Raw genomic sequence first — 72,089 nt, 5'->3', positions numbered from 1 at the left:
TGGATCATAAGAGTTTTGGTACAATCGAAGAATATGCAACTAAAGCAAATGAGCTAGGATAGAAACTTAAGGATTGTGGCATTGATAAAAAGGATGCACAGTTGGTCTACAATTTGTTGGACAAGCTTCCATTAGAGTATGCGACCTTTATTTCTAGTTTCCAAACCCATTAATAGACTGTGGGTAGTTCATTCATTACACCATCATTTGATGCATTAATAGAAATGTTGATGCTTGAGCAATCAAAGTTGATCAACATGGGGATTCTCAAGACTTCCAAGTCAAAATATTTGGTGGCTAATCATGAGAATCAAAGAAATCAAAGAAAAGGCAAGAACCAAAAGCAATCTAACCCAAAACCACAACAAGATAGAGCACAATTATCCTCTCCACAAAAAAGAAATTCTTCATCTTCTTTCAAGAAGGAGAAGCCAACTTGTTCATATTGCAAGAAAATTGGTCATAATGAGTATCATTTCCACACTAAGCAAATTGATGAGTTGGCAAACATCATCAAGAAGAACAACATCAATTTTCCATCCACTTACAAGAAGGATTCATCTCCTCCCTCATAGTCAAAAGGAAAAGGACAAGCTCTTTGTGCTACAAGTCATATTTCAGGGAGATAGCTTCTAGATTTAGGAGCTTTTCATCATATGACATCTTCATAGTCTATGTTATCTTCATTTGAGCCTTGGACCCTGCCACCAATTTTGATGAGAAATCAAACATACATGAATGTAATTAGGAAGGGATATATTGATATTGGGGATGACACCTTCAATGATGTGTGGTGAGTACCTAACCTGACAAACAATCTTCTTTCCATCTATCAAGTCACTCATGGTGCAACAAGGAAGACTATGGAGTTCACTCCTGATTTAGTTATCATTAGAGACTTGAAGACTACAACTATCATTGCTACTAGGGTGGTGAATCACACATCTTGGTTGCACTTCTTTTTAGACTTTGTTCCTATTGATGACTTTGATTCTTTTGATGATGATCACACTTCTAATGTGGATTTTGATATTGAGGAGAACTTTGGTTACTTGAACTTGGGTGTTGTCACATATGATCAAGTTCTTGAGCCTTGCATTTCATCTCCTCCTATTGAAATCATATCTACTATTGCTCCTAATGATGCTTGTGTTGCTACAGTTTTGGCTTCTTGTGATTTAGTGTGGTAGGATATACATTGTCTTCCAAATATAGTTCCTTGGTATGATTACTTGACAAAATTTGCTGCTTTGTTTATGGAGTCATATATTGCAAATTTGGGAGACATCATTGATGATATTCATCTTCTCTTTGATACAGATAATCCTTCTTCAATTGTTGCGAGGGAGCACTTTGACCTTCTTGTTCATTCTCTAACTGATCATTCTTTCAAGTTTGATGTGATTGTAGATACTTATGTACAACATTTCGAGGAGGTATCTTTATCTTTAAATGAGACACTTGAGTCTTTGGATCATGTTCTACTTTCATCTTAACTAGATCCTATATTGTCTTTTTTAGCAGTGTGATCTAGTATAGTTGATTTGGAAGGGGCAACTTTCAACATCGACATGGGGACACATGAGAAACTTTTAGAGACTATACGTTTTGAGATTTCTTCCTATATCTACCTTTCGGCATTGGGGAGACTTCATACATATGCCTTTGTTTTTGTTTCTTCCTAAGGGGAAGAACGTTATTCGATAATAATGGAGTTGATTCTACATTTAGCTTGGAGTATATACCATTGGTGCACATTCTACATTAGGGAGGGGCTACTTGGTCTCTCCTCTTCTCTGTTATGGGGGGAATTTCCTCATGGGGTTTTGTCCTTCTCATTTTTCTTTGAGAGTTATTTTGTGTCTTCATCTCTCTTTTGGGGGGTAGCTTTTTCTCATTGGGTTTTCTCCCTTTCTCCATTTGTGAGAGATTGCATTGCATTTGTACATGGGTACCTAACATGGCCCAGTAGCCGAGACCCATATTACATTGTTATCTTTTGTGTACATTCTCCCTAAGTTGCACTTAAGGAGGGGTGTTGGTGTAATTAAGGCATTTTACCTTGGTTAATTCTCTCCTAGGTCCTGACTACACTTTACTTAATCTTACTTAGGGAATTGCATAGGAGTAGTTGGAGCATCTCCACATTAGGTGGACATATCACTTTATCACTTTATCATATCCACCTTTCGTGGTTGCACTTTCCCACCCTTGGTGGGCTATCCATCTTTAGTGATGTTATCATGTGATCACTTTTCTAATTTAAGTGGGATGATAACTTTTCACTCTACTTATCATGTTATGAGACAAGGACACTTGTCATTATCTCATTCACTCACCTTGGCTATATAACCAAGGGGGTTTCCTATGTATTTTTGTCCATCTTGTTGCATCATTGATGAGAATATAGTTTGTTATGGTCTCTATTGTTCTCTCTTCTTAATGTGCTATTCAATATGCTTATAAATCTTGGGTGGCTGGTGTAGGAGCACCTAGGCCCTGAAAGGCCTCATGAAAGTTTTTATGTTGGTTTTTATTTTCAAGGTTGTGTTAATGATGTATAAGGTCCAAGAGACCATTTTCAGTCATTATAAATTGTATTGTAAGGCATTTAAGCCATTTTTGTTCAATGTAGGCCTATAAGGTCCTAAGAAGGTCAAATATGGTCAAAGAATAGGAAATGATCAAGGAAGGTTGAAAATGACGCAACAAGGATTATTTAGCCTATTATAGTGTGTCTAAGGTTATAATGTTCATTCAGACAAAGATGTAAGGTCATTGTGCCATTTTGTAACCTCTAGGCCAATTAGGTCCTGAGTTGGTCAACCATGGTCAAAAGGTTTGGAAAATGTCTAAAATATGGTAAAATGGTGTAGATGATGTTTTAAAGTCATTTTTGATATATTTTAAGGGTCCTTGAAAATTTTTGTGAAGGTTGGATCAAAAGTGCAGAAGTTGCACCAAAAGTTGTCAAGTTGCATTATTGCAAAATTGTAAAAAGTTGTCAAAAGTAGGTTTATGGTTTTGGGGGTAGTTTAGATCAGTTCTAACTGCTCCATAAAGTGTATGAGGGTATATAACCATGATTCCATCATTGAAATGGGGAGGATGTGATGTATTGAGAAGAATATCAATAAAAGTAGTAAGTTCCCCGCATTTTCTGAGTTTTTCCATACGTAGCAGTCCGATCTTCTTCATATTTCATTGTGAAAACTTAATCATCAACCTTGGAATCCCATTGGTTATCATTTGGGGATGAATATACTTAATCTCCATCTTTATTGCACTTGATTTCATTTTATTTTGAAGGAGATATAGTGATTTTTGTAAAAATAGTCCATACCCTAACCTAGAGTAACCAGTCACTGTGCAATAATGATTTTGTTTTGTTTTCATGTTAAATAAACCACTTCAAAGGGTGGAAAATATTTGTATATGTGTACTTTTATTTCCTTATTCTTTTCACGCTTCCATGACTTTCTTTTGCACGTGCAATATGATGTCAAAATGTTGATTTGACAGTGCCATGGTCTGGTAAAACTCTGATTCCCGTGTGTTGCAGAGATTTGTACTCTTTTGTATGGAAGCATTATGGTGAAAATGTCATATGGTTGGAAATAATATTTGGACTACTTTCATTTTCTTCAATTTTGATTGAATTTCATGGATAAATGAGTAAGTTATGACCATTTTTGTAAGGATAGCCTGTTGAGAAAATGGTTTTCCAAATCTGCAGTTAGAAAATGTGTTGGTACAGCTATGTATGGTGAATTAAGGACTTGAAACTTGGTGTGTAGATAGATTATGATGTTGCGAACAAACTTCCTTCTTATCATAAAAATTCATCTTATGATTTGAGGGGTCAAATGAGCCAATTTCTAAAAATTGTCATGTCATTCCCTATGTGAGTTCTTGTCACTGCTGCTACAAGAAGGTTGTAGAAAACTATTATATGATTTGTTTATGTTCTTGGTGACCATGTGTAGTCTTTTCATGTCACATTTATCATTCAAAAACTGTCTCAAAGTGTTGACTTGTAGAGTTTGGAGTTTGTGAAGGTATGGTGAGAGTTGTTCTTGAGCGCTGATCTTTGATGAGTCTTTATGCTTTAGAGAAGTTGGAATTTCAAGAGGTCTATGTTAGAAGCCTTGTGTTGAGTTTTGTGAAGGGAATTAAGCCCATTGTTGTGAAATTGCCTGATTGGAATTAAAATGTTTTCATGTTGTTGAGAGTTGAACCCGAGCCTCTGCATCAGTGGCTATCTCCATAGCCAATTCTTACAATTAGGTATCCTACAACTAATCTTATCTTAATGACTTATAAGGGGAAAATGAGAGAAATACATACACAAAATATAAGGGGTGGTGATACACCAAAGTCAAAAGTGTTTCTTCGTGCTTATTAAAATACGATAGGCTAACCAAACTACAAAAGGGCTTAGACAACTCTCTTTTATATCAATTTCTAAGGATCATGTATAGAAGTTAGATTCTGATGAGCATTAAGAGGCAAACAAAAATCAACAATTAACACTCGCAACAAGATTAATACAACATATAGTCTTAGAAAGCAATAAAAAATCATCCATTTTTTACAGAAAGAATATTTGCACAACATATAAGAAGTAAGAGAAGGTAAGAATAGCAAACAAATAAAATAAGAGAAAACCCTTACAAGGAGGATAAATAATGTTTTATTCATCTTTTAAGCATAGGAAAGAGAGAAGTGAGAAGGAAACCCTAGACATCAACCTTTGGCAAAATTTAACATGTCTATCCCATAAATTTAACTTGAAAGGTGTGGAAATCCCTTCAAAATACCCCTTCCATATCTATATTGATGAAAAGGAGGTGATTTACCAATAAAATCCCACCAAAATCATTGAAAATCATGACCACACATAGTTTTCTAATAGGAAAAGCAACTTGTGAAGCAATAAATGTGGCATGACATCGCTAAACTCCTTAGAAATTGTAGAGGGGGAAAAACGAACCACACCGATAGGCAAATAACAACCTTTCGAGGACTCAATAGTCTACCTCTTTACTCAAGATGAGTAGAAAGCCTAAGGTTGTCAAGTACCTCGTAGATGATATTGAACGTGTCATAGAGATATTCTAATGACTTCTGATAGCTCTTTGTCCAAAAACGCATGTTCGGGTCATAGACAACAACACAACGCATTGGTGTCCTATACGGATAAAGTGAGTTCGTACGAAAAATACATAGTGACGGATATGTGCCCCAAATAGGTTTTTAACTAAGCAAATGAATCAATAGAAAGTAAAAATGACTATAAAGATTGAATAAAAGAAGGAAAGGAAAGGAAAGAGAGATCTCGCAATCGGTCCATGATTGAAGCCTCTAGCAATAAGCTCTTCAATTGTGAAACTTGCACACAACCAAGAGAGGAAAAATGTTGGGGCTGCATTTAGAGGTCTGCCATAGTCAAACTCCTGTTTTGGTGTTTCCACCTCCATGGACAATCAACATAGATTGATTGATAAATTGATAATGGAATAGAAATTAAAATATGATATCAATGTGCTAATGGAGATAACAAAGAAGAAGAGAGAAGAATTCCCCTTCCACACCCAAAGCCAAGAGCTTGTCGAGTGAAGAAGATGAAGTACAAATCCTCCTCAAGACATGAAAATGGTGAGTCCCAAGCATTGACTTCACAATGTGTGAGAGAGAGAGCTAAGAATGTTGGAAATTGATAAGAGAAAGCTAGCCAAAGTCCATCCAAAGAGTCTAGAATGTCAAAATGAAGTAGGATAGGGAAGATATGCATGTTGGGGGTGAAATTAGCATTGGTGGTTGCTGAGAAGGGCATTACAAACTCTGCCAGTCACAGGTGTAACACTCAAATGACCACATGCGGACTACAAATATGCAGGATGCTAGTGTGATGTCCAATCGTTTCACTGGTATGTTGGTGTGCACGATTCATATAATCAATAAAGTTGGAGGAAAGGCCAAAATAGTGGGTGATGAAGCAAGCCATGTAGACAAAAGAATAAAGAAGTGAAGAAGGTCTCCATTCAACATAAAGAAAAGGCACTTATGTAGCGTGAAATCGCATGGGGTACAATTTACGACACTACATTTTGCCCCCACTTTAGCGAGCACATTATTGTCACAAGATGCAAGCTAAAGTAGAGAGATTTTATCAAGATACGAAGAGGAAGCATAATCATCTAGCCGTGTAGAGTTGCCCCTAGGGAAGAGACCTGAACCTTTGTGAGATGTTTATAAGTTGTTTCATCAAAAGCATGTTAGTTGCAAACAAACAATGTTAGATGAAAAAAGCAAAAAATTATGATAAAACGATATGATCAAATACTGAGATAACAAGATAGTGATTGCTGAAATAAAAAGATTTTGTTAGTATGGGTAGCAAATTGTGTTATGCTAGATAGCCATACGATAGGGCAACCATAGATAGATAGTGGTTTGGCCCCCACAAAAGGAAAAAGATCAAGGCGATTGGCCCTCACAAAGGTGATAGATAATAAGGATCATGTGGTTTGGCCCCCACAAAGGCAATAGATAAAAAAATCATTAGATATATAAAGTAAGCAATCATAATGCAAATGTAGAAATGAAATGCAAAGATATGAAAGCCCCCCTTTAAATGGTATGTGTGGAACACATATCATTCTTAGGAGAGGAGACGTGTCACATCAACACAACAAGATATTTTTGTGGAATGTCATCTTTGACGAATGACACATAAGATCCACAACATCAACAAAAACACAAAGGCACATGGAGATCTGTTAATTCAAGGTTAGAACCCATAGCAGTGAGATGAGACAATGTATATAGTTGCATATGATTATTTCACCACGTGTCAAACTTTATAGATCACATGAAGACAAAGATAAAAGAAAAATTAGGTCAACATGGAAGAGAACCTAAATGCCCCCCAACATTTTGCATCGTCCTCAATATCGAAAATCAAGATGCGACAAACAAAAGAAGGGAGATTGACAAATAGCAAAAAGGCACAACAGATAATCCCCTATTTTCAAGTATCAATAAAGCAACTTGGGTCCTCCAAGAGAGAACAAACACACAAAGACAATTAACCACCAATTTTTAAGCACCAATGAAGTAACTTGGGTCCTTTGAGAGGGAACAAACATATAAAGCAAGCACGAGGGAACATGGACATTCACACCCTAATCTAAACGATAAGGAGGGAACCGTCCTAGTAGTCACCCACAATTAGGTCATCATCCTCCCAATACTGATCATATGGGGAGGGAGGACAAACCCAAATATGGACAACTACGAGGGCAACACTAGCAGCAAGAGCCAAGGATGATGCAATTTCCACATTCTCGTTTAGACCTGCATCGATTCAAGGGTCAATGATCGTGTGGAGATCGTATAGATTGTTGGAATATCCTTTAAGGAGTCAAAACAAATTCCCTCGACATAAGAGGTAGGTGACTTGGCTCGAGGTGATGAAGCGAGAGTCGCACCACCAACCTTCAAAAGAGGGGCAAAGACAAACTCCAAAGGTGGAACCTCTTCAACAAAACAAACCGAAGCAAACAAAGAAACAAACACTAAAATAGGCAAGGAAATAGAAACTATAGATGTTGAAGTTGACCTCTGATGACGAAACTCGAGCATGGGGCCCTACTTAAAATTTCCCTTAGGTTTCCATGGAGGTGAAGGCCTCTGATCAATCGTAGCAAGCTCGAGTAACTTGAGAAAACTCTAATGCATAAGTGACTATGAAGTAGGCAAAAAAGTGAAAGTTGCATTGGACACAACTTGTATATGCAACATACCAATGGGCTAGGAAAATAAAGGAACATTAGGCAATGAAGTGATGAGGGGAGGCTCCAAGGAAGGAGCAATGAAAACCTGTACCCTTTTGGGGCAAGGCTCATTAGTGGTCCCTAGAGCAGGTGGCAACAACACAAAAGATGAAGCAAGTATAGGGGTATTAGGAGAAATGGGAATGTGAGCATGCATAGAAACAATAGAGTTGGGGAGTGGGGACCAACGATTCATTTGTAATCTTCAAAGAGGCCTCACGCTCTTGGGTCATTGCTTGTTGATGATGCTTACGCTCATGTGCACATTGGTTTTGGCATAGATGGAGACTAGGAACAAAAATTTGAGAAGGCCCAGTGGCATCGTGCTCCATGGGAGAGGCCTCCTAAGCCATAACCGACAAAGGACAAGGCCTAGATTGATGAAATAGGTGTAAGTGAAATGGGTCCCACAAACACAATCATGAGCGTCCTTCCTCATTTTTCTCTAGGAGTAGTTGAAGGAATAGGAGGTGCCCTTGAGGGTTGTGATGTAGAAGCCAAGGGCGATGAGCAAGCTCGACGTGACTGCCTACCTTTACCATATTGGGTATGACAAGGGATATCTGAAAGGATTGGAGGCTTGAAGGGTAGGTGGGTTGCACATTGTAGCGGCATGGGTGTCTTTCCCTTGTTTGTACTAGATGTAAATGCAAGAATAGAAGACACCGCTAGTGCCTACGTAGTCCTAGGCAGGCGAGGAGGTCTACCCTGAGGAATATGTCTATCCTTAGCCCTTGATGAAGAAGGAACAAAAGATACAACCTATTGGAGAATATGAGCAGATACAAAAGGAGTGAAAATCAATGTAGGAGGAGGTAAAGAAACATCAAGTTTAGTTGATATAAAGGCCAACTTCTCTATTTTGTACCTATAATAAGCTTTATGCAAGTCCCCATGGGGAAGCATAGGTCCAATCAAGGAAGACCAAAAGTGATCTAAGGAAAATCCCCCACAAAAAAATAGTGGTTGAAATCCAATATCCAAGATGGTGTGCATTATTCCCTTATGAGGAAATCATAAAGAAATTTATGAATAACCGAAGGGACTGCTTCCATGGAAATCAACCAGGGGATACCTAGCTTAACTTGGAACAAGTTCAATTTAGAGATAAGAACGAAAGTAGTTGACACCGCCTTGTGTCCCACAAGGACCATCAAAGTGGTGTTACCTAGAGGAGGAATATAAATCCTATTTGTGCATGTGAAAACAGACACGGCACTCGTAAACCTTGCCCTATGCAAACCATTGATAAAAAAAGCCTCCTTTGTAATGACATCAACTCGACATGCGGGATCAACCATCACACTTGTAATAGTATGATTATTTATCTTAGCCGAGATTTATAATGGGGCAAGCTCCCCACTATAAGGAACATCTAGAGGTGTGAAAGATATATCAACATTTTTCATCCTTTGGTTGGGGGCGAGATTAGAGTGATAGCAACCATGTTAACAAATGGGCTACCACTTAGCTTAGGGTCTTATGATGTAAGATAAATGTTGATGAGTGAAAATGAAATAAGTAGATAAAGAGGACTCAAGTGTTTCAAAGTTAATGTATGAGAGAAGGTTCACGTCGGGTTCACCAAAATGTAGAGGGGGAAAAGCAAGCCACATTAGTGGGTGGATAACAACCTTCCGAGGAGTACTTGTATACCTCTCCACTTAGGATGATTATAAAGCCTACGGTTGTCAAGTACCCCATAAATGACATTGAACACATCACAAAATATTTTGATGACTTTTGATAGCTCTCTATCCAAGTATGCAAGCACGGGTTGTAGACGACAATGTGACGCATTGGCATCTTGTATGGACAGAGTGCAGTGTTCATACAAAAATATGGAGTGACAGATATGTGCACCGTATAGGTTTTTAACTAAGAAAATGAATCAACAGAAAGTAAAAATGACTATAAAGATGAGGCAGTGGCGAACAGTGCTATGGTGGTCATCGATGCAAGTGTCAAAGGTAAGAGGAAGCGATTTGCAAGGAAGATGAAGGTGGCATAGTCGAAGAAACAGTGCATAGAGGTGTGCGCCATGGGTATAGAGTGAGGAATAACTCTGCTTTTTTGCCTTTTTAAAATCGTAATTTTGGTTTTTTTGTTACTGTAAGTATCAAGGGACTGGTGGGTGGCTTTTGATAGTGGTAGGATGGGGTTTTTGGTATTCGCACCCCTTTGTGTAGTGGTTTAGTGGTTCTTAGGTGGGTTTCCTAGGTTTTGTAATGGCACCCTGGTTTACTCTGCTAGTAACGTTTATGCTTTTTGAATTGGCACAATGATGTATGGGTAGGGTTTCATGGTGGTTCATAGTTTGGGGGTGGTACTGGTTTTTTATGAAATACAAGCCAATCAATTTTGATGGCATTGTAAATTTTCAAATATCTCTATTTTAATATTAATAAGATATATCATTATTACCAATAAAAAATGACTATAAATATTGAATAATAGAAGGAAAGGAAAGAAAGAACTAACAATTGGTCCACAATTGAAGCCTCCAACAATAAGCCCTTCACTCATGAAACTTGTGCTTAAGCAAGAGACGAAAAATGTTGGGGTTGCATTTAGAGGTCTACCACAGTCAGACCCTCATTTTGGTGTTTCCACTTCCACGAACAACCAAGATAGATTGATTGATAATGGAAGAGAAAGTAAAATATGATACAAATGTGCTAATGGAGATAACAAAGAATAGAGAAGAACTCCCCTTCCACACCTAAAGACAAGAGCTTGTTGAGTGAAGAAGATGAAGCATGAAGTCCTCCTCAAGACATGAAAATGGTGAAAGTCCCAAGCATGAACTTCACAATGTGTGTGTGTGTGTGTGTGTGTGTGAGAGAGAGAGAGAGAGAGAGAGAGAGAGAGAGAGAGAGAGAGAGAGAGAGAGAGCTAAGAATGCTAGAAATTGATAAGAGAAAGCTAGCAAAAGTCCATACAAAGAGTCTAGAATGCCAAAATGAAGTAGGAGAGGGAAGATATGCATGCTAGGAGTGAAACTAATGTCAATGATTGTTGAGAGGTGTGTTACAAACTCTACCAATTGCAGACGGCTCAAACGACCACCTATGGACTGCAGATTCGCAAGACACGCACAACGCGTGGATGTCTCCATGGCGCATTGGTGTCCATGAGTCATACAGTCAACGAGGTTGGATAAAAGGCCAAAGTAGTGGGTATCTGGAGAAAGCCATGTGGACAAAATGATAAAGAGGTGAAGGTCTCCACATAAAGTGAAGGTGCTTATGTAGCGTGAAATTGCACGGGGTGCAATTTATAATACTACAAAAATCTACTATGAAGCATTAAATTTGGACCTTGTTGCTTCACGGTGTTGGATTGGGTAGCTAGTAGTTGTCAAAGCAACAATATTGGTGACAAGGAAGGTCGATGAGAAGGAATGTTCCCTAGATTCGTTTACAATAAATATTGGCCTCTTATTTTTTTCCTTTTGGCATATCAAATAGTTGATTTTACCTTTTTATTCTTTTTGGTGCCTAGATCTTTCTCCTTGTTCCCTTTGGGCATTAAATCATCATGATCACCAATTTTGGCTCTCTCAAGAACTCCATTGTCAATTTCAACAATTCTAGGAACCTTTGGACAACACTTTTTCTTCTTGCTTCTTATTGAGTTTATTTTACCTTTTGATTGACATTGGAAAAGGAACTCAAAATTAAGTCAAGGGTCTCGATGGTTCTCGAAACCTTCAACATTTTTTGTCTTAGTTGATTTCTTTATTTTCTCTAGTTGTTTATTATCTTTCGCTTATCAAGATTTGGTCTTGGTCTGCTTCATCAATTAGGCATTCACTTTGTTCCTTTTCCAAGAAGCCCACTAAAACTTTTCTTTTTTGTAAATGAGTGTTTGAATGAAATCAATAACCTCATTGGCGATTTTGACAATTCTAGGAACCATCAACATCCCCAACATCTATGCCTTAGACTTTTCCTTAAGTATTTCATTCTTGGGGGATCATGCATTGGGCCCAACCCATATCTTATATCTCTTATATTTTTGCCTCAAGACTCTTTTCAAGTCCCTTCTAAAGTTTTGATATCGTCAATCCCTTATTTTCGATTAATGGTTTTGGAAGAACTCAAAACCTAGTCAAGGGTTCCAACAATTAGAAGAATTGTTGGAACTCCCAACATTCCAATACTTAGTCAATTTCCTTCCATGCCCCGACCTTCTTCCTTATCCTTTTCAACAATGGCACCTTGGTTCCTTTCCTTCGTTGTCTTTTTTTTCTCCTCTACATTGTCTTTCTCTAAAGTCGATGATCGAATCCTAGAGTGGAACTAGGAACATCATCAACAATTTTAGTGGTTCTTGGAACCATTGGAACACACGACCAACCTGCCTTAGCCATTTTTCCCTTTGAGGCATATCACACTTCCTATTCAGCAATCAAGCCTAGATGAGGAACCAAGAACTATCATCAATGTTGACACGGTTCCTTGGATTGTCAAAACATCTGATTAATCATAATGGCCAATTTTTCTTTGATTTCTTTCAAAATTGTAGAATCAAACACCCATTTGGATGATTAATTAGATAGAGAGCTTAGAAATTTTTATGATTGGGATGATATCATGGTGACATTAGCATGACGTCAGTAACAGTGGGAATGTGAGGAAATGGAGTTGAAGTTGAACTTGTGAGAAATGGGATCCATGTGGATTGAGAGAGTTTGGAGGGCAATGGAATAATACTAGGTTGAGGCACAAAGTTTCACAAAGGAAGCTTCTTGCAAAAATTGGCCTTATGGAGGAAATTAAGGAACTTTGGAGGTATTGGGATATGATTTAGCTTGTGGAGAAGTTTTGCATGAATGCATAGAAGAAGAACTTGTGAAATTTTAGAAGGGAATAAAAATTGTAAAATTTTGAAGAGAAAAGGAAATGTCTAGGTGTACCATGAATTTTCGCAAGTATGGAACAACTTAATGACAATGACATAGGCCAAAATTTTGCAACTCAATAACTAGGCCAATCTTGACCATAATTTCACCAAAATTAAAATTTGAGTACCCATTTGAATCTTCTTCAAGGTAAAAGACTAAGGGAATTCATACTTAGCAATATTTTAGGAATTTTGCAATTCGAATTTTGATTGGCATGAACAAGGGAACCTATGCAAGGGGAAAACAAAAAAATCAATGCAGGGAGGGCAATGTAGGATATCTTAGATCGGTAATAGCTAATGGACTACAAAGGGGATATAAAGTGCATACAACTCCTAGCTAACAATTCCATTATTTCTAATTTCTTCCCTCTTCTATTCTCTCTTGCCAATGCACTACTAATGACTTCTTCTAGGCCTTACCCAACATCATTCATTGCAAGAGATGCAACAAATGAATAGTTTTTAGAAGGCTCAAGGAACTTCCATGCTAATGCAATTGAGAATTGTAGTGCATGCACAAAATGTTTCTTTTTTAATAGATTTTCACTACATTTTGCTTCACTTTGCCAAAATGAAAGCGTTCAAATAGGATATGAAAATTAGCATTAAGCCAATATGTTGACATTTTACAAACAATAGGGACAAGAAAACTAACAAATCACATTTTTTGTATCCTCTATGATTTGAGCAATTATATAAAAAAAACACAATTTTTGCATCCTTTTTGCTTTGAGCATTTCTTTAAACAGACTGTGTGCCTTGTTTATGCCTCCACATACAAGGCATGCCAATCAGGGCAGTTGTAACTATAACATCTAATAATAATCCCCCTTTGTCCATCCTTTGATAGACATTCATACCCTTTTCAAATGCTCTCATTTGACATAGGCACGTGGGATGTTGGCAAAAAATGTACAATTTTCCTTTACACTTGCTAATTACATTTGCTTGAAAGTTTGTTATGCCTTCTAAAAAATCCATTTTGTGCATATATTGTGATCGCAACATCCCACACACACACACACGAGTTGTATTTATGTATCTAAGTTAGCCTAGGTGGTATCCAAGTATGGTATATAGGAGGTATAGGTTAGTTATTATGATCATGTTAAGTATTGAGCTGTTATTGATGACTATTGTAGGTATCCCACTTGAAATAAATTAGGAGGTTGCCCCCTCGAAGTGGCATATTATTATCAAGTATTTGTAGCATATTGCTTATTATAATCATCTTGTGCAAGTTATTTTATTACAAGTGGTATCAAAGCATGATTTTGGCACTGTGAAGGCAAGGCTTTTTCATCAATTTTGGAGGTCATTTGGAAATCACATATCTTTCAAATTTGAGTGATTATTTTCTTTACTTTTAAAGGGTTTTTAAGAACATATTGAATCATCTCAATTCCAATTTTTAGATTAATTAGACTAGAATTAATGGGTTTATTGTAGAATTAGGGATGCCCAAAATTTTCATGAAGCACATATCTCTTAGATCTAAGCGAATTTATTCATAATTTTTAAAAGTTTTTTGCAAAGGTGATTGAGGAGTCTACAATACAAACTTCAGAGAAACTAGAGTAGAATTGAGTGACTTAGTGAAAAAATAGGGTTTCTAATAACTTCACTCTCAAGGCTACAAATTAACCAATTTCTTGGAGATTTTTTTGGGAAAGTAATATCTAGGCTTTGGTAAGTTACTAAAAAAAATTCACATCATTTTGATTTCCTTTTTTGATTAATTGAAAAACTATTTTTTTGGATTTTTTTCACAAGTAGCAAAAGAAGAAGAAAAAGGAAAAAGAACAAAAACAAGAAGTAGAAGAACAAGAAAGCGAAAAAGAGGTAGAAGAACAAGAAAGCAAAAAAGAGATACAAGAACAAGAGCAAGAGCAAGCACAAGAACATGAGCGAGAGCAAGAAAGAGAGCAAGCAAAAGAGAAAGAGCAAGATAAATAGAAAGAGAAAGAGCAAAAACAAAAGAAAGAGTAAGAGCAAGAGCAAGAACAAAGAAAGAACAAGAAACAAATAGAAAAAAAAGAAAAAAAAGAGATGAAGAAGAAGAAAAAGAAAATGTTAGCATTGAAGACAATGCTTTTTTAAAGAGGGGGGCAATGTTATGCCCCTAACCCTAGTGTGTATTATGTTGTGAATAGTCATCTTGTGATCACCTTAAATCTTAAACAAACTACATAATCAATATTATAATCATGAATATGTATTTAGGTCATCCTAGGAGTTATATTTATGTATCTGAGTTGGCCTAGGTGGTATCCAAGGTATAAGTATGGTAAATATAGGGGGTATAGGTTAGTTATTATGACCATGTTGAGTAATGAGTTGTTATTGAAGACTATTGGAGGTATCCCCCTTGAAATGGACTAGGAGGTTGCCCCCTCGAAGTGACATATTATTATCAATTATTTGCAACATATTTCCTATTATATTCATCTTGAGAAAATGATTTCATTGTAGTATTATAGTAGGCATGTATGCACAAACAACACACGTGAAACACGAATTTACCATGCTACTCTCTTGATTTTGTTATAGCAGTTTGTATGCCATAACAAGATTTCACTACATCAAATATATATCAGATAAATAAGCAGGTGCCCCCTTATTCAAATATGCAGGCCCCCTTTCTAAATACCAGAAGCAAAGGAGCAAGCAACATTAGTAGCGAAGCAAGCACCACCAATTTGATAACCAACACCAATAACGGTTGACCCAGTAGCTTACCTATAACCAGTACAGTGATAATGTCCTCCCACCCTAGTAAAAGTTTATATATATATATATATATATATTTGATGCAGCGTCGTAAATTGTACACCTTTATTAGTGTGTCCAATTTCACACTCTCCTAGCACCTACTTTAGTACTTCCCTTTCCTCTATGCATTATAGGACCTTTATTGATTTAAATTAATAATATGGGTCTTATTTCACTTTATTACATCATCACACTCTTATTTGGGCCCTTAATTCTAGGTGTGTGCTTTATTATTTTAATCATGATTTAATCCTAATCTTTCCCTAACTTCAACTCTCATAGTATATTTCGCATATCTACACATCTTAATTTGTGCCATTGTATTGGATTTAGCGTTAGAATCACGATAGCTCACATCCCTATAAAATCGAGAAAAAGTTGGTCAGACCAGGTAGTATAGTACCTGGTCCCAAACTTTTTCCCCTAAATTTCAAGAGCTTAATTGGGCGGTCTTACCCTATTCAAATCTAACTTCGTGCAAAAATATATACCATTTCTAAGTCGGCCTAAAGGTGATTTTAATTATGGAAATCCCTATATAAGGCATCCCTCTCAATTCATTTTCATAATCTAATCTTATGCTAACATTATCATCAATTCAAGAGCAATTCTTCTTCCTCAAGAGCAAATCTAATTCAAAGAGAAGCAAAACTACATCAAAGCATCTTCATATTATGTTTTAGTTATAATTTCATGATAGATTTTATGTGATTTATCATGTTATTGCATCAACACATGGAGAACTTATCCTACGAGCATTGCATCATCTATTGAAGGTATAATCATCTACATTCAAGCATTTCAGCCTTGCCCTCAAAAGGAAAGCTTTTCCAATTTAGTTCAAATTCAATTTCTATTTCAATTAGGGTTGATTCCAAACCCGAGGTTTGACCTAAAGCAAACCTCTATCCACAACCCCCTTTCTTTTCTCTTGTGTACAATTACAGGTACCTAATTGAGCCAAGAAGACTAGAACAACAAATTAGAACCTAGAAACACTGCATCCAACCAAATTTCACCATAAAGTGCCCTGACCAAGGCAATCTGAGCCCCATGGTTTAGATTAGGGCATTTTGAGCGTCATAGTCCTCCCAAAATAGTTTCAAATTTGACAGGTGTCTCCCGGACTGCATCAGAATACAGATTTTCAAACAGACATTGGGCACCCTAGTCTGAGTGCCCTAGTTCTATTAGTTTAGTTCTAGATTTCAATTGCAAGTGCACAATCAAATTATCATGCCATTTTTGTATCTGTTGTGAAGTCTCTATTTCATTATTAGTTAGCATAATCAATCCAAAGTGTTAGTTCATGTATTTACCTTCTTACCCCGAGTTTGTCATTTAATTTGCATCTTTTCAATTACATTTTCAACCTCAAACAAAAGGGGAATAGGACCTCAATCAACATCCAACCCTCTTATTAATAGAATTAAGGTTGGATCTATTAAGTTCATCCTCCTTTTAATGTGATGTAAGTGAAAGTTAGGTCATTTCTTAGTTTACATAGCTAAGCTTGTGAAACCCTAATTTCCATACATTACAATTATGTTATTTATATATTTATATTGTTAATATATATACACTATATAATATATGTTTATTGAAGTTTTTGCCCCAATTAGGAACCCTATTGGACATTCCTATCCCATCAAGAACCTTGACAAGATTCCTCGTCCATTAAAGATTTCAACATGAAAATAAAAGGCTCTTAAAGAAAGAACCCATCAGAGCTTTCAAGGGTTTCAAGAACCTTAGGAACCTCTGGTGAAATTCCTCATTTTGAAGGAAGCCTCAACCTTCGACAAGTTAAAGATTTCAAAGGACCAAGATAATAGAAATAAAGCAATAGCGTGAGGAGGACAACAAGATGTTGAGGTTCAAAGGTTCTTGGTTCCTAAGGAACCCATGACCTCTAATAGAATAGAAGAACTTGACAAGATAATAAAGATGAGTGTCAAAAGAATAAAGGAAGACAGTACTGTTTTTGGAGGTTCCTTGTTGCAAAGGAACCCCTAACCTCCGAGAGAAGAGAAGAACCAATAAAATGAGAATAGGATAAAATAATTAAAAGAAAAGAAGTCGAAGGGCTCCCGGAGAACCTCGAGAACATTTGATAGGTTTTGATATCCTCCCCAAGCCCTAACAATTCAAGATGGAAGTGAATAGGTAGAAGACGTTAACATTATAATTATTCCAAGTCTATGTGAGGATAGATCTTATCAAGTCACTACTCAATTTGAAAATTATCTTGACTTAGCACAACACATGATTCAAATAGATAAGAAATGCTTGCATTTATCCAACGAGAATAAGTTGAAAATCCAATATTGTTTTTGGGATGATGATGAAAATGAAACTCAAGAGGATGTTGACCTTTAGAAATTATCTTATGTTTCAATTTACCTTATATATGCAAGCTTTGCCAGAGGAATAGAGACCTCTTGGAATCATTCTACTCTGTTAAGAGTTCGTACCTCCATAGGAACTTCAAACTTGCAAAAAAATCTTCTATTTCATCTTGCCAGGGTTTCAGTCGATGGGGATATCAAGGGAACTCAGAATTCACCATTTATTGGGATTTTCATCCCAACTGGATTGGAAACCAAAAATCAACACTTTTCCGGGCTCACTAGGAACTCCCAAAAACCAATTGTCGAAGCTTTTGTTGCCTTCTGTCTAGCGTAAGAGTGGGAACTATAACCATCAAGGATGAAAACTTAGCAATTCTACACTTCTTAACTTTTGTCGAGACCTATCAGAATTCTACACTTGCTCACAATTTCCTAATCAATTGGAAACTTAGCAATCCTTAGCAACTCCACAAACTTCTAAGTTTGTTGTAGTTTGTCAGTGATAGGGAGTTAAACAAGAACTATAAAAAACTTAATATCTTTGTACTTTTGGGGGACTTCCATCTTCATTTTTCTTTCTTTCTTTGTTTCTTGTCAAAGGTTTTGAATTCAGTAAGAACTAAAAGCTCCTTAATCTTATCAAGAGTTCTAAGGGAACTCACAGTTCTTTGTCGATGCTTCTTAAACTATTGGGAATCTCATAAAAAATAAATAAATTTAAGTGTCTTTATTAGAGCTTTATTATAAACTAGGAACTTATTAAAGAATTTTGATGTTCTAAAAACTTAAAGTTTCGACTTCTTTTATAATATAGACTTCACAGGCAATTTGAGTAGAACCTAAAACCCATTATTGATCAAGGTAGGAATTGAAACTTGTTGAGCCATACCAAGAACTAGGATCCTAGAATTGCACAAACCTTCAACTTCTTGATGGTGTGCAAATGTTCAATTAGTCAGGACTTCGTCTATTTCCGTCCAAATTTCACCAAATTGAAACCACAAATACCCATTAAGCCCTTTAACAAAATGACAATTATCATTTGCTTAAATTTTTTATTTGAAAATTGCCTCCCAAAGCAAACACCAAATCAACTAAAAACACACCAAATCTGAACTTGAAAAGAAAAATAAAACTTGAATTTTTTTTGGGTGATGTAAGATCACGTATGGACCTAGATGCTCCTACATCACATGATGTCTCAATGTTATAAATAATCATTAATCCCGTCACTTCCATCATCATCTTGTCACAAGATTGATACTTAAAAGTAATTCTTAATAATGAAATTAGAAGTCTCCCTTTATATTCTTTGATTTATTTGATAATTAATTCATCTCATAAACAAATCCTTACAATGAATAGATACTAATGATTAATGATGTCACTTGCATCATCACATTCTCACAAAATTATACTTTGTTGTAATGTTTAATAATGAAACTTGAATTATTTCTTTATCTTCACATGTTTCTTCGTGCAACAATGAATTCTAGCCCTAGATCAAGTCTATACAAGGAAGAGGTATTGGTTATTAAAAATTCACATGCTTGCAAATATGAACCCTAGAACAAAATATTCCACGTTTGAAAACAATGATATAGGTAACAATTAATGAAATCAGTCATAAATATATATTATATAATATATAAATAATACAATACATAATATAATAAATAATATAATATGTAATATAATATGAATATATATTATTCATACAATACTATAAAGGCAAGCACTGACCATTACGTGTCACTTGCTTAATAACATTTCAATAAAACCTTTTCGAAATAATTTTATGAAGTCTAAGTTACTTCATTTTCTATTGGTAGCATTACGTAAGTATCCCTTAAAAGTGAGGAACATGGCATTGAAGATGAATGGCCATGCACATTTGATATGATGAATTAATAAGATAAAAATATATATTTAAGGATAGGAAGTATACGGGTTGTAATGCAGAATAAGAGAAAAATGAGTAGAGAAACTAGGGGAATGTGTGTAAGAAAACATTATTTATATAGTACCCAGACATTTAGAATAATAATAGATATAAAAATTAAAATATGTCTAGAAGTGGTTACCCTTTTTAATTGTTTTGGTTTCAAAATAATGTATGAAATTCCTAGAGAAAATGGTTATTGGTTTTAATTTGATTTTCATAAATTAGGTAAGTAAAAATTGAAAGAAAAATATCATAACCACAAGTCACATAAAATTGACTCTAATTTCGAGAGAAACCCTCAGAAATACATAAAATATATTTAATTAAATGATTATAAAAAATAATAAACAAAAATAAATAATAAGATAATAAGGAATATTATAAATAAATAAAATGATAATAAAATAAAAGATGAAAGAAGAATCATTCGATGTCTACAAGATCTATGGACAAAAATTAACAGCATATGTACATTACCTTCAAATTTTGAAAGGCAACGGTTGTGATTCTGTACAAAAATAAATCTTGCATGGATTCATTATATTCACTGTCTTGCAAAACTCTATTATTTACATTCGGATATCTGAATACAGACAAATTATATGTAAAAACAAACGATGTCCATATTTTAACTTCCTGAAAAGAAACCATTCAATCGTGTACCAATTAAATGCTCAGCTAATTCAAAATTGATAGCAAGTTATAAAAACTACCCATACTATTTTGTTGGCCATCCAATCCCAGAGAATAAAAAAATAAATGCCTTAACACACATCCTTCACTAGACACCAAGTTCATAAATAATTTAAATATCAATAATCTTTACAGACTCTGTATCTTATCCCATAGAAGGATAAACTCCAAATTAGCAATCTCAATTATTCCTTTTATTTACAGGTATATAGCTCAGTTTGATTCATCCAGTGGAACTCAGTTTGGAGCAGTTTGCTTTCTGGTAATGTCTTTTTTTATTAACTTTGATATCATATATAGGGCATACTGGATTTACAAGTAGCAACTCAGCCCCAAAAAAGACTGGATTCCTCATATAAGCATCATGAATATTGGTAGTGCTCTAACATATAGAGACGGATGGATGTTTTGGAAAATCCTTAGCCAAAATGGAAACAAGTTTTACATGCCAATTTTACAGTCTGTTAGGAGAAGACAACTGGATGCTGTAGACTCTAGCATAGGGGGAATTAGAATTTCCTGTCATAAGATTCAAAAAGCTGCAGCCTTCTCTGCACCAACAAATTGGGCAGATAAGTTCTCAAATTGACCTTTCACACTCATATCTATCATTTGGGATGCATCTTTCCCAAAGCGGATGACAAAGCCTGCTATCAAAGAAGGATCAATTATGCTCTGCAGTTTCACATTCTGAGCACCAGTTAAGTTCTTTATTTTCTTTGCAATTCGGGCAAACTGGTAATGTTCAAGCTTCAGTGCAGAGAATACAGTAGCAACTTGTGTATCTGTCATTTCATTGTATACCGATTCAAACTCTTTCAGGATATCTTTTACTATGTTCATCCTTTGCTTATCAACAAGAAGGCTCAGGAAATTGAGAGTATAAGATTGGAATTTTGCATCATCTGCAATAGCCTTAAGAATGCTCTTCTTCTTTCTATTCCCAATTACAGGATTGATGAGGAAATCATAGACCTCCTGGTTTTTCAACAAATGTGAAAGCTTCTCCATATCCCTATTAATTACCTCAAGCGTGTTATTGGACTGTCCAATGTCCAAGAGAGCTGCTGCATATCCTGCTGCTGCAGAATCTTGCTTCACAACAACAGGCCTTTGTTGACTACCTGTAGACCTGGTACGCAGGGCCTTTAAAGCATCATTTGTAAAAGAGCTTTTGGGTGCTATTCCAACCCCCGATCTGGAGATGGAGCAATGGGCTCGAGCAAATGGGCTGGAGGAACGTGAACCGGGTACTACATGAGCAAAAGGAAGCTGTTTAAGATGTTCCTTGGTTTGCAGTCCCCGCAGAGACGGCCCTGGATGCACGCCCAAAGAAGATTGTGCCAATGTTTCCATCTAGCCAAAAAATAATAGTTTTAGTCCACACAGCATTGAGAACTTGAAGGATTCCAACATATTGCAATGGTCGAAGTTGGTAAATAACTCCATTTATAAAATATAAATATCATATGCAATATGAAAATTTTAAATCAAAATAAGCTAAGCTTTCAAAAAAAACAAAAGTCTAACTGCCGAATAAATGGCCCATAAGGCCATAGGTGATAATGCTGGCACTTAGTAAAATCAATCATCTAGTGGTAGTTATTTTAGTAACTAATTTTCCACTGCAGTTAGAAATAGACAGGAATAAGAAAAGACATGCATGGTTAAAAAGACACATTCTAGATGCACCATGGCATCCATGAAATGCTACACTGTAGTTTTGACTTTTCATCGATGAGGATTGTAGTTAAGGTGATGGTACAGTGAACGGGCTGTAAATGATCCTCATCAATGAGAAGTCAACTTCAGTTATGTAGCAACCGACCATCGATGCCATGGTGCATCCTGATGGCTTGATAGCAGTTTCCTTCTACTTATAGATTCAAACAGCTTTGATAGTTTAAATAGAGGTGTTAGAAGGTTGTGTCCTTGGTTTAAGGTGCCGATGTATTATAATAAGGACATTGTCACTGAATTTTTGGATGATATTGTCTTTTTGGATTTGTGATTGGTGATAACTTTATTCAAAGTTTAAGTTTGCTACTTCTTAAAAAATAACATTTCCAAACTAAGTGCATAAGGCATGAAACTACCATTTGCTGCAACGGTTGTACAGATGAAGCAAAGAGCTATATAATAATTAGAAATGTGCTTAAACTGCTGTCTTGTCTAAGGTTAAGGTCCCATAGAGGGAGCTAGCTAAAATTTCTCAGCAGTTGTTGCTGAGGAAAATCAGGAGTCCTTTTAGAGCAAAGGATTCCAAGGATTTTTAAATTTTTTTCTGCTAAGAAGTTTTCAGAAGAAGTGAGGACATTTTGATGAGAAATTATGGCAATTATATGCAAATAAAAATTAAATATTAAAAAAGAATTGTCATGCAAGCTGTAAGCTGTAACATATACATAAAAATCCCTAAGCTGGTGGAGGAAATTTTCAGATCCCTCCCCAATACCAGCTTAAAGTTTGCAGTCATACATGTGGAATTACTATTTTACAGGGAAAGATTCATATAATCCTTAGCTGCATTTTTCAATTTCATGGGACTATCAAAAGAGTGAAAATAGGAGCCTGAGCCCCTTCCATGCAACCACATCCTGAATGACTTTTGCCAGCCAAATGGGGCCTGGGAATCTTAAATATCACATGGAAATTAACCTCTGATTTTCAGATGGTGAGGATCAGGGATCAAATGCTAATCCATTCATTGCCCTTGTACAAAGCTCAGCTGCGGATAAATTCTCCAGCAGGGAATATGCATTGGTTGCTAGAGGCCAGGCCAGGCAATCCCAGTGATCTGGGGATTACACCTGATCACATGAAGAATCACCTTGTCCCTGCAAATGGTAAAGACTAATAGTTTCACCTCATGTATCTGGCAAGAAGATGTGTCCTACCACATGACATTGCATTTAACTATGTATAATAATACTGAACTGAAACCCCACAATGTGTGGGAGAAATCCAGGGCCGTTGCATACCCATATGCAAAGACCCTTATCAATAATAAACAAGGAATCAAAAAAGGTTGGTTAGAAGATTTAATCCCTTCTACAACACCTCTCTCTATGCAGCAATAGGCGCAAAATTACGTCACTCCTAGTGTATACTTGAGTTACATTTTTGAGTTCCAATCTAGGGTTTGATGTGTGTAACTTTTGGGTGCTGCCTACCATGGCAGACCCAAAGGATAGCAAGTGAGCTCCTTAATCCTTCCAAAAGAATGCTGTGCGAGGTCTGGATGAGATCCAGTTAGATCCCGTATTTTATAGCATCTATAATTCACCAAGTGATTGGCTCTTCCCACAACCAGGAAAATTTGTGAGATTAAAAGGGTAGTGGATGCTTGCAATATAGTCTCTTCTAAACCCTGTTTGATGGTGAAACATAAACCAGTAGCTGATGACATTGTGTACTTTAACAAATTATGGCATGATCTACAAATTTATGCCAGTCAGGACAAACCTTCTGATTTGCTTAAGAATGGACAACATGGGATTGGCAGTCAGAGGGTGACATGAAAACCATTCTTTGTGCTAATTGCAAAAAGCACCAGGTAAAACTATGTTAATGGATGTTTGAAATAAAGCCTTTCTACACCCCATTTTATGTTGAATCTTGAACCAGTTACTGATGACTACATTGCATACTTTTAAAATATTCCCCAACTTGCAAAATTATGCGAGTCAGGGACTCGGGACAACTCTCTGATTTGTTGAAAACTGGATAAGCTGGTCTTGGCAGCTAGAGGGGGGTTGAAAGTCATTCTTTATACTAATGCCTAATATTGTGGTCTTCACTCGGATGGCCAATCTGCTATTTATAATTAGGCCGGCAGTAGATTTACCATAAAAAATTGTGCATGGATCCATTTATTTAAACTTTAGATGGAATTCTGGTGAGAAAAGATTCTCCACTCTCTTGTGAACTCCTCAGAAAGTATCTAGGAACTTGGACCTAACCAAGGACAGCTAATTAAAAGGATATGCAGGAATTTTTGTGGAGATGCATTTCAGCTATCTATTTCTAGACTTCATGGAAATGCAGTTAGGGGAGTTGATCGTAGATTATCCTGTGCATTACAAGACACCTCCTTTTCATTGTAGAGACTGCCATACTTATATGCACTTGTGCATGATTTTCCTGCTCTCATTCTGCAACCAGTTCTCCTGTAGCAACTAAACAACAAATGAATGTGAATGCAAATAAAAATCATTTCGTGCAAAAACCAACATAGAGGAGGAGGCATTCATTCGTACTTGTGGAAGAGATAAGAAAAGAAACAATTGTGGGCATGGTGGAAGACATGGATGTAGAGGACATGTTTGAAGTTCTAAATAATATCCTGGAGCTTTGATGCATGGCAATTAGATGGAGGTGGAATTGAAAGACAATGCAACAGGCATCTATTTGGAAGTGTGCCTCTAAACCAGGTATAAACCCTCATTTCTCCCAAGGTGTTTTGTATTTATGGCTGCAACTGTTCTAAAATTTGAGAAGCAAGAAGCTTTGTAATTCTTTCCCATCTCTCCTCAAAACATGTCATGCCATAGAAATTGAGATATGTTTTGGTTTGCCAACCTCTAAATCACAAGTTAATTCCAAGGCAAAGGTGAAGAAAAACAAATTGCAAGCAAGCCTTGGTGTCAAGCAACCATTGAGACTCCAAAATCAAATGGTAATCCTCAATTAGGCAAGAATCCATTTCCAGGAAAATTCATAATGACAAGGAAACACAATCACAGTGTGGATGGAAGGAAATGGTAAGACTCTCATTTTGATCCAAACTGGATCATGAAAGTATGTTATAATTCATTTGGTTGAGATAATTAGTTTTAGACTTTTAGTTCATATATTCTATATGCCTATCGAAGTGTTTTAGACAATGTTTCAACTATCTAAAACTGTACAACTACAAATAAAGAATGCAAACAGATATTAGAAAAACCTGAGGGTAAGATAGACATCCCAGGGTTCATGGCATACAAAAACAAGGTATGCATACAAATTTGGCACCTCTCAAATACACCAGTTTTTATGTCTGTCACATGACAAATTCCCTCCCATATTAGATAAATTTTGAAACATTTTTTTTCCATCTTTTCATGGAAATTATGTTTGGAATATCTCTGTGGTTCAACTGTTCATTTGCTTCTTTAAATATCCATAGAGGTCATCTATAAATAATCTAGACTGAATGAGAGTGTAGATGCATATTGTTTAAACAAATTTTCTGAGCAAAGCAAGCTTGTAAAGGATTGTAGAAGTGCTGCAAATGTTTCAGTCTCTTTAGGAGCTCAACTTGAGATATTGGCTTGTAAATCTTGCATGATTATTTATGATAGAGGCGATGAAGCACAACCCCATTCTTATGGAATTTTTCCACATTGAATTTTCCTAGGGCAAATTCTTGTATTGGTTCTCTTTCAATGTTTGTTGCAGCCTTTTACTTGCTTAATTGCATTTTATGCAACTACATCACATATTTCAACACTTTGCAAGCATTTCATAATACATGTCCACTTGATTGCATGCACAGATCTTGTTTCACAACAGCAAGTAGAAGAAGGATTCACTAACATAGAGCTTAAAGAATCAATATACTTTTTGCTGACCTTTGATTTTTTGGAGCGGAAGAATCACATTTCAGTCATAACATAAAGGGGGTATGAAATCTGATTTATAGCATTGTGAGCACATGTTTGAGCATGTTACACATTGCAAATTAAATGATAGATGTCGATGGCAGCACATAGCTATTGCAAACATCAATTATCCATATCATGCATTCTGGTTTCGGTAGCATTATTGCATTGGATGATTCAAGTGGATTCTCTAGATACAACTCTAGTGACATCATTATGCCCAATTTCATACCCTATGATAAAGCTGACTCATGTTCCATGGTCCATTGAGATGCTGCCAACATGTTTCTAGTGGAGCAATAACATCTGCGTAGATCGGGCATGGCTCTATCCAAGCAATAACGAATTTTGGGCAGGTGCAATCATGAAGTGGTGGTCGTTTTTTTCACATTTCAAAGGAAAGTGATGGAACTTAGAAAAAGAAAATGTAAACACTTAGACTGTGACCTATTATGAGCTTCCAATGCTTGTTAAGTAAATTATGGGAAATGTCACAACAACAGGAAAGTATTGTTAGAAAAAAAGATTATGAGATTATTGGGGATTGAAAGAATTCAGAATTTAATCAATTATTATTGGTTATAAAACTGTCTAGGGTAGAGAAACCAAGGATGGAAGAAGGATCGCAGAATAAAGTGTCCGTGTTGGAAACCATTTCCTGGCTCTTAAAAATCTCATGAAATGGAGATTCAATGGTCCCTCTAGATGCTTTTTTTGCTAGTTTGAAATAGAGAAACATGATCATTTGCTTCTTACCTGTCCCTTCTACTTTGTAATATGGAAATTCTATCACAATTATTTTGGTCAACATTTCAAACTATAGAATTCTTTTAGGTATGTCGAATGCTTCTAATGGACATCCCTTTTTCTCAAAGCCTCTTCAAAGTGCTTAGCTTTTACGGCCTTCTACCATTAGGTGCCAAGATTGTCTAAACTGCAAATGACAGGTTTTCAGTCTTGATTTGTCAAATTTAGGGGCATATTGTGTAATGTCCCCATTTTTTAATTCTCTTGCCTTGTAGTTAGCTCTGACCATCTCGGTGAGTTTCAACCTTGTCAAAAAGGTTATTTGATGCAAAGAAGCAATCGTCTGCAAAAAATCACGATTATACCTGATTAATCCCAAATCCTCGATGCAGCCAATTTATTCCTTGTAAAAATCCTGATTCACAAAAAAATCATTGACCCAATTTTTAACAAACTTTTGCATTTAAATCATGTTAAAAACCCCCAAAAATGGCAAAAAAGTGAAAAAAATCATTGTAAAAACTCGCAAAACCCTAAAAAAACACATAAATTATTGAATTACTCAGAAATAGGGCCAATCTGAGATGGAATCAGAGTCGATGTGGAATCAACATTGAGATAGTTTGTTATTTTGTCCCTTTGTTTTCTTTCCGACCTCTGAAAATCCCTAATTAAAGGAATGGGAGGAGCAATGGCAGTCATCAACCGAATTTGAAAGGGCCTCAATCATCCTAAATAATGAGGGGCATATGAGATAGTGTCGAAACAGTTGGCAAGTCAGCTCTAAATCAAGGCTTCGATATAACTCAAGCTCTCTGCACAACCCGCCCAATGGATTCTGATGCGAACAAGTATATAATTAATATTCTACACTATCTTTAAAATTAATACTATTATGCACTATTATAGATGGCACTTTGACGGGGAAGGATCAAACCCCTATAGTTTATAATTAATACTATAAAGTAGTTTTAAAATTTAAACTATTGTAGACTATGAATATATATTAGTTATATAATAAACTATCTATTAAAAATAATGTATTATTTATAATGTAGATATTTAATTTTTAATATCATATATAATATAATTTTTTTAATGGAGGAAACACAGGTTATTAGCTTGGTCTGATCCCAAAGAGACCGCTTACAGTAAATCTCTTCCCACGAGGCCATTTCTGGGGGGTCATCATTCCTCACACTCCACTTGTTCAAACCTACGAGTTCAACAACCTAGTGAAGGCAAAAGGCCTACGAGCTCAATGGCACAGTGGGCATTTGAACCTTGGTGGCTGCCTCACCAACAGAGTGTTTCTACCACGACACTAAACATCCGAAGGTATATATAATATATATAGATATAGATATATGATTTTTAATTTATAATCGATATAGTTATGTTTTGCTCAAACAAAGACATACAATTCATTATGTGAGCAATATATCCAAATTCCTCCATGAAATAAATCTGAAAGACAACAAACAAGCTTTACATAATTGTAATAAAACAGCCTCCAACATATAATCATTAAAATTTGTCTCTACCTTAAATAGTAGTTTCAAGCTACGTATTGCCAAAACCAGTGGCTTGCTAATCTTTTACTTCAACTAAACAAATGCCTTATATTGAATTCTACCCCATATAAAAGACTTACTGATTGCCATCAGGGAATATAAAGCATTGCAACTATGGAATATGATTTGTTTAGAGTTCCGTGACTCGCGGTGAGTCACGGAAGTCACGCGAGTCAGTGGGCCGAGTGACCTGTTGATGTGTTTTTTATGAAAGCGTCGAACACAGAATAAAGTTGCCTAACAGTCACTTCACTCTCTCTTGATCAAAGTACGATTGCATGCTAAGATTGCAAGAAGTTCAAACAATCGACTCCAAGGTTCCTTTATGCTATGGACGTGACTCAGTTGGCTGATGTGATTGCTGGTAATCCAGGGGGCCTTACGTTTGCATCATTCCTTCACCTCCTTGTTGTGGCTGGAACTCCATCATCGAATATGGCAATTCTGCAATGCTATTGCTTTGAACGGACTAAAATGAATTGAAAGAAAAGGGAAAGGGTTTAGAAGGATCTAAATCTACTCCTAAGGGCAGTGATAACAATGAATAGTGCTCTGGTGGACAAATTCCAAATAAACCAAGCTCTGCTTCACCAAGTTCAACTACAACTCCGCAAGAACCGGTGCAATCTTCAGAGGATATTGAAGGATTTTCAAATTGGGAAAGTGCATTTGAATACCCAAAACAATGCAATCCAAATGACTATCCACAACTAAACTTAGCACAAGTTTAGTGGCTCAAGCTAACTTTACACTGCAACTTACAATCAGCAAGATACAAAAAGTATGAACCATGGAAATTCATCAGACACCATTACATTCTCCATTGAAATCAAAGCACTTTACTACTTCTAATCTAAGTGAGGAAGGTGAAACCATGCAAGTTTTGAAAAAATATCTCAAGTGGACACCATCAGAGAACAATGTTTCACTATTATTTTCTCAAAAACTTATCACAACAATTTCATACAAAGCTCCCTCCTTTACAAATGAGGGGGGTCACCCCTTATATAGGCTTCAAGCCCTGGCTACATGCAAAACCCTAATTAGGGTTTGCCCTAAAGATTCCCCACTCAAGGTGCAACAAGGTGGGAATCGGCAATTAATAACCCATCATGCCCATATACAATTAATTCAAAAGTACCCAAAATAGCATCCATTGCGCATTAAATGCACCACCTCCTTCAAATTCGCCCAACACGCGTTGAATATTCATCCATGCAAAAATCACCCCATTATGTCATAAATGATCCATCATTTCCACATGCGGCGGCTATATGCAAAAGGAATCTGCCATAAATTCAACATGCAATGAACGAATCGCCATTTGGTCAAATATTCCGGTAATGAATGCGCCACTCTACTGCCATGCGTTCAATAGATCCTCGCCATGCAAATGGACTCTGTCGTCGTATCTGCTCCTGCACATCTGGAATTGTTGGAGAGGGAAAATTCGATTCAGGAAGAATTTTCTTGAAGTCTCCTCAACTTTCCTTGCTTGAAGAAGGTTTTTCATCAATTCTGCACATTTCCTATTTTTTAGGAAAATTTCCAAATTAGGGTTCCACGGTCTAGGAAAGAAAATTCTCCTACAAATCCAAATCTGTAAAACTTTTGAAATTTGGATGTGATTTGATGCCCGAGAATGGATTTTTCAAATTTTTCCCTAGAGGGGAAATTTCTTGTTCAGTTCATCCCTGATTCCTTCCTTGCCTTCGAAATTTTATGTTCAATTCATCCTTGGGTGTATTTCTTCCTTGCTTGGAATTTTGTCTCGAAGGAAGGAATTTCCAATACTTAGCCAAATTTTCATCTTTCCTGGAATTCTGTCCTGAAAGAAGGAATTTCCAACACTTAGCCAAATTTTCACATTTCCAAGAATTCCTTCGTGAAGGAAGGAATTTCCAACACTTAGCCAAATTTTCACCTTTTTCAGGAACTTTGTCATGAAGGAAGGAATTTCCAACACTTAGTCAATTTTTCACCTTTCCTGGAATTATGTCCTGAAGGAAGGAAATTCCATTACTTTGTGAATTGTCCATGTCTCCTTTTCAACATCCCCATTTTTAGGGATCCTCCTAGAATTTAGGAGTCAGTTCATTGGATGGAGAATTCTGCCATGATTCTGAATCTATAAAATTTTCCACACTCTGTCGAGATTCGGTGTCTAAAAATAGCAAATTCAAAAATTTGCCCGAGGGGAATTTTTTTTTTATTATTCCTCCTTGACTCCTTGGATTCCATGACTTAGGCAAAATTTCAATTTTTTAGCTTGGGCGGAATTTTCATCATGTCCATGGACTGACAGATTTTTCCACCTGTGAATGCCTTCTTGGTTTTGGCGCCCCAGTCCAGCCTTGGGCGCATTTTCACTCTGTCCATGGACTGGCGGATTTTCCCACTTGTGAATGACATCTTGGTTTTGGTGCCCCAGTCCAACCTTGGGCGCATTTTCACTTTGTCCATGGATTGACGGATTTTTCCACTTGTGAATGGCATCTTGGTTTTGGCGCCCCAGTCCAACCTTGGGCGCATTTTCACTCTGTCCATGGACTGGCGGATTTTCCCACTTGTGAATGCCTTCTTGGTTTTGGCGCCCCAACCCAACCTTGGGCGCATTTTGGCTTTGTCCATGGATACATGGATTTTTTTCACAAGTTCCAAGCTCTTCGTCAGGATATAGATATGAAATATAACATTCAAATATAAGTGGCATCTTCAATATGTTTTTTTCCTTTCTTATACTTTAAGTTATATTTCATATATATTGTCAGGATGTTTGAGAGTGGTTTCAGGTCCATAGGAATCATAATGCAAATTTTGGATTTTGGAAGATCTTCCAAATTTCCAGACTTAGTGAAATTTCAGGCCATTTTCGGATCAGGATGACATTGGTGGATTGATGTGAATTTCTGGACTTGGATGATTTTGCATGCTTTCCTCTTCTGGAATAGTTCCAAACTTAACCATTTTTTGATCCAACTTGTTTGCCTTCTGACTCTTCCGGATTTAGGAATGGTCTTTAGAAACGTTCAGTCTTCAGAGATATTTAGCTTTCAGTGTTTTCCTTTGAAGAACCTGCCAAAAATAGATTTTTTCCATATAGTAAGTGTTTCAAAATGTCAAGGTTTGGGCAAAATAGGTCAGAAAAGCACTTACTAAAAATAGAAACTAAAAATAGAACTTACTAAAAATAGTAAGTTTAATTTTTGGCAAAATTAGACCAATCCGGGACTTAGTAAAATCCCTAAAAAATAGGAACTTTCTAAAAATAGAAATTTGCTCCGTTTTGGCTCAAATTTTACTGGGAGGTTCCTTGAAGGGTCCTGATTCCAGTTGTATGTTCAGTTTTTCCAAAACCCTAACAGAAACCCCTAAAATCTAGGACAGAAGGCAAAAACCCTAAAATTCACAAAACGAGTCCTAGACTTAGCCGAATTCGCTCAAACAAAAAACAGATTTAATCAATATGACCCCCAAACACTTGCAAAGCAGAGAGATTGACAAGACTGCTGCAAAAAGACCACAAAAACGCAAGCCAAAAAACCGGGAGGGCCTAAAAAGAAGGGGGTCCCATTTGCAATGGGGCGATGTGTGGAAACATCACAACATGACCCCTGCCGGGTCACGGTGACCCTGACCCAGGCTCAGACGGGTCAAGGGGCGTGACTCGCCTGACTCGCCAAATCAGCGAGTCACTCCTTGACTCACCGAGTCCGAGGGTCGTGACCTAGCCGACGTCACTTAAAAAAGTGTAGTCAAAAAAACAAAAAAAACATAACATTTCGTTTCCGTGCTGATTTCAAAGCGGATGAGGAGGTTCTTAGCGGGCTATATTCAGTAGTACAACGAATGGGCACTGATACCACAACTACACTGCTCGAGATGGATGCATTTAATAATGCAATAGGGGCGATCTTTGCTAGCCAATTGTGCAAAGAGGGTCGTGTTATCACTATTTTGACTATTGGGTGATTTTGTTCTCTAATCCGTTATAATCTGCAAAAAATTGTGCTTTGCACTTTATTTCCGCCTCTGAGGGTTTTGGTCTAAGGGTTTAAGGTTCTACAATTTACCCTTTTTTTTTTTGAAATCCCTGCATTCTATTTCCGTGTTACTTTTTCCACTTATGTGGAAGGGTCGCTACATCGTGAAAAGAGGTCCCCCCTTTTACATTTGCCTTAGGCGGGTCCTTAAATATGTTTTATTTTTACGCCTTCCCCTAAGTTTTATTTCTTTGTCGGGCTTCTTAAAGATCATGCAAGTTCTAGTTGATCTGACGATGCACGCATTCTCGCGAAAGGAAGATGTGCGAAACTTACCCTTCACGAAGTGGCGAAAAGGTGGTGGCGGTTACATGGCGGATGATGTGGCAATACAACTGGATGTCTAGCTAGGGCAAAAGGTGATTTGTCGATAGGACACGTGGCTCCAAAGGATCGTGAAGGGCCCATTTTGATTGAGCGGCGATGGTGATGAAATTCATGGCTAAGTAAAACACGTGGCAGTCCAGATGTGGAGTCCGATGGAGTTCTTGAACGAATGAATGGTTGACACGTAGGAGCTATTTGCCGGAAATAAATAGGGCAAGTGGATTCTACGCAGAGGGCCCACTTTGAAGGATAAAGGATGTTAGAGGCCGCACATCTCAAAAGTGATCCAACAATGAGCGTTGTTTCGCAGCCCAAAGATGCAAGGTGATTAACCTTTGCGAAACAACGAAAACCATTAGCGGTGACGGTTTCATGCGGTTAGTTAAAAAGACTAGCGGTCACCGTGGAGAGTAAAGATCGAGCGGATGGTAGAAGATCCAACGGCCAGCGTTGTTTCGCATGGAAGAGATGCGTGAGATTTATGCTTCGCGAAACAGCGAAAGGAAGGTGGGGCCCATTTCTAAGCAGGATGACCCAGGTAAGGTAAAGAACATGCATGTTCTTCAGGATTCGATGGACGGCGTTGTTTCACATGGTAAAGATGTGAGGTTTTTAACCTTCGCAAAACAGCGAAAAGCCAAGACACTTAGAATTTTCTTTGTGGTCCGTTGGAGCCAATTTTCGAATTCAATTGCGAATTGATTGCTGAAGAATGTGGTTTAATGTTTCAATTCAATGCTCAGTTGCCGTATTAAGCTTCACATCAACTGAATTTTAGCGTCATTTCAAAGAGTTTTGTAGAGGAACCATTGCACAGAGCGATTTTCTTCAGGCAACAAGTAAGTTCTGCATATTGCTTGATAGTTACAGTTCAAATTGATATCACTGGGTGCTTGTCTTCGCAGAGGTTTGCTTAAATTTTTTCATTGAAGTAGCTGTAATTTCAAGATGGCACCACGAAGAGATTTCACAGGGAAAGTGAATTACCAAGAGAGAGCCATATGTGATGATTTTCTAGAACAATTAACCATGTCTACTAATGTCGTTGCTAAAATGAAAGAATTAGTGCCCCTGTCTAAGAATTGGAGACGACTTGTATGATAAATGAAACTAGTTAAGGGATTCACAAATAGGGATATCAAGTCTGGGACTCTTCAAAGTGGGATTTGGCCAGAGACATTCCCTTGCTCCAATGAACAGTATATGGGAGTTAGATGTGGAAAAGCTCATAGTCCCTGGGGTTTTCATGGATGTGGACTTGTTAACCCATATTGCAAATAATTATGACCTTGTTGCCCAGTGTGTTAGAAATGTAAATGGGGGAGCTTTAATTGAGATAAATGATGATGAATTTAGGAAAGTGTTCAAACTCAGTGAGGTGTCGAATTATCTAGAGCCTATCAATTTTGATACACTTGCCCAAGTCTATAATGTGTAGAGAGATCACCTCAGGAGTGGCCCTTTGAAAGAATTTTTTGTCAAAATAGGAGGACTGACTGTTGTAGGCCCTAGTACCATGCAACCATTCTCTCTGAATTTATTCACTTTGAGGGCTAAAGGGGTGTATTGGTCCCTATGTCAGATTTTTGGGGAAGATGCTGAAACAACCATGCCAACCCACTATATGCTAATGATAGCACAGATTTTGAACCCCTCTCTAGCAGTAACTTTTGATTTTGTACCTTATCTCACTGATGCAATTCATGCAGGGCATGCAGGGCTGGTAGGGATAAAAAATGTTAAGGTAGGCAAACCTTTTGGGTGGTATTCTCTTCTTATACACATGCTTTTATTTAAAGGTGTTGATTATTTTGCTAAGGAAATGGACCTGGTTAAGGAGAAGGATGGTGAAGAGATGCCTGTGCAATTGTGGAGCACAATTTTGTCTTGGGACAGAGAGGATGCAAGTTACTTGAAGTTTGATAGATGTTTTGCATCTAGGCTTAGGATCTTGTTGTGCCCACAAAACCCTAGGATCCCTAAGGCTCTCCTAGAGTTCCTCAAGCCTAAGGAATTCGCTGAAGATATCAAGATTATTCACAACTAGGGTGATATATACTTGTATCTTGTTTCTACTGTGTTCAGAGTATATGGTTTTAGAGGAACCCCATACTTGCTCCCCTATCAAGTCCCATTGAAGATAGGAATTGCAGAGGTCCTGAGGCAAATCGGGGGTGTGCAAGAGGCAAAATTAACAAATAGGGGGAAAGGGACCATTTTCCCAACTGTCACCATTGCACATCAGTTTGTAATCACCAAGGGTGGTTGGAAACATTTTGCTGATTTTTTTCAACCCTACAGGTTGTCTACTGCAGTGTCAAGGTTTGTTGACCCTGAAGATTTCTTTAATGGCATGTTCAGGAAAAGAACCGTATGTAAAGGTAGAGCACATCAGTTCCATTTTCCTGAGGATCTGATCAGAAATGAATTCAATCTAGATGAACAGGAATTGAGAAAAGAGAAATGGATAGCATACAAAAGGGCTCTTGATTTTATCCACCAATTTGATATTGGTTATGAGTCTTATGACCCTTTGTCTAGTTTTACTCCCTTTGAGGAGAAGGCTAAATTCTTGATACTGTATTTTGAAGATTTAATGCAAACCTTGAAGGAGAAGAGGGAAGCTATAATGAGAAATGATCCTGAAAAGGCTAAGTTGGTTTTAGCCAAGCCTGCCTTTGCCAAGGCCATCCCTCCGGGTGAATATGTGATGCACAAAAGGCCAAAGTACAGTGTGCTAGTGCCAGTCAGAGGTGAGTCCTCCACTTCAAAAGGGAAAAGATCAATAGAAGATGTCATTGACATCCAAGATTCCCCTAAAAGGCAAAGGGTAGGAAAAGAGGTGCAAACTAGTGAACCTTTATACTCTCCATCCCAATCCCCAATCCATGTGGGAGATGAACATGCAATGGCTGAGGAGTTGTTGCAGCTCGGGAGTCTCGAGGAGATTGCCTACACTTATGAGGAAACATAAGAGGGAATGCCTAAAGAGCCACCGAGTGCTGAGATGAACTTGACTGCAGATGAGTTTAAAGGAAAGGAGTTAGACCCTGCCATCAAACAAGCCAGTGAGGAGTTCCTGGCTGATAATAATTTTGTTACAACAGGATCCTTTATGCAATTTGTTTGGAGGCAAAACATTGAACAATTCAAGGCAAGATGTGAGAAGAAGAAGAATGAGCAGCCCTACAAAGATGTAACTACAGTGAAGGAAGAAGTGAAGCAAGAAATGATGACAGAGTTCAAAACCATTACTCCTGAGCAGGGGAGAGAAATGGTATCAAAAGTTGGTGTACTAATTCTTCTTGAGTGGGACATAGCAGATGCCTTAGTGCTTGAAGCAGTAAGGAAAGAAACCAAGCCCATGGAAGGAGTGACATTCAGCAAGGACAATGTTGCTTTAGTCATGTGGTCCTTAAGGAGGGATGAGAGCAGAAGGAGGAAGGACACTTCAGAGTCCAGCTACCTCGGAGGTATGATTGTGAAGAGAGTGTAGGATACGGGGGTTGTAGAAGCTGCCAGCACAGTTCTAGAGACAACAAAATTCAGTGTGGCAGTAGCTGAGAAAGAAGCTAAGGAGAAGGCTGATCTCCAAGTAAAACTAGATACAATTTTAAAGGCTTATAATGAGGCCAAAGGGGAGATAGCCAACAAGGATAGCATCATTGCCAAATTAAAGAGTCAATTGGTAGGGCAAACCAGAGGGGTGAATCTTCTACTCTAATGATTGCCTCTTCTCCAGCAAGACATCCACCCACCAGTCCCATCATTGAATTTCCCCCTTCTCCTATGACTTCTGGTTTTCAACCAGCTGAGACCATACAAGATGAATTGGAAAAGTTGAAGCAAGCTCAAGCCCTGTTTGCAAGTAAATATGAAGAAAAGGTCAGAGGCACAATCTTGAAGTTTGTTGACACAATAGGGGCCTCTAATGTGCACATTAATATGAAAAGAATTTTGGACATATCGATTGAGCTGAATGAAGACAAGGCTACTCAGGAGCAAATTTTGAATAGGTGGATGCCTAGGGAGGTGGATTTGGAACTTATGTGTGCATCTTATGATGAGGCAGGGGCTGATGCCAATATTAAATCCACTTGTGAATTAGTAAAAGGCATGACCAAGTTAGCGGAAGGAAGAGCTGGTGTAGAGAGAAAGGCCAACTTGTACAGGAAGGAATATACTGAACATAAGTTTGAACTATTTCCTGGGGGTTTTGTTAGTCCAAATCAGTTGAAGGACAAACAGGTGTGGCTTGATGAGCTAGGAGCTAACTTGTCCCAGAGGATAAATGAAGTCATCAATACAAATGACACATCTTTATTTATCAGGACAATTGAAGAAATTGAGAAGATAAAGTCACATTATGGTTTTTTGGAGTCAGAGGTTAAGAAAATGAGAAACACTTGGAAAAGGTTGGATAAATTGAAAAAGAAAATTGTTAATTTCTCCTGGCCTAGTAATGACGTGTTCCAGGAATGGAAAAGTAAGTATGCGGTTCAAGAAGCGGAGGTTCAAGAAGATGCTGCAGCGGAATAACAAACTTAAAAGCCACTAGGATTGAAAATGACTTGTAACTTCTTTTTGAAGAAAATGGCAGTTGTAACAAACTATCCTTAGGAAAGTCCGAAGCTTGTTTTGCATCCATATTATTATAAATGGATACCAGGACTTAAGGATAGATCATCATAAGAATTTGTAAAGAAACTCTGTTGAAATATATCTAGGGTTTTCTGGTTCTTTCAGAAATTACCTTGAGTTATGTAAGATTTTCAAAATGAATATGAATATACAAATCAAAGCTTTTCAGGCCTAAATCTTCGTTGTCTTCTGGTGTGCATTCATTAATTTGCTGGTTTCATTTGAATAATTTAGGGTTATTCGATTGAATATGGATTGTAAGGCAATCTTATAGATATGTTTCTGGCTTTTCTCTTCAGGAGAGGAATTAAATATGCGTGAAATATTTGTCAGTAAATCAATTGTCTGTTGCTTTATATTTGATAAACGGTTTTAGTTTAAAGGGAAAGAACTTATATATATGTCAGGCATGTATAGGGTTGATGAAAGCCGAAGTGATGAAATGTATGAGAATGTTCAGATTTGGAACTCTTGTTTGATTTGGGTGACCCTGTATCCTAGATAAGGCACTGATATCAGTTGTGGAATTCTTTCTATCTTTCTTGGGATCAAGACTGAAAATGAGCACAAGTTTCCTTTAATGTTTCAGTTTTATTAAGGTGATGAAGTCCATAGGTTTTTAGCATTGGTTTACTGTGGATCTCAATTTAAAAGTGTGAAAGTATTCACAAAAGGTATACCCACCTAAGCTTTGGATAAGTTCAAAGTGTAGAAGGTTTTGCTGAAACCTTGTTATATGTTATTCTGGAATTCTATTTTCTTGTTGTTCTCTTCATATGCAAACAAAGTTATAAAATTTTCTTACAGAGAGAATAGGGGGAATCAGAATTTGAGAACAACAGGTTAGTCAAAATTGCAGCCAGGTAGAAAATTCTAAAGTTTATGACTTATGCATTTTAATTTTTCATTTTATAATCTACCTTTAAGTTGGAAATGAGACTAATGTTTTTTTCTTTTCCTTATCTTGGATAGATGGTGGCAAATGTTTGGGCCTTCAACCCCAAACCTTCAAAAAATTGCCATCCGCATATTGAGCCAGCCATGCATCGCTTCTGGATGTGAGCACAACTGGAGCATGTTCGAGCACATCCACTCGAAGAGGCGAAATAGATTGTCTATGGAGAGGTTGAATGATCTAGTCTTTGTTCATTACAACCTTCGTCTCAGGACCAAACAGATTTTGGATGCTGACTCCTCTCCGATCACTCTAGAGGAAGTCGACCCCGAGTCCGATTGGCTCACCGAGTCCACCGATCCAGTTTTCACTGATGAGGACCTTGAGTGGGTTGACCAGGCAGACAGAGAGGCTGAGGTTGTGGCTATGGCAAATGAGGAGGATAGAGCACGATCAGGCACAGCACCTATGGCTACTCAGACTGGCACATCACAGGCAGAGACTATGGCTACTCAATCATCCAAGACCTACCTTAGATGCCTTTCTAGGAGGCAGATAGACAAGGCTGAGCCAGAGCCTGAGCCATAGACTTGTTTTTGTTTACACTTTACAGTTACAGGCTGAGGTTGTGGCTATGGCAGATGACGAGGATAGAGCACAATCAGGCACAACACCTATGGCTACTCAAACTGGCACATCACAGGCAGAGACTATGGCTACTCAATCATCCAAGACCTACCTTAGACGCCTTTCTAGGAGGCAGATAGACAAGGCTGAGCCAAAGCCTGAGCCATAGACTTGTTTTTGTTTACACTTTACAGTTACAGGCTGAGGTTGTGGCTATGGCAGATGAGGAGGATAGAGCACGATCAGGCACAGCACCTATGGCTACTCAGATTGGCACATCACAGGCAGAGACTATGGCTACTCAGTCATCCAAGACCTACCTTAGATGCCTTTCTAGGAGGCAGATAGACAAGGCTGAGCCAGAGCCTGAGCCATAGACTTGTTTTTGTTTACACTTTACAATTACATATATGTTTGGGAACATTTGAAGTCATGGATTTTATATACATTGGACAACATTTATAACTCTATATATCTATGTTTTCTAATTCCTTCAGCTACAATTTACATTTCTACGCATGTGATGGATGTATGTTTATGTATGTAATCAAATTAGCTTCTATTTGATGATGTTATAGTGTCTTTAAGCTTATTTCAATAATGGGTGTATGAAACAAGTTTTAAATCGTTAAAAATCTCTAAATTTCAAGGGTTTTCTTATTTTGTCGATTCGTTGCCGAGTCATTGCCAAGTCACGAGCCGAGTTAGAGCCGAGTCCGAGTCTGGGAACTTTGGATTTGATAAGCTTTCTCAAATATTGAACTAATCCTAGAAAACTCCTTGCCTCAATGACAATGAAAGTCTTGGATCACTTCAAAATGGCTTCCACTTTTACTAAATTCCTAACAATAGGTGGATCGTTGTTTGATAAATTTTGACCTCAGCTACTTAGTAGACTTAGCTAATCTTTGATCTCAGACTTAGACAACTATTTGGTGTATTTAGTGACTGCCCTTTTTAAAAGTTAACTGAATATTTGCCTATGTAATTTGTATCTATTTTTCTACAGTTTTTTGCAACTGTGGAAAATGATTTGATATGCTTTCTAAAATTTTGAATTAAGCCTACAAAACTCCTTGCCTCAATCACAATGAAATTCTTGGATCACTTCAAAAAGGCTTCCACTTTTACTAAATTCCTAACAGTAGTTGGATTGTTGTCTGTTAAGTTTTGATCTCAATTACTTCATAGACTTAGCTAATATTTATCTCAGACTTAGACAACTATTTGGTGTATTTGGTGACAGCCCTCTTAAAAAGTCAACTGAATATTTGCCTACGTAATCAGCAATATGAATATAAACAACAAAAAAATATTTTCTACAATTCATGGGTTAAGCTCTATTTTATTTGCTCTCTATATCTCTATGCCATGAAAATGCCCTTTAAGTTTTTTAAAAAAATAGTTTTTCTCTTTTTCTACTTTTTATGTTTTTTTTAAATCCAATTTATTCCGATTTTTGTGGATTTTTTCAAAAAATCTTATACTTTTGGTTTGCCGATTTTTCCCCAAACGATTTTTGCTGCTATGATTTGATGTTGCCAATGAGCTTAGATGGTCTAGAGGACTCACATGTAACTTTTTGAAGTTATTTCTGGCTTCTAGTGTGTTTTCCAAGATTCTTGGAGACAATGTCTATTTATAGTAAGTAATCCAATTGGGACTGATTCTCATTATTCGCCATCACTATCACTCCAGTGCAGTTAGTTTTTGATTCCAATGCAATTTGACAGTTTCTACAACTCAGGTGTAATATTGAGCTATTAATTTAATTATTTACTAAGGTTGCAAAATTTTATTAAAATAATTAAAAAGGTACCTTAATATAATAGTGTTGATGTGTATTTTGTACACGACCAAACACAGAATAAAATACCTAAAGGTACCTTATCCTCTCTTGAGCAAAATTTCCCGACTGTTGAAGATCTCGCAGAAGGATCAGTCGAGGCAACTCCAAGGTTCTTGTAGGTAGGTTCTCTACTCGTGGATAAGCTCTCTGTGGTATGATGTGATTTTGCTGGAATCACAAGGGGACTTACACTTGATGACTAAATGTCTGATTCGCTTTGAATATTACTAGAACACAGGATTTCACCTATGTTACCCCAAGTTTCCGGGACAGGGACGGCAGGGGACGGGGGTACGCGTTTACGGGACAGTGATTTTTTTTGCCAATTTTGGGGACGGCTATATAAAAGTAGGGAAAATTAAAATAAATAGGGAAATTTAAAATATTCGTATGAAAACATGGATAAAACATGCACATATCCATTATAGAACCTTAACATATAAGAACTAGTAGAGTTCTTATGGCAAATTTGTGTTAAATTAAGAGTCAAAGTCAAATTGCTTATATAATTCATTGTCAAAATTCATTTTCTATATGCAGAATTTATGGGGACGTCCCCTAGGAGTCCCCTGTCCCCGGGACGTCCCCGAGACGAGGACGGCTGAAAAAAATATCGGGGACACGTCCCCGGGTAACATAGGATTTCACTAGTCTAGATTTTGAAAAAAGGGAAAAAAGGATGAGGGTGAGGGAAGGATCTAATTCTGACACTAAGAATGTAGGAGCAATGAATGACCTTTGATGAAATTCTAACTAAGTCTTGTCTTGACATCCCAGGACCATCTCCACAAGGTTAGTGCGATCTTCGAAGGAAAGCTTTATGATGTTCAGATCATCGCTACAGGCATAGACACCATCAGGCTGATGCATATCAATGAAGAAGCGACAATTGAAGTTAAGCTTAAGCTGAATGATTCCAGTTGACTACACAAGGCAAGTCTGCAATCAACAAACTGCTAGTAATATGGATATAAAAATTTCACCATCAATCAAACACATTTCTTCCACTCATCTAATAACATGAAATCAAATCTGAGAAGTATAGAGACCATGCAAATTGTTGAATCGACCCATAGATTTCACCATTTCTTCAATGAAGTTTACAAGTCTTTTACAACATCATCTTGGCAACGATCTTTGCCTTCTCTTTCTATTCTATTCTAACTGCTATTCTATTTGTTATCAATCATTAGCTATTCTAACCTCTATCAACTAACTATTCACCTTCTAACTATTAATGACTCACTATTAGCCTTTACAAATGAGGAGCCAGGGCTTATATAGCACCCTCAATACAAATCGATGGCTCAAATCAACTTGAAATCAATGGCCGAGATCTTACAATGAAAACCCTAATTAGGGTTTGTTACAACAAACTCAATTCTGGCCAATGAAATAATTGCATTATTTGGACACATGTCTTCTCTGGAATATTCGACTAATGGAGAACCAGGGTAGGTACATCGAAGTTTGTGCCATCCCCAATGAGTCAGGTACATTGAATCTGGACACGCTGAGGTGGACCAATCCGACTGGAGGAGTGATGACTGGGATGCCACCTTGTCTGAAACTTGTAACTTGGTAGATGCTCAATTTGATGATGCTAAGAAGCTAACTTTAATTAACTCTTCTGAAACTATTGGCTTCTTCAACAAACCCTTGCTTTAACCTCCTTTGTCTTTGATGTGCAAGATGGATGGTGTACCTTTCCTTAAAATGTTGGACTGGAAGATGTCGTCCTTGATGATGCTAGACTGGAGAAGGTCGTCCTTGTCCTGGCTTGGTCTTCTTTCATCTGCAAGACAAACCAAGAGATGATTAAGGACACATAATATATTTATTCTAACACAGCATTTTACACCTTAAATCATCAACAAAAGATATTAAAACGAAGCTTGCTCAAGATTCTCCCCAGGGACAGGCCCTATAAGAATTTCACCCTGGACCCTCTGGAAGGGTCAGGAGCGAAATTTGCATTCCTGGCCAATTTAGACCTCTTTTCAACATTACCTCACAACCAGCACTTTGCCTGGCCCAAACAAGGTGAAGAATAGGCTTCCCTAAGGATTTCGCCCTAGACCCTTTGGAAGGGTCAAGAGCGATTTTCTTGATTAGGCCTCAATTACCCCATTTTTTCACTCCAAAATCCTCCGGAAGGTGAGCATATGCTTGTTTTAGTCCAACAAAGTCTAGGGATCCATCCTTTTAGCTTCTCACATGGGCAAATTAGGTGATAATGAGAATTTCGCTCTAGACCCTTTGGAAGGTTCAGGAGCGAAATTCCTTCTTTATGCTTTATTTTACACTTCCTTTACTTCAATTCACCCTACAAGGCAAGAATATCTCACTCCAACCTCAACCATGCCATAGGTATCAACATTTTAGCTTCACTCAAGGGAAAAATGGTTGATTTGGAGAATTTCGCCCTGGACCCTTTGGAAGGGTCAGGAGCGAATTTCTCTCTTTGCTTGTTTTCCTTCACTTCAACTCATCTTGCAAGGCTTAAACAACCTCTTTCCAGTCTTTTCATGCCTTAGGAATCAAAATCTTGTCTTGACACAGAGGAAATAGTGACTTTGATGAATTTCGCTCTGGACCCTTTGGAAGGGTCAAGAGCGAAATTCACTTTTTGCTTGCCTATTCACACTAAATTTCACTTTCTTCACTTCACTTCATCTGGAATCCCCCATATTGAACCCACTTCTCAACTTGGCAACATTGGTTCGATCTTCACAAGGCCCAAAAAGGAGAATTCGCTCAAAAAACTAGCCAGGGATAGGACCTATCCAGAATTTCGCTCTGGACCCTTCCAGGAGCGAAATTCCAATTTTAGCTCAAAATTTGCATCTTTGGTGGATAAACATCTTTCCAAGGCATTCCAAATAGCTTCTCTCACCCTAGTCTAGGCCTGACTTAGCACAAAATTTGGAGAAAAGGATGGTTTTAGTGTTTTTCGCTCTGGACCCTTTGGAAGGGTCAGGAGCGAATTTCTTGTTTTGAGCTCATTTCTTCATATTTGATGACTCTTGACAATTCAAGGACATGCCTAAGGACACCTCTAATCTTGAACCACACTAGACTTCGCATAAATTTGAGGGAAAAGATAGGTTTTGCACAATTTCGCCCTGGACCCTTTGGAAGGGTCAAGAGCGAATTTCATGATTTGCTTGTTTATCCTCATTCAATTCCATTCTTTTCACTTTGCTTACTTGGACTATTATCCTCGGATCCCTCTCCCATGCTTGCAACATTTTGCTTGACCTCAAAGTGACTAGAAAAGAGAATTTCGCTAGAAATCATGGCCAGGGACAGGACCTATAATGAATTTCGCCCTCGACCCTTTGGAAGGGTCAGGGACAAAAATCCATTCAAGGGCAATCTCAAGGGCTTCTATCATCTTTGTCTAGGCCTAACTTGACACAAATGTGAAAGGAATAGGTGGATTTTAGGATTTTCGCTCTAGACCCTTTGGAAGGGTCAGGAGCAAAAATCTTGTTTTAAGCTTTAATTCCTTCAATTTCAATGATTCCTAGCAACTTGAAGTTACTCCTAAGGACCTCTTCCATCCCAATTCACTTTAGTTTGCAATTGTCTTGACACAAAATTGGAAAAAAGGCAGTTTTGGTGAAATTTCGCCCTGGACCCTTTGGAAGGGTCAGGAGCGAATTTCACATTCTAGGCTTGATATTTCATCTTTTATTACTTTCCATCATTCCTCAAGGCAAGAATATGTCTATCCTTCCTCCAACATGCCTTGGACACTAAGAACTTGTCTCAACAAGGAAGACAATGAGATCCATGAAGATTTTCGCTCTGGACCCTTTGGAAGGGTCAGGATCGAAAATCATGATTTGAGCTTGATTTTTCATTTCTCCAACTCCAAACCACCTCAAGAGGCAAAGACATACTATCCCACTTCCATTCATGCCACAAAGAACCAAGGACTTGACCTCCTCCAATGGAAAAATAGGTATTTTTAGGAATTTCGCTATGGACCCTTTGGAAGGGTTAGGAGCGAAATTCACTATTTGGCTCAAAATCCTTCACTTTTCAATGCTTTCAAACATTTCCAATGGCAAAATATGTCCATCCTTCCTTTCAAGATGCCTTGCAAATCAAAATTTGGTCAAACTAGGGAGGAAATGAGCCTTAGGAGGATTTTCGCTCTGGACCCTTTGGAAGGGTCAGGAGCGAAAATCTTAGTTTAGGCTTGATCACTCACTTTTCAAACTTCAAACCACCTCAAGAAGCAAACTTAGATCATTTTCCACCTAAGGAACAAGGATTGATGCCCAAATCAAGTAGCAAATGAAGTTTATAGTGAATTTCGCTCTGGAACCTTTGGAAGGGTCAGGAGCGAAAATCACTCTTAGGCTAAAATCTTGATCTTCAAAATTATCCAACTCCCTCTCAAGGCAAGAACATACCAATTCATCCCCCATCATGTCAACGCCTAGCCAAAACAAGGAAGGAAATAAGAGATATAAGGATTTTTGCTTTGGACCCTTTGGAAGGGTCAGGAGTGAAAATCATGTTTTGAGCTTGTTTCTTGACCTTTTCAACTCCAATCATCTTTGGGAGGCAAACATAGATCCTTCCTCTTGCATTTCCACCGAGATCCTGACTTTAGCCAAGGGAAAAATGAGTGTTTTCAAGAATTTTGCTCTGGACCCTCTGGAAGGGTCAGGAGCGAAATTCATCTTTTGGGCTAGAATCCTTCATCTTTACTCACTCCCTAAGGCTAGAACATTCAAAAATACCTCCAAACATGCCTTAGAAACTAGGAAATTAGTCTTGACAAGTGAGAATTTGAGGTTTATAAGGATTTTCTCTCTAGATCCTTTGGAAGGGTCAGGAGCGAAATTCCTAATCTTGGCCAAAATCCTTCACATTTTCACATCTCATCACCTCAAAACTAGAACGTTGGTCTAAACAAAGGAGAAAATGAGGTTTTCAAGAATTTCGCTTTGGACCCTCTGGAAGGGTCAGGAGCGAAATTCGCTTTAGACCCTTTGGAAGGGTCAGGAGCGAAATTGGACATTTTGGTCTCTCCGTCAGGATCATCTTATGGAATATAACATTTAAGTATAAGTGACTTTAAGTTATATTCCATATATACTGTCAGGATGTTTGAGAGTGGTTTCGGACCTCCAGGAGTTATATTGCAAAATCTAGTTTTTGGAGGATTCTTTAGTTTTCCAAACTTAGTCAAATTTCAGGATCAGGACATTCTAGACTTAGCCAAATTTTAGGATCAGGACATTCCAGACTTGGCCAAATTTCAGGGCATTTGAAGATCAGGATGACATTCCAGACTTCATCACTCACCAACTTGACCTAGCTCGGACCTTCAAGAATGATACTCACTCACCAAGCAAGACACAATTAGCAACAAGAGCAAAACCAGACCCTAAGGAAGACTCTCAAAGAAACCCTAATTTTGGGGCCCCGCGGACTCACCCTGGCTCAAGCAGAGCCTGCCATCCTAGTGATCCCTCTGGCAACACTCGAAAAGCAAAGGCTAATAGACAAAACTCTAAAACTTAGAAAGCAAAACCCCACAAAGCAAAAAAAGTAGGGGCCCCATTTGCAATGGGGCGATGTGTGAATACATCACAACAAATAGCTAGTTGGAATGAGAATTAAAAGTTTTAAATGTTGGATGCTTCAAGTGACTAAAGTGCCCAGAAATAATTAACTATTGAAATAAATCACTTTTTAGAGTAATATGGCTTATTTAATTTATATAGTGACTTTATAGTTTATACTATACTTTCCAAAAGTTCTCGGAGGGTTATAAAATAAGGCTGGGGGTCTCATTTGAAAATACACAAGATTCAGAAGCTTGTTTATCTCTCTAGAGAGATTCGGAGATTTGTGCTTGTGACAACGGGATGAAAACCCCAATGGTTTCTTGAAGTTGAGAATGAAAACCCTCTGCCAAACCCAATGATTTCTTGAAGCTAAGGATGAAAACCCTCTGCCTTCATCAAAGCAATTTCATATAGGAATTGACAAAGTGCTGAAGGTTTTGAGCAGGGACGAAAACCCTCATTCGTTGGTGCAAATTCAAAGGTGGATTCAGGCATGGTTTGCAAAGGTGCTAAAGATTTCAAAGATAAGTTATTGTTTGAATCAGTTTCAGAGTTTGGGTATTTGGAAACATTTTCAGTTTTGAACACCATTAATGATCCTCTTGTGAAGATTGTGTTGTTTGTTCTTCAGACTAATTTCAGAGCTTTGGTTTGTTTGAAGTTTCCCTATAAGAGCTTGGACACCTTGAAAAAATGAATGTTAAGATAGGGCAATGTCATTGCTGGTAATGGCGGAAGTCTATGCATTGATAAAGAGGTGCTGAGTGTTTGGTTTATTTTATTTCTGTTCAAGGTAACCAGATTTGGGGCAAGTAAGGAGGTATTACAGATATACATCCCTGCCTATAATAGCTGCTGCTTATTGCTGAGTTCCTGAGGCGTTTGTGTTGTTTTTATGATCAGATTAAGAGCAATTAGAAAAGGCAACACAATGAACAATGAACACAACAAGATACCCTGGGATAACCCTCCTACTCGAGGGAGAAAAACCCAGCAGCAATTATCTCTGTATATATATTAAATAAGAACAGCACGAAGCTTTTACAATGGCCAATAATAAGGGCCTATACAGATCGCTTCACTCCTTGAAGCACAATAAGACAATGATAGGTAGTGTTTGCCTTCTATACAAGATAGATCTACCCTTAATTGGTTTGCCTCCACCAAGACGATCTGCCCTGATTATGTATGATAACCTGCTCTTCTGATGGTTCGATCTTGTTCTTCCAATATATTCAGTCTGCTCTTATATATCGATCTGCTCTTGAATTCGATTAGTTGCTAGAATGAATGAGATCGCATTTCATATATATATGTGAGAGGTACCCTTTAACAAAGGGTCAGCCCTCTATGAAAGAACATGACTTATTCAATGAGGTGGCAAACTTACCTTAGTCAGCCTTACAAACACTTAATTGCATTTTATATTTACATTTAATGAAGCACCTCTTCATAAGGTCGGCCCAAACAAGGATCGCATATATTAAATATGCTAAGTCGTAGACTACTAGCATATTTGTGAGTCGGCCTTAGTCAGCTACAATCATCAACAGTTCGGAGATCGAATAGAGGCCCAATAAGAGGTGCGTGGCTGTATCTTGCACTAGGAAATGCTGGGTGTATAGAAGAGAGCAGGGTCGATAGCTTAAAGGTCACTCCAACTGGGATGTGGAGTTGCTGGCAATAGTTGCTGATCATAAGGAAAGGGGACATAAATATCCATGGCACATTAAAGGCATTCTATTGATTGCTGGATTGATTAGAGGCAAGATACTTGGTGAACAGGTTATGTGGTTGGCATCTTCCTTTGGCATAGTCTCTGCATTCTAATTGCTGTTCATTCAGTGCACATACCAGCACTTACAGCAAAGTAGTCAATGCTGTCTACAAGGTCAGAAATTGAAAGTTTCATATCTCTGAAATTCTGTAACAGATTTCTTCTTCCAATTACTTATGTAATCTGCAGTATTGCAGTAGTTTTCATGTTGAGAATATAAAATTCTCTTTTGATAAAAAATTGCCATTTATTTCTAATGCGAATCTCAGAAGTGCTGTATTAAACCATTGCAAACTGAAACACTCAGACCTGCAATAAACATGCCATACATGCAAGCAAACTGTTTGAAACAATACCTATTCATTGAAATGGAAAAAGTGCAAAGCCTTTGGTGAAATTTGGCATGGGATAATACATATTGCCAAAAACTTTGTGAGGCTTGCTCATACATATTTGGGAATCCAGAAATTGGGCCTTCCCAAAAAATCCTGTTACTGCAGAAGTTGGCATTTGCCACTACCTAAATCAGGTTATTCTAGTAGCAGTGAGATGAGAATGGTGATAGAATCTAGCAGTTAATTAAAAAATTACAATAAAAGGGGCGTGACAAGTGAAAGTATGTTGCAACAATGGGAAGAAAAACATGAAAGTTTAAAGCAAGCCATGTGGAATCACTTGGGCATTTTGAAAAGAGGGGAAAAGATCTCAGGATTGATAACATTGAGGCAGATCAGTAGTCAGTGACAGATTGTGGATTGAGGCATTATGAGGAACCCAACAATACCAAGGGCAGCAATAATGTGTTTAAGAAGGGGACAAAGGTAAGTTTTGCCGCAACAAAGATTCTCATTGGTACAAGAATAATGGTTTTTTATTGCCATCACAATGCTTACCAGTCTATTCTCAAGAATCTGAATGGACAAATTTCATGTTCAAGTAACTGTTAAGTGACTTGTGAGCACATTGTGAACTTCAAAGTTACCATGTATGAGATTGTGAAAGGAATTACAAAGAGTGAAAGCTCTTCCTCTGCAAAATTGCTTTGAATACAGAAATTCCTCTTGTGAAGACTGCTATAGTAAAGGAAAAAAGGATTGAGCCTCCTCCCTCAAATCTGGCTATAATCACTATTAATTTTCCATTCTCTTCCTTATCTATGAAAATAGGCAGGACCGTGAGCACTGGAAATCATTATGGGAATGACTTGATGGAGGACCATAGAGATCAGCAATTATTAGAAGAAACTAGAGGAAGATATTACAATGGCAGATGTCTCAAAGCAACAGAAAATGAAAACATTTTTGGAAAAGTGCTGCATTAAATAGACGGAGGAAAAAGCTCAGACCTAATGAAATTTGGTCAATGAATTAAGAATTTTAGGTTTCACGGTCAGACATGATATCATGTACCTGGATACCACTGTGTAATATTTTGATTGATGAAGTGTGTAATGTTTTGATTGATGAAGTCTGTGGTATGAAGGTGCAGCATGAGGAAATGAGAACTCGGAAAGAATAAATGCAGCAGACTGCATCTGACATCTATGGTTCTCTGAAGGCCATCATGCAGGAGGGATATATAAAGCGTACAAGGAAATCAAGGCAGCCCAGGAGATTAAGCATGGCTCTCATATTACTCAACCAGACAAGCACCCCAGATAAGGATAATATGGGAAACTTATTTCATTTCTATCTGCTTTTCTTCCACCAAGGTATTTATGTGTAGCTGATTTCACTTTTCTTTCATCTATGACATTTTTTAAGGCCACTTTTACTGCTTTGAAGGAACTCTGAACTGGCACAACATTTAGTATCCAAAGGGGGTCTGCTTTCCTTTCTTTGGGTCTTTAAGCCATGCATCGCTCCCCACATATTGGATTTCTGAAAGTACTTGAATTTTTCAACTTCAAAACTGTTTCACAGTTTCTCCAGTATTGTATATCTCTTAATTGTAAAATGGATGGTTTTGGCTGTGGTTTTCCTTTTTTTCTTTTTTTTTTAAAAGATAAGTGCTGCTAAAAGAGGGCAGCTCCCAATAAATGAGGGAGTTTACATATCATCAACTGGGATCAACTCAGTGATCACGCAGTTGCATCAAATACATCATTCCAGAAGCGAACTCAAGGCCCTTTCAATCTAGATTGGGGAGAGTAAATCTCCATGTGTCTTTAAAGATGACCAAAAGTTCCTAAGAACTTCCTTTCCAGTCCTTCTCTGTATAGGACCGATGCTTGAGCAGTGACAGAGTTCTTCTTCACCACACCTGCCACATCAAAGATTCATGCAATGAATCCGTAAGATGGACATAACTCCATTGTATCTGAGCAAAGCTCCAACTGCCTGTGTACTTCTTCAGGAACGGCGTTTAGCAAGACAAGCCCCCAAGATCATGGCCCATGATATGAATCACATTCTCAAACACAATATGGTGTACTGTTTCATCATGCACATGACCAGAGCTCCAAAGGTCCTTCCCTGTGCTGGCTATGAATGCATCAACCATCTCTTATTTATCTTAATTGATAAACAACCTCTTCACCTACAAATCCTTGTCTTCCTCCATGACATCCTCCATGCCTTCCTTCATAAACTAACATTCTATATTTTCTTCCTCTACCATCATGCAGCTTGTGGGGAAATACCCACCATTGTCCCTTTTTATAATCCTTCGTCGAAAAGTTTGGAGACTGGGTTTTTTAATAACAAGGCAATGAGTCTGAAAATCTGAATCCACGTAATGCAATCCATTAACTACAAACAAGGACTACAATTTTCTAATAAACAAACAGCTCTAATCGAAAGGAAAGGAAGAGCAAGAATCGGACTAGCAATCTTTGAACAAATCCTTTTTGTGTACTCGGGCTATATTCTTGTTGGCATGTGAACTATCCGCCTTTATTTGGGCATTTCATTGTGCAGGCTGAAAATATTTTGTCAAGCGGCCTGTATGCTGCGCCTCATTGAATCAAGGAGGACGATCCAAGTTGATTATATCTTCTAATCCCAGCCAGAGTACAACCTCCTTGCCCAAAATTTTTCTGCAAGACTCCCATGTTTGCCAGGAAATCTGCAGCCCTGTTCACTTCTCTAAAAATGTGCTTTTCTAAAATTCCTCAAAATCCTCTAGGTCCTTCCAGATTTGCTTTATCCATCCCTTTAATTTCCAATTCAAAATGCTTTTCCTGTTCACTGCATTAATAATTATTTGGGAATCTCCCTCGAACTCAATTCTGGTTAAGCCTTTTGATTTACAAAGACTGACACCCCTTGCTAAAGATTCAGTTTCTGCTTTATTGTTAGAAGCTTGACCTATCTTCCTTGAGTACACCCAAACCAATGAACCAACCTTGTTGCAAATAATGCAACCCACTCTAGCCTCCCTTGGGTTTCCTTTTGAAGCCCCGTCGAAGTTAACTTTGTATCTTTCTTCAAATGGAGCATGCCATTTGGCTTCATTCCTCTTATTATCTTTGACTACAAAACCTGATCCATTTGAAATTTTCAGCCCAAACCATTTCTTCACTAAATTATTGTCCCAATTTGTGAAAGCCCACGAGTTGGGCAGTCCACATTTAGCATTCAACAATTCACTAATTCCCACCTCAAAGCCCCTTATTACCTCTTCCACACTTTTTTCCTTGTTATTGAAGATCCGGTTGTTCCTTTCTCTCCATAGTTGCCTACCATGAGAGATGGAGCAATTGTCCAGATCTTAGCCCATGAAGCTTGTCTATTCAATCTCGACCAACCTAGAATGAACTCCTTCAGATCATTTTGTCTTGGGCTAGCCCAATTTGATCTCCCCATTAGTCAGTTCTAACATTTGGTGGCAAAAGGACAAGTGAGAAGAATATGATATGTTGTTTCCTCATTATCTTTGCATAAAGTGCACCACTGTGAACCTGAAATGCCAATACGTTGGAGCCTATCACCTGTCAACATTTGTTCATGCATAGTTGTCCAAAAGAAAGCTCCAGCCTTTGGCAAGATTGATTTATCCCAACAAGCCCATGCTAGCCACCGTACATCATTATGTTGTGTTTTTTGTATAAGGTATTTAACCTTATCTTCTTCTTTACCAATTCCTCTTTCAACGCTTTTCTTATATTGTTGAGGATCAGGAATTGTTCCATGTCAATCCGTTCACATTATTCCCCTACTTCCCCTAGCTTTCGAATCACGTAATCACTTACTTTTGCACCAATTAATTCATGGGAAGTTAACAATGGCAAGAGAGCAGAGTTTTGGTTAGACTCTTGGGACGACTATCCTCCGCTAAACACATGTGGTTCGCTATTGGAGTGGAGTGATAAGATTAAGCAGACCATAGGTGTTTAGCGGAGGATAGTCGTCCCAAGAGTCTAACCAAAACTCTGCACTCTTGCCATTGTTAACTTCCCACGAAATATGTTATGTTATTAATGGCTTGCACTCTCAAATGAATTTCCAAACCATCGATTCTCTTATAGAATTGACAACTGTTAATATCCGCCTCAAATCTATAGAGTTAAGGTATTTGCTCTGTATTATTCAATTTATTCTACACCATAGGTGTTGTGGCTCTTTGTAGATTTTCCAAACTAGCTTGGCACCCAGTGCCAAATTCTACTTATCCATACTTCATAAGACTGCACCCCCAACCTCCTTTGATTCGCATGCCTTTTCCCAATGGACAAGGGGAATTTTCTTAGTTTCCTTAGCCCCCTCCCAAAGGAATTTTTCGATAGACCCTTCCAAATTAGAGATAGTTCTCTTAGACAATCTGAAACAAGACATTACATAAGTTGGTATTGTCAATAATACTACTTTAATCATTGTCACCCTACCTGCCAAAGTCAACCGTTAATTTTTCCACAAGGTGGCTCTATTTTTACATTTTGAAACCAGCTTCTCCCATAGTTTTGAATTACCTCCACCTTTAAACAATGGAGCTCCTAGCAATTTTGAAGGTAATTCTTTAACTTGAAACTCTAACAGCTAGGTTATCCTCCTTTTCAGAGCTGGCTTGACACTAAAGAAGGTGATAACAGATTTATCCTTATCCATTATTTGCCCTAAGAAAAGGGTGTACTCTTCTAATGCTTCTTTTATTGCTGCTGCTTCTTTCAAAGTGGCTTCTCCCATAAGTAGAGTGTCATCCGCAAATTGGACATGGGTTAAGTTTTCCATATCTTCCACCGCTTGAACCCCTATCCACTTTCTTTCAAAATGTTTGGATTTGATATCATGGCTCAATGCCTCTGCCATGATTACAAATAAGGTTGGTGACAGTGGGTCCCCTTGGCGGAGGCCATTGGTTGCTTCAAAGAAGCCACATAATGAGCCATTAACCACCATTGAAAACCTGACAGAGGAGATACATTTGCATATCATTAGAATCCAATCCTCTTTAAATCCGAACCTTCTCTGAAAATAAGCAACAAAAATCTCCATCTAACTCAATTGTATTGCCTTGCTAACATCAAGTTTAATAAACATGTTTTTCATCATTCTTGATGTAATTGAGTGAATTGCTTCATTAGCAATTATAATATTCTCTAAGATTTCTCTCCCCGGAGTGAAGCCATTCTATTCTTCAAAAATTAAAAGTGGCAAAACCTTTTTTAATCTATTAGCCAGCACCTTTGCCAGAATTTTCTAGATTGTATTACATAGCAAAATTGGCCAATCATCAGCAAAAGAGGAGCAGGTGTCCTTTTTTGGGATTAATGCTATGACTATGTTATTAATATCTTTCACAAATTTCCTCCTCTTTCTAAAATCTTCGACCAATTCCCAGATGTCCTTTCCCAAAAAGTGCCAACAGCTCTGATAAAATAGAGCCGTGAACCTGTTCGGCCCAGGAGACTTGTCCAAGGCAAGCTGGAAGATAGCAAATTTAACTTCTTCCAACTTAACTGGTTCCACAACATTTCATTGTCTTCGTCACCAATCCTCTGAGGGATCTTTTCTAGGTATTCTTGCGAGACTAAAACATTTGTTGATCCATCGGGAGCAACAAGGGATTTGAAAAATTTCACCGATTTTGTCTTAATTTCCTCTTTACTTGAGACTATAACACCAATACCCTTGTCCACTAAGGCGATTTTGTTATAGCATCTTTTGGCATTTGCTAAAGAGTGGGAGAATTTAGTGTTTGCATCCCCATCCTTTAGCCAAGTTTCTCTAGCTTTGTCCCTCCAATGAATTTCTTCCCTTGCTAGAATCTCAGTGTATTCCTCCTTCAACTTCTTTTCCTGAACAAAGTCTGCCTGGAACATCCCATTCGAGATAACTTTTTCATTAAGCTCTGCTAACTCTGCGAAAATATTCTTGAACTTCTCTTTGTTCCATTCTTTTGGTTTGTTCTTTATATACTTTAGTAGTTTAGTCACTTGAGGAATTGATAACTAACAGTGCCTATCTCCTTTGGAGCTTCTTTCCACCACTTCTCGATCTCCTTGACTAAATCAATGTCCCTTAGCCACATACTTTCAAACTTCAAGTAGCCCTTTGAGGGACCTTCACTAGCAAGTATCTCTAAGGAAACCGAGAAATGATCAGAGGTTGTTCCAAGTAGAATAGCTAAATCATAAGCCACCCCATCCTGTATCCAACTTTGTGAGATAAAGAATCAGTCCAACCTTTCTAATATCGACGTAAAGCTTGCTCTTCTATCTGTCCAAGTAAATCTACCATTTTTGGGGATACAGCCGATTATAAATGTGTTCTCGACAAATGTTTGGAAATCCTTCATAGCATTTGAGATTCTATTCAGACCTCCGTTTTTTTCATTGAGGCCTAAAATTGTGTTAAAATCCCATCCTAGAATACATTTTGCATTCCCCAATCTCTGAATTTTCTCTTCCAAGGCTGTCCAAAGCATCCTTTTGTCTTCCGATTTAATGGGGCCATGAACGTCAAATAGAAAGAAAGAAGTACCTGAATCATACTCCGTGACCTTATGGAGCATCAAACCCGGCCCTTTCTCCTCCTCCTTCACATTGACTTTCTTCACCTTCCATATAATTCCCAAACCTCATGTCAAGCCAATGGCCTCTTGGAACAAACTGCTCCATCTTTTGCAATAGTGTATGAATTTGTCTACCTCCATCAGACTTAGCTTTGTTTCTTGTAACAATAAGATTTACGGTCCCATTGTTTCCAATTGGCGCTTTATAATGTGCATCTTGTCAAGGGCATTTAAGCCCCTGACATTCCATGTGATGATCTTCGTTGCTCTCCAAGGGAGGGGGCTCCTCCCTTGGATCTTGTCATATACTTTTTAATGCTTGTGAAACCCTACTCATTTGCCTCCTCACGCTTTTGTTTGTTTTCCTCCCTAATCTCTTGATAGTCTTATTCGAAGTTTCGATTTTCAAATTGATTGTCTCACTAATTGTCCTTGTTTCTTGTAATTCCAATTTCGTCTATTTTTGGACATTCAAACTCCAATCCAAGAACAAGATGATCTGCTTTTGTGAGGGCTTCCAGAATCTCCTTTTCTTGTTCGTCGAAGACATTCTCTATTGTGAAATTCAATAAAACAAAGTTGCCTACCAAGTTGGGCTCCACTGACTCATACAACACCAAAGCCTTTGATATATCCGGAATGTCATTTAGCTACATTTCCTCGCTTTGTTTCTTAGATCCATCTTCCTCTTCAAATGAGTCCAAGATTTGTCCTTCTTCCAAAGACTAGGTAGTCTCTGATTCTGAGACTTCTGCTGGGATTGAGATAGCTGCATTTTTGGGAGCCCTAAAATTCACTTCCTTCATTTTTTGATCAAAAACATTGTTTGCCCCTTCTGGGGTTACTAGCCATTCTCTTGTGTTCCTCTGTTACTTTTTCCTTCTTGCGAGTTCTTCTTAACCCAATTTTTTGGGAGAGGAATAGGGCAATCCTTTTCCAAATGGTTCCTGCCTTCGCAATTCAAGCAATAAAACTTTCTTGCTTCAACTTCCACCGCCTGATCTCAAATCCCATCACTGCCCCTTAATTTAATCATTTTGGGGATAGGGTTTGTCGAAATTAATTTTATTCCCACAAATAAGAGTCTTCGTCCCCCATATCCACACCTAGAACCATGTTGATCATACCTTCGATTAATCTCAAACAATCTTTGGTCCAATACTCATACAGAAGATTATATAGCCTAATCCAATAGCCTCTTTCACATGGCTGCGCTTCTAAGGGATTAAATTTTTTTTATCCACCTTTGAATGTAAACCAAAGAAGGACTGCACCACCAAGGGTATCTCTTCAAAATGTTATCCCTCTCCTCCAAATTAAATTCAGTGATGAAAAAATTGTTTCAGAAGAAAACGCAAGGAAATGTCCTCTGACCATGCTTCTTTTGTCCATTTCCTGATTTCTTCTCTATTTACCCTTCAGCCAATAACCCTCCCGATAATGGTTATCCTTTTGGAGATCCTTGTTGTTTCTTCTACTACTAAAGAAACATCAATTTCCAGAGAAGTGGGTTGAATTTCAGAGCACACGCAATACTTGGAATTAGGCATGTCATTTGGTATTAATTTAGTTATTTTTTATTTTCCTTTATTCCCGCTTCTATTCACATTTGAGCCTTTCTTGGAAGTTGCATTCATTGGAAGATTGAAATTTGGTTCATCAAGTTCTGATTGGTTAGTTCTGTTCTTCCATTTGCAATTTTGGCAAATCTGAATACTGTTAGCTCCCATTAGGACAACTTTCGCTTCCTTATTCTGCTATTTCCTTATTTTCGTGTGAAGTTTATTGCTGCCTGATCTGCCATGCAGAGCAGACCAATGTTTGTGTGCCAATTTTTTTTTTTAGAATAACATTCTCATTTTGGCTGTGATTTTCAATCTCTACTGGGTTCTCAAGTCAATTATGGTATTGTTTATCTTAATTGCTTGTTAGTTGAACAGTTTTGGCTGTTATTTTCAAGATCTAGTATTAGGAGGTTGAATTTCTATAATTTGAATGGATTGGAAATTTTCTTCCAAGATATGGACATCCCAGGAAAAAATTTTTGATTGCTAAATCTTGGGTAAGGTATAAGAAAGCCTTAAACATGGTGTGAGGCCACCTTGGATCACATTCTTTAGATTTCAAAATGTGGCCTAAGCTCAAATGCACCCTGCAATTACAATCCCTGCACTATCTTATTGTGATCTGAACTTGGATCATGCTCTTATAAAAAGTTTACATTATATTTACATCACAACCTCTTGGACAACATCTAACATTCTATATGATTTCATCTATGCCTTTTTTGAAGGGCACTTCCACTGCCATGGAGGAGCTTTGAAATGGCACAACATTTGTTAAGTCATGTGTTGCTCCCTCCATATTGTATTTCTGAAAGTACTGAGCATTTTCAACTTCAAAACTGTTTCTCAGTTTCTCCGATTTAATTATGGTATTGTTTATCTCCTAATTGTGGATTGGAAAACTTGGGCTGTGGTTGTCAAGCTCCTTTGGGCTCTTAATTCAATTATAGTAATGTTTATTTTAATTAGTTGTGCATCGGACAGTTTTGGCTGTTATTTTCAAGCTCCTCTGTATTGGGTAGACCGACTGACAAAAATAAAGATTACGTATCGATTACCAGTATGGGTTACAATGTTAATGGTGAAAATCCCAGTTATGATAGCACTAGTAGCTCTAATATCAAGAAACATGCCTTGTTATGAGACAATGGTAACACTAATATTAGGAGGTTGGATTTATAATTTGGATGGACTGGAAATATTCTGAACATTTCAGGCATATTGTTTTGATTGCTAAATCTTGGGTATGCTGATGGCAGCCCTTCAAATTGTGGAAAGATACCTTGTACCAAATCCTTAAAAAATTTAAATGTAGCCCAAGCTCAAATGCACCCTGCAATTGTAACATCTGCCCTAGCTTATTGATTGCTAAATCTTGGGTATGGTTACAGGCAGCCTATAGCACTGTATGAAGCTACCTTGGACTACATATTTTAGATTTTAAAACATGGGCCAAGCTCCAATGAAATGTGCAATCCATTACACTATCTTATCTTGATCTGAACTTGGGTCACGCTCTATAAAAAGCTTCCATTATAATTACACCACAACCTCTTGAACAACACCTAAAATTCTATCAATTCTTTAAGTACTGATAAAAGTACCTTGTGTCACACCCAGTATGCCATAAGGCGGTTCAACTCTTCTGGTATGTATGTTAAAAAACAGAAAGCCCGTGGGTTTTAATCCCTCTTCACTTTAACTCTAGCTTTAAAAAAATGATACATACGCCTACACAGAACCTTATGACTATGGAACCAAAAGCATCAGAAAAATAACAGGATTCATCATAGATAAAACTTCAGTCCCTTCACATTTACATTTAAAATGACAAAAACTATCCATACACTAGAAAGCCTACCTTGATATCTTCTCAATCTTTCAGTTTGCAGACTAACACGAAGCAGAACTACTGAACGTATATATACTTCGCTTTCCCAACCACATAAACTTGTGGATAATCTCACGGTGACGGGGGTCCAAAGCACATCGGACGGTCAATAAAGACTGATTGAATGGATCCCTCGTTGAGAACATGATCCGTGTTTCAATGCGTGGATAGTTATCGAAGTGGCTGGATATATAAAAGAAACGGAAGGTGAAAATTGGCGCACGTGGTACCTAATTCCCGATCAACTAGTAGTAGGTTTCCCCAACAAATGGGAAAAATATATGTAAATTTGTAATGGTAGGGGAGAGGGTTTTATACTGGAGCGAGCTTTTATAGCGGGATGAGTTTCTTAGTAGAGTACTTAAATAATACTTATTTTAAAAAGTATTTGTTAAATCAAAAAAATCAATCAATCACGTGATACCACATCAATGTATCAATTGAACATGAGTTTGTGCACAATTATCAGTCTTACTTATTTTGGGGATCATCTAAAATACCTCAACAAAAAGCATGTTGATGTGGCATCACATTTGAGCATGTGGACTCGAAACCAATTTTTTATAAGTAGGGGACTTCACAAATAAGTTGTACAAAAGTCAGAGTGATTTGAAATACCCACATAGGATTTTGGGAGGCACGAAGTTAGGGTGCTCCACTATAGGGCCCCTCCCCTATGCCATTTCTCCTTTTGTAAGTCTTCCAATGATAATAATTATTACTCTTAAAAGTTGCATAATTGTATGTTAAATTGGTTAAGATCATTTATTTTCATTTTGAAATCATACAATGCATGTTAAAATGTGAAAAAGATACTTAGATCTAAAGTCTAGTTTATATTGTTTGTTTGTGGCACCATCTTAGGATTGTTGTATATTTGCTTTTTGTTTTTTGTTTTTTTCTTAGTAGTGTAAAGTTGAATCATCTAAGGATTTGACCTAGTAAAACATGAATGTTGTGATCTAGCAGATTGATCAAAAGTGTTTGTAAACACCATAGTCTTTATATTTAAACATTAAAAAAGAGGTTAAATTGTCACAATCATTTATTTTATGTGCACTATTTGATCTAGTTCCATTTTTATTTTTTCACTTCCAATGCATCAAAGAAATTATAATTCTTCATTGTAGTTCAAATGTTATAATCAAAATAGTGGAGAACTATCTATAGACCACCAAAATCAACTAAGTATTTCATTTATATTTATTTCCATTGAAGTTTTTAGTTATTATTACATGATTTGTCACAAGTCTAAATTAGGTTAATTGAATTAAATTTCTTGATATATTCATTAATCCTAGTTTTTGTAAAGAAATTTAAATTATCTTAATACATTATGGGGGAACTTGCCATTTGTACCCCCTCTAGTGTTTGACCTTATTTCCAAATAAAGTTTTCATGTGTGATTTATCTCTAAATTTATCCTCTTATTTTAAATTTTCTAGGGTCTAGATCCATGTTTTGTTTGTAAATCCTTAACATACATTGATTAGGATTTGAGAATGTAAATAGTGATATTTATTACATCTAACTCACCCACCCCTAGATTATCCATTATAAATTCACATAGTCATGTCTCTCGTTAATTCACATGCATATATCTATAATTTTGATATGGTCTCATCTTTTGTGACATGCGACCTTTCCATCCTTGATAGTCATCTATTTATCCTATGGATAGGATGCATTTTTTTTATGGAAGTGTTATTCCATCATATATCCTTCATAGAGGTGGGTACAACTATTTCTTTCCTCTTACATACACTTATTCAAATGTCCATAAGCCTCGTGTTGTTTCTACTTTTTCTATGACTAGTGATATTGGTTTGTATGAGCATTATAATGATATGCCTAGTGATTGCATTTCTTATAGGATTCTCATGATTTGTTTTCTTTTATATCTATAAATTATATTGTATGTGTCTCAATTGTGTTGACTCGTGGTTTATTATTAATATATTTAACAATCAACACATAGTGAAACTTATTTATCTTCTCATGATTAATATATTTCATGAATACATGGTTTATGATGGTCATTCTCTTAATAGACATGTGATAGAGTCATTTAGTGGAATTGAAGATGCAAACTTGCATTTTTTGTTATATTTTAATTGACAAAGTTAAACAATGGTTTACTTCAAGTCATGCTTCTTAAGCATCCACCCATGTTCTATCATGTGATTCCATAAATCACTTTATTATGACCCTAAACTAGTTTTTTTCCATGACTCTCATGCTTCCCTTCTAGTGGCCTTTCCTTAGTGGATCACATGAATTTTATCTAATCATATGATGATACACTTTTTTTTTATGGAGACCTTCCTTTGGATATTTTCATGGTTTATTATGATGTATCTTTGAGTGATTATAGAGAACATTCTTATACATGTCCTAATGAAAAGACATGTGAATTAGACATACTTAAGGATAATAAACAACATGACTTGATATTGTACCATTAGTTGATTATATGGATTTTTTTGTCATTTCCCTTTCTTACATATGATATGCATATGTATATGGGTATGGGACATATTGAGAGTTGCATTTCTCTTTATGTGAATTATCTCACTATTGAGATGAGCAACCTAAACATTAAATTAATAATTATGAGAAAACATATAAATATGGAAAGATCTGATCAAAAAAATATCACGCGTTCCTTTAGCATGTGAAATTTTTAATTATCATGCACCAAGAGGATTTATGGAACCTTCTATTTCAAAGTATGATGGTAAAGATTATTCACTATGATATTTACAATAATGCATCAAGTGTCTTTGTTATTGTTATAAAGATCAATTGATTGCTAGATTGTTTCCAATAAGTTTAAGAAGTTGTGCACTTACATGGTTTAACTTTTACACATGCTTAACTATCAATTCCTTTGAGGATTTGGCTAATGCTTTAATGAATTATTTTCATTATCTTATTGAGTCTAAGACATTTTATTGAGCTTAGATATCAAGCAAACAAAAATTAAAGACCCAATTAAAGATAAAATATTAGTTACTAACATGAGTTTCACCTTAGATGATGATGAACTTCAAACATATTTATGGATGATCTACTCCAATATTCAGGGGACAAGTGCATTGCATTGATATTTATAGCAATGTTTGGTGATCATCGTGTAAAAATCAAACCAAATCAATCTGTATAATTTACTACCTTAGAGGAAACTACTCATGTTAATCCCAAATTTATTGTGATTCAAATCTATTTTTGACATTTGGACTATTTGGATCATGGCATGAGTGTGCAACATTGGTGCAAGGCCAAAAATAATTGTCAAATGAAGTCAATGTTAGAATATTTTACACATTCTTGTTCATCTCAAATTATAAGCGATTTAAAAAATATTATATTTTGAGTTTATTTGCAAAAGATGGCTCTAGGAAGGTCATTCTTGAAGTTGTTGCTAGAGTCATAGAATTTGTTGTCAATATTCTTATGGCATGGTTTTAACTCATTTTAAATGTTTTTTTAGTCTATTTACAATATTCTTGAAGGTTTCTAATAACCCTAGGTGGAAAATAAACATCTTACAACCATCCAAAACTTATTGACAACATCGTAAATGATAGAAAATCACCTAATTTAATTAAAAAGCACTAAAAGAGTGACTTTTGGCATTCCAAAAATTATGATCTTTGGTTTTTAGTGTTTGATATTTTGGATTTTAACTATGGGGAGGATAAGCCATTTTTTTATCCTATTATTATGTGTGGAAGAAAGTTAGATGGATGGTTGATGATTTGAAGAGTCATTTTTGGAAGATATAACATGTGTATGTGATTCTAATATAACATGGAGGTGTTGATTTAGGTATTTGTGAGATCTATTAATGCATGTGGAGCTTGTTGAGACCATTTTGATCATTATAAAACTTATATAGTCAAATAAGAAGTATTTGTTTCCTAGAATAGATTTGTTTTTAATTTGAATTTATTGTTTCACAGTCATATGTAAATAATGAGAGCAAAGCTTGTGCGCAAAAAGATACTAGATAGACTAAGTTTGAAAAATATTAGATGATAGAATCATGTTTGAAGAAATTAAATGTTAAAGTTATTTAAATAGTTTTTGTATAATGAAAGAAGATATCTCTTAGACCCAGGAGACTTCCATAGAAAAACTTCATGAAAAACTAGCAAAGAATGATATTATAATAAAAGATATTTTACAAAAATTAAAAAACATCAAAGAAAATACAAAGAATTATATAGTCACTCAAGTAGAACATAAAGGTTCCAAATATGAGAAAAGGAAAGCATTAGTTTGTTCCTCAAAATCTGGAAGCTGTAAAAAGCTCATGTGATAAATCTCCAGTTAAGCCAACAAGCTCAAAGCTAAGGAACACTCAAATGCTATGATAGAAAAATATTGGTTAAATGAGATAGGAATAACAAAAAAAATCCTCTAAACTAGTATGTGTAGACCATAAAAGTGCAACAAATTTGAATTCAATATGCTCCTCATCTTTTAAGCATGATTTGAAAGGTGAATGCAAAAATGAGATACATGCAAATCTTTTTCAAAAGAAGTATGACAAAGAAAGAATAGATGATGGTTCATACATTAATGATGAATATAGATCTCTTGAACATGAAGAGATAAATAAAAAGGGACAAATTCTTTCAAATGCTAAGAGAATAGATCTCACTAAAGAAGAAAAAAATGATCTCGAATGACAAGGATGGGGTAAAATTTGGAAGTGAAATGTAAACATGATATGGATATCAAAGAAAATCTTTTTGAAATTAAGAATGATAAAGAAAAGATAAAAGATGAGGAATTATTTAGAAAGAATTTTGATATTGAAATTGATTATGAACAAATAATTTTACTAGATATTTGTAAAGAAAAAGATTATGGCCTTTCCATAGCTAAGAATGTTAAGAATGATCTTCATTATGAAGAAATTCTTTCTGAAAATAAGTGGAAGAAATTAGAAGAAACATATCTTTATCATATATGCAAAAACTATATTCATCTTGAAGCCAAACATGATAAGGTAGAGTTATATGCATCTTTTAGCATAGAAAATAAGAAATGGTTCTAGAATTAATACTTTAAAAGGAGAAATATGAGGATAAAGAAATAAATCATAATCATTAATATTTGCTGAAAAAAAAAAGATTATAATAAAGAAGATGTTCTTTCTAAAGACAAGTATGATCATGATAAACAAACTCTTTAGAATTGTTTTGAAGATTTTAAAGAAAAATTTCCTTCTTCAAAGATTGCTAATAAAAATTAAAATTGGAAGATTGGAGGAAAACCTGGAGAGCATGAAGCTAGTAAAATTTTGATATATTCTAGCCATTTAATAGAATATATTCAAGATTATTCATTCATAAAATCTTATCCAACATCTTGTAGCTAATAAAGAAAGGGAAAGAAAAGAGTTTGTATCAGTTATAATCTCTTTAGAAGAGCTATTAACAAGAAAATATTCTCTAAGAGTGGAAAATCAAAACATAGAAAGATCAATTTCAAAAAGAAAGATAAGTATAAAAATATTTCTTTAGAACTTCAAATATTGAATATCATGTTATTTGATGGAATGGAGATATTATCTAGAGATAGGAAGACATTCGGGCTAGAGAAATTGAAGACTCCTTGGCTGAAAAAAGAACCTATTCAACTCAAAAAAAATCCAGCCAAAGAAAAAGAAAAGGTTTAATTCAAATGGGAAGGAAAAGAAACAAGAGTAGTCATTAGACCAATAAACTTTGAAATGATTCTAATGGATAATCATATTATAATTTTTGAAGGTTTGAGTTAGCCAATATCTATGAAAATAAACACTTTGTTTAACAATGTCAATTTTTGCCAATTTGAAGACTATGTAGATACATTTCCTTTGAAAGAAGATTATACTAAAACATTTCCTTCAAAGAGTATTGATGAAAAAATTATGGCAACATTGGCACACTATCAAGTTGGGTATAAAGATCTTGTAAATAATCAATGTTTCCAAAGTCTTTCTCCTTAGTTATTCAAAAGACAATTTAGTTTATCTTCTTTTTTATTGGACAATCAATCTTATGGTTAATTTTACGTAAAGATTTTCATTAATGCCTATGAGATAAAGTGGTCAACTAGGGTGGATATTCTCCAATATTCAATATGGCTAATTATGAAGAGTAAACATGTCAAGAAAATGATGTCGTTCCATATCATCATGGTAGAACACAATGGGTGAAACAACTACCAAGAAAGAAGGATGAGAAGATTAGTGAAAGGATAAATTCTAGAATAATAAAAAAGACATGGTAGAAATAGAAAATGGAAGAAGAGACAAGGGTTGCAGCTTCAAAACTCCTCAAAATTGAATTTTCGGTACCATATGAAAGTTCTAACATATCACAAGTTGGTAAAACTCTAAAATTCTTACTCGATCCTCCTAGTCAGTCCACTTTGATTCTTGCATCATGACATCATTACTATAGAAGTAATTGATCTTATTCAAGCCTTGCACCATGTGATCAACCTTATAACTAGTAAAATCATCAATACTAAAGAAGTAATAAATCTGCTTCAAGTCTTGCATTATGTGATCAACCCTATAACCAATCCAATCTAAACCCTACATTTTGTCATGAAGTACCAAAGAAGCCAATAATCAATGCCACATTGGAAGGTTGAAGTCAAAACTATTTTTCTCTTATAGATATAGGGTCAAAAATCAACATTTCTAAACATCATATCCTATCTCTTGAACATTGGAAACCTCGTAAGGTCTTAATTAAAGGAATTTGAGTCATGAAAACTATGAAAGAAAAATCCTTTGATATCCTTGTACGTGTAGAAGATTTCAATTATCTTTGCCCATTTTTGGCGGGATGATAGTATAGACATTGATATCCTCTTAGGTTGGGACTTTTTGAGTCAATTTCAGCCTTTTTCTTATATTAGGGTAATTTTGGATAATAAGGAGATTAAATTCAACCATCTTCCTCATAAAATCATATCATCGAGAGATTTTGATGTACATGTTCCTAAGAATCGCCAATATTTGGCAATTCAAAGAAATAAAGATATTCTATAAGAATGTCACAAAAAGATTTTGGAAGATTATTTCTTTCATAATCTCACTCCCATATTCTTGAACAATGCCAGAAACTAAGAAGACTCATGTTTTATCTTCATTCTTGACAAAAGGACAACTAATTATCCTTAAACACCTAGTAAGGCAATATAAAGAAGCTCATATAATATTTTGATGCAAAAATATTACATGAAATATTCTTTATGGTTTCCAATCTTCCAAACCTTGTAAATATTTTTAGTCCTTATAAGATATTATTATCCCTACTAACGTCTTTTAAGGATGACACTAAGAGAAATACTCTATTACAAATTCTCAATCTATGTGTCCATTTCACCAATAGTAAGCTAGAATGGTATATTGAGCGTTCAGACACTCAAATTATGGGAGAATGACACTCACCTAATGGACAACCATCTATCAAGAAACTCAACTATTCTTATTTCTATAGATATATTATGGAGTTTAATAATCTAAATAATATCAGTGGTCATTTATTTATACCTGATATTCTTAGATGGAAAATTCTCAGCTGAGATACCGGTTAGCAAAATATCATGATCTTGTAAAGAATTAATTTGTATATAATTAGGTTTGTAATAAAGAAAGGATTGACATTTTTAGCTATATAATATAATAAAGTATGAATCTTAGATTTAGAATTATATGCCTTGCATGACATATATTATAGCGAGCACATACACTTCACAATGCCATGTTGTTAGCCATGTTAAAATCTAATAATAGGATGTAAACTTGTCCAAAAATTCATGATGATATCCATGTTAAGCCCTAACAATAGGATGCACACCTATGTAAAAAGCAAGATCTTTGTTGCCACTTACAGGTTTCAAGTGGACCATTCTCACTTTTCAAATTTAATAAAAGTGCTAATAAGTAATAGATTATTAGTAGTATGTAAAATATTATTATTCCATTAATATTATGTGGACAAATATTTGTCCACTAGTATTACTATTATGAGGAGATATTACTATTTACTAATAAAGTTGTAATTTGTAAAAATTAGCTCACTTCATCCCAAAAATATGTACCACCACCTACCACTACAATATCAATATCTTCCAAAATTTTCATCTATTTCTAAAAGCATGTACCACCACCTACCATTCCACTTTCACTATCTTTGGGAAACTCCACCTACCACTTACCACAACCCTCCAAATAAAGTATTCCACCTACTACTCTTCCATCTACCACTCATTACTTTTGATAAAGAAGTTTGAGGAAAGAAAAAGTTGTTGTAATTATCCAAGTTCATTAATGAGAATATAATTATGTTGTATTTCTATTAATAATTAAGGGAAGATTGTGTCTTTCGTGCTTGACTATCAATTGGTATCAAAGCTTCGAGTATTTGTGTTGTGTTGTCTTTTTTTTTTTTAGAGAGTGTAAAGTCTGAAAGGTTGAGGATAAGCTTCTCAGTAGTTATGAACCTCGCAAAAGTAAGACCCATTGTTTAAGCCAAGGAGGCATTGTTAAGGGTAATCGTACGACGAGAAATTGTAGTAGTGAACTTATAGCCAAAATTTCAAGTAAGATCTAAAACTTTTCTTAGTAATATTTTCTTAGAATGGCAACATACAAAAACATGAATGCCTATAGTTTAGGATCCATGCTAGTAAATAACAATGTTGATAATAAGGAATTTCTTGTTGGTGAAAATGGATAATTTTGTTAGAAGAATGGTATCTCAACCTTGCAATTACATTTAAGTCTGCTATTTATAGTAAGTTTACATTTGGGAACAAATTGGTCCAAAAGCTATGGATTGGTTGAATAAGCATGCCATTAAATTATTGTTTTAAGATCATGTCTGGATTTGAAGTTTTTTAAGTTTTCATTTCTTAAAGTTTTAAATGAAAGTTTCAAAGTCAAATTTGAAGGCGTTAGAGAATTTTTTGGGGGCCCGAAAGTGATCATAACTAATATAGTTGGTTATATCTTGATATAGCATTTCACAAACTTCCTGGCACTTCAAGCAATTCATCAAGCATATTCCCGGATCAAAATTTATAGCCTCTAGAAGTTAGGTCTCCTTAAATGAGAAATATAAAAAACGTGTTGGACACATAAATGAGTAGTAAAAGGGAGTTGCACATGTTGGTGTGTGTTTTGACATATCATAAGACATCTTGGATTGGAGATAAGTTGGGTGTCACTTTTTCAGCGGTTTTAGCTCATGGTTTTGTAATACCATTTTATGGTTTCATGTATTGTATCTCCTATATATTAGGTGTGTGAGATGGAGGTTGTGTGTAAAAATCTTAAAGCCATTGAGTTACATTTGGATCTATAATTGGTAATACTCTTGTGAGAACATTGATCTGCAAGTATATTATAATTTGTTGTTAATTTTTGTATAATATACTGGGTGGCTTTTGGAGTGTGGGGTTTTACTTCTATATGAGTTTTCCCCATACTACGTTGTGGTATGCATGCTATTTATGTTTATTTTTGTTAACTTTTTTTAACTATTATATAGATTTTTTTAAAAATTGCATAACCCTCCTCTCAAGATTAGTGTAGGAAATGTTATGCTACCTTAACTTCCTTTCAAGTGGTATCAAAGCCTAATCAACTTTGGTTTTAGTAGTGGGTTGTTAGTTTTTTTTACTCCCCTAGTAAACCTCTATCCATGAGTATATCATCCATCTTGATTTTCTAAATGTTACAGATATACGTTTTGTTGTCATTGATGTCAAACAGTGTGGTTCGAATGGGTTCTAGTTTGGATATCAACAAAGTTAGCTACAATGTTGAAGTATTTGCAGTTATGTTTTTGGACTAGAGGTCACTACGATTGGTACTATGGTTTGCGCTTGGAAAAGTTGCATTGGCAGTTGATATGATTGATGTTAGTGAGAATAGTTGGAAGCTTGTTCTTTATGGTCCAGGTGTCACGACCCGATTTAGACGAATGATTTTTAGACTAAGTTGATAAGATAGGTACTGATATTATTGATGCTTGATGATATTATTTAACTTTGACATTGATATTATTATAAATTTTTATGTGTCTAGCGACATTATTTATGTGTTGACGATATTATGATGCTATTTAATTATATTTTGATGTAATTGAAAAACAATATTTTAATGTGATGTGATGATGCTATTAACAATATTATTTTAATTATGTTGTAAATTTCTAAATATCATTTGACGATTTTTGTTGAGTGCGAGGTGGATGTAGGGTCGATCGTCGAAGGCAGACAAATAACTGAAGAGGGGTCTTCTAGCTCGTCGATAGTAACCCAGGGAATATGGCATGTGCATTCACACACACACACACACGTAATAATTAAACAAATTAATTAAAAAATAAATTTGATTTAGTAAGTCGATAATAAATAACATTACGATATAATTGAAGCATAAAATATTAAATTTAAATTAAAATGCTAAATAAGAGATTACAAATAAATAAATTTAAAATATTAATTTAATGACTAATTTAAATTCAAACATGTTTTAAATTTAACACTTGAATTTCAAGTTTTGATGGAAAGTTAAACTCAGTAACTTCCTATCTTTACTAGCTAATCAATCAGTCCAACTCTTGATCAATTTTCTTAATTGGTTAATCTGAATCCTCTTCTCCACTTCTAACTCTCCTACCACTCTTGTTTGATTCAATTCAGATCCATGAATCATGGATCAAACCTCTGGTTGTGTAAGTTATATAAACCCAGAGAGATATCGAACTGGGATCATGGATATATTTTGATCTCTGCTTCCACATCGGTTGACTTCGGTTAGTATCGCCCCCTTTCTATCTTTCTTTTCCCTTGTCTTTGGTCTGAAATAGACTGTCTACCAAGGCGTGGAAGGTGATTTTTGAAAGATAGAGCAGCCAGCAATAGCCACGCCTTCCCATTCTCTGTTCTGCAGTGTGATCGGCCAATATAGGAGCTCAAATTTTGCCTGTGGAGAGCTGCCTCTTTCTCTTTTCCTTCCACGTAGCAGCAAGGTGACTTGGTTTAATTGTTTTATTGACCTCTTATTTTCCTTTATGTAGATTGAATCTTGTCGATTTGCTTGGACTGGTTTATGTTTGGTCTTGCAGGGTAAACTCCTACTGGTATCGCCCCCCCTCCTCCTCCCCCAACTCCCCCCGGCCCGCACCGCCCCCCGCCCCCCCATCTTTTCTTTTTTTCTATTGCATTATGTTTGAATCAATTTGTTATAATTATGCCTTCTCCCTTCTCAATTTACAAGTTACCATGAATTGATTTGATTGTTCTATTGATTCCATAGCTTAGTGGATCGACCTGCACTGTTCATTAATGATAGGTTTTTAAGTATTCCTTATTGTTATATTTTCTTTTGATGTCAAGCTAAACGCTTCCTCCTATCATTACGTTTTTGCATAATAGTATCTATATTTTCTGTAATTCGACCTCTTCTCTTCTTCTAGGGGACGATTTGATCTCACTCCTTTATATTTGGGGTTAAGAATTTATTTCTAGCAACTTGTGCAGGGTATATATTTCTACCCACGTTCCCTATCTGTCCTCCTTCCCACATGATGTTGCAGGCGATTTGAACTTATTCGTCCCTCTCATTCTCATATTCTGCAATAATCAACAGGGGCTGGTTTTTTTTTATGGTTACTTTGCTGACTTGGACTATTCTTTTGCTAATTCTCCAGTCACTATTTTGGTATTTTATTTGTTTAGCCTTTGATTATTTTTAGTCAATACGACTAGTTTTCTAGCAATAATCAATTGGTCTAGAATATATATTTATATATATAAATAAGTAGGTTGCGATTAAAAATTTCATAAATGGGTATATATATATAATGTGCTTTATTTCAATTGAATGGAATCTAAGTTCCATAGGGTGTAATTAAAAGAAAAGTAATAAACACGATATAATAAAACATTAATTATCAATATGAGTAAAATATATCCGGGAGGGGTAATTTTATCTTTTGTCTATGAGGGATGTATAATGGAAAGGGTGCTTGATTATGGGTTAAACAGGGAAGGGTGTTTCACCTACCTCAATAGGGTTAAAATTGGCCAATAACCTAATTTATTTCTCCCTGTCATAACACATGTAGCTAAGTTCAACAGTTTGGTTGTTAGATACTACATGCACGCACAAGTTCCTTACCCAAAAGTTGATGTTAGTTTGCTAGGATACTCCGTCGTGGGGGACAGAGCTTGTCATGAGCACCGGGAAGTGTAAGCTTCGATTGGTTGGGCAGATAAAATGCCTCAATTATTTGTCTATCTTCCAGATCGTAGATGGAGGTGAGTCCAATAGCGAGGAAGACACTACATTTGGAGACAAAGATTCATATCATTGAAAAAATCTTATGTAATATTGCATTTTGTATTAATGATTCATTGTATTAAGACCAAATGTGGTCTCATGATTAAGCTATGTAAGCTATGTAAAGGACCAATGAGGTTTACTGTCAAAAATGCGATAGGAAGTCGCCAAAAAAATGTAACTAACAGAAAGTAAGGGAAACTACTAATCACTAGCCTACTAACATGTATCCTACTTATGCATGATGTGTGGAATGTGTGCTTTCATGCTTAGTTTTCCTTCATTTCATGAATTCTTGGGTTAAATTGATCCTACTTTAAGTTTTTGTAAGTTTACTTTAGCCATACGCATGAACCATTACGTAAGCATTCTCTTTTGATGATTTTTCTTTTAATGTGTGATGCTTGAGTTAGATGCTAATTTAAGTTATCCTTAGTTTGTAAAGGTCATTAAATTGGCATAGTGTTTCATAGTGTTTCATATACATTAATTTGTGGTTATCTTCAATTTAACTCATTCATATATTTGCTAACTGATTGGTTGGATTATTTATACATTTGTCCATTTTTCATAACTTACGGATCTTACTTTATTTTCATTATTGCACTCATATTAATGGTGATTGTTATATATTTGTTTAAATAGTTAACTTAAGACTTGCATTTCCATTGACGTTAAAATCGAATTCATTATTAAATGTATGTTTTATTTGGGATCAATTACGTTAGTTTTATAAGGTTGGGACTAGCGGATCCTTACACCAGTTGTTGCTTGTTTTAGTCCGGACTTTTGCAATGGTGAAATGATATGATTGATACATGTGTTCGGGTTATGCTATCAGAATTAGATGTAACATATATTTTTGGCTTGGTGATTGTCTGTGGTCTGGTGTTGCATGTTTAGTTTTGGTTCAAATTATGTTCTGTGCATTTCACATTTTGGTTTGGTTGTATACCTTGGCTCAAAAATGTGCATACATGTTACAATCTTTCTTTTAGACGATTTTGTAAGGATGTTTTTGTTTTGGATTGATATATATGTGATGATTTGATAGAAAGAAATAAGTGAGAAATATATATATGTGTG

General features: G+C 36.4%; 1 protein-coding gene across 1 annotated transcript; it reads right to left on the bottom strand.

The window, feature by feature from the left end:
- Positions 1-20,594: 20,594 nt before the first annotated feature.
- Positions 20,595-58,789, bottom strand: LOC131070501 (ATP synthase subunit delta, chloroplastic). Its single transcript, XM_058006067.2, has 2 exons — positions 58,607-58,789; positions 20,595-21,866 (listed from the first exon to the last, which is right to left on the bottom strand). Exon 2 carries the CDS (start codon positions 21,864-21,866, stop codon positions 21,042-21,044), a length of 825 nt encoding a protein of 274 aa, XP_057862050.2. The 5' UTR covers positions 58,607-58,789; the 3' UTR covers positions 20,595-21,041.
- Between the last annotated feature and the right edge of the window lie 13,300 nt (positions 58,790-72,089).

Source organism: Cryptomeria japonica, chromosome 11 (genome assembly GCF_030272615.1).
Source record: "Cryptomeria japonica chromosome 11, Sugi_1.0, whole genome shotgun sequence".
Taxonomy (NCBI): Eukaryota; Viridiplantae; Streptophyta; class Pinopsida; order Cupressales; family Cupressaceae; genus Cryptomeria; species Cryptomeria japonica.
This window is presented reverse-complemented; position numbering and strand designations above follow the sequence as displayed.

Coding starts and splice junctions, on each gene's coding strand:
- LOC131070501 (XM_058006067.2), bottom strand. CDS start 21,866: ATGGAAACATTGGCACAATCTTCTTTGGGCGTGCATCCAGGGCCGTCT.